General features: G+C 38.8%; 3 protein-coding genes across 3 annotated transcripts in view; 2 read left to right on the top strand and 1 right to left on the bottom strand.

Moving 5' to 3' along the window:
* LOC140234342 (uncharacterized) overlaps positions 1–9883 on the top strand; it is a 23242-nt gene extending 13359 nt beyond the window's left edge. Inside the window, exons 5-14 of the mRNA XM_072314401.1 lie at positions 320–450; positions 2075–2326; positions 2637–2774; positions 3247–3600; positions 3805–3980; positions 4589–4828; positions 5279–5415; positions 7719–7818; positions 8613–8775; positions 9580–9883. Of these exons, the coding sequence (XP_072170502.1) occupies positions 320–450; positions 2075–2326; positions 2637–2774; positions 3247–3600; positions 3805–3980; positions 4589–4828; positions 5279–5415; positions 7719–7818; positions 8613–8775; positions 9580–9692 (1804 nt within the window). The 3' untranslated portion in view covers positions 9693–9883. The remainder of the gene's footprint in view (positions 1–319; positions 451–2074; positions 2327–2636; positions 2775–3246; positions 3601–3804; positions 3981–4588; positions 4829–5278; positions 5416–7718; positions 7819–8612; positions 8776–9579) is intronic.
* Positions 9884–17278: 7395 nt separating this feature from the next.
* On the top strand, positions 17279–50750 carry LOC140234117 (uncharacterized). Its single transcript, XM_072314191.1, has 20 exons — positions 17279–17604; positions 23299–23519; positions 24278–24428; positions 25135–25296; positions 25908–26017; positions 26475–26597; positions 28048–28139; positions 28857–28983; positions 29687–29764; positions 33189–33328; positions 34808–34983; positions 36369–36452; positions 37859–37977; positions 39614–39729; positions 40219–40420; positions 41051–41276; positions 43099–43246; positions 44558–44620; positions 46262–46493; positions 50265–50750. Exons 1-20 carry the CDS (start codon positions 17307–17309, stop codon positions 50301–50303), a joined length of 2907 nt encoding a protein of 968 aa, XP_072170292.1. The 5' UTR covers positions 17279–17306; the 3' UTR covers positions 50304–50750.
* A 7849-nt stretch (positions 50751–58599) lies between these two features.
* Positions 58600–60997, bottom strand: LOC140234003 (carbohydrate sulfotransferase 11-like). The gene is made up of 2 exons (XM_072314089.1): positions 60869–60997; positions 58600–59547 (listed from the first exon to the last, which is right to left on the bottom strand). The coding sequence occupies exons 1-2, from the start codon at positions 60995–60997 to the stop codon at positions 58681–58683; spliced, it is 996 nt and encodes a 331-aa protein (XP_072170190.1). The 3' UTR covers positions 58600–58680.
* Between the last annotated feature and the right edge of the window lie 11092 nt (positions 60998–72089).

A 72089-nucleotide genomic window follows, 5' to 3' on the forward strand; every position in this document is an offset into this window, starting at 1 on the left:
GAAGTGCGTTGACATGTATACATATATTACCCGTGATCGCTAATCCCCTGTCATCTAATCTAAAATAAGTCTGATCCTAGTCGTCTGCCTTAATTCAAATTAAGCGTGATCTCACTAAAACTACGAAGGGGAAAATTGGTGTTGGTAGATTTTTTGGACTGATGCCGGTAGGGTGAAGGAACATAAACTCGGAATATCTTACGGAACATTGCGGAACGTAAATAAAGAAAAAATGTTGACGCTGATGGATCGAGAGTCATTCATGATTTGAATTACTGTGAAAGTGAGTAACACTAAGTTTGGGTTTGCTGTCTTCCAGAGAACTGTACTGGGGAGTCCAAGGCCCAGGAGCCATTCAAAGAATGAGCATAGACGCCCTCAACGCTGAACCCGAGAGCGTTGTCGACACTCAAATCACTTACGTTCGTGGCCTCGCTTTTAACAATGAAGGTGTGTACAGCATTGTTTTGCTACAGTATCAAACGACTCAATTTCATCCAACTATACCACAGATAATGATAAATGTCATAAATATTGCGGGTACACGAGCACACGCTATTTGTATTCACATTGACCTATTCCATAGAAACAGGTCAGGTTTACAGACGTGTTCCCAAATGTTAGTGACTTCCGTTTAATGTCTCTCTCTCCTCCCTCCAAAGGTAGCATCCGGGCATTTTGGTGTGACCATAAAAGTTACTTTCGATGAATTTCACACTGACTTCCTTTTCTTACGTGTTGCGCTATGGAGGATACATCGGAAATGTATCGAGATACTAGGTTCATTTTTTTTAGTGTCTGTCTGTCTTTCTGTGTATCTAAGGGTACTTATATTCAAGATTTCTCCTCGAATGACCTGCCATTATTACCTTAATCGGTTAATGCTGCAATATGTACCCATTTACACACCAGCTGGGTCAGTCAGGAGGGATCAAAGGGGGTAAAACATGTTTCCATATTAGAAGGGAAGTCATCACATAACAGTCTTGAAATAAATCTCAACATTGCCATAGTCGCTCATATGTAGCTATTATGATACGTTCAAATCCATTTCATAAAGTCTCAGCGTGTCTTGAGCGAAAAGTCTCATAAGACTTTTATGAAACGGACCCCAGATCTGTATCCTCTGCACCGCAGTGTTCCTAAATGGTGTTCAGTGCACCAACAAAGTTCTAGACAGTTCTTTATGTCTATATAGGAGAGTGGATCGTATCACCGGACACCTTTTTTTTTCGTGCCTCTGAATTCTCAGAGGATGAAATTTCCGCCAAAAATAACACCTGTTATTCACAGAGTCCTGAAAATTACGAATTCGGCAAAATTATGAAAATCATTCACTCCGATTTTTGGAAAATAGACTTCGAATATAGGCCTACCCCTCTCCCCAAAATTGTCTTTTTGAGGGGTGTAAAATCGTATAATTTCGGACACGATTTTCGTAATGGAATAATCGACGTCTTTCGCACCTTGTCCTTGCACCAAAATCACAATTCATCCCACGATTCTTACCGAGCGGACGACAAAAGAAAAAACCGGCAAATGAGGCTAAAATTTTGTATCTTACGGTAAAATGTCTAACTTGAACATTTCGAACAATTCACGCGATGAAACCTTGTGGTAAATTGACATCTTCTCCTAAATCTGAGGTAAAATGCGAATTTCCCAGCGCTTTTACATTTTTAAGTCACGGTTTATTTGTTGATTTCTTTCGCGATTTCGTCCAATACAACGCTCTGTGAGGCTAATACACAAGGTCCCGCCAGTTACTGTATTGAATGCCATTTGTGGGCAAAAATGTGTGCGTCATGCCGGAAACACCATGCTGTCAGGTAAAACCAGACCTGACACAAACACACGCACACACACACACACACACATATATATATATATATATATATATATATATATATATATATATACATATACATATATAATATCATATGAAATTGTTATTGACTTCAGCAGAAAGATAAGCAAAGAGTACCCCTACTGTTATTTATCGTATAGAGGATGTTGTCACTATAACTTACCTCGATTAATGCTCCTCCTATTCCACTTCTGGGCTCCTATTTAGGAACGAAAATGTACTGGCATGATGACGGTTCCAACAGGATCGAATCTCTGGATTTATTGAGTGGCGAAAGGACCCTCTTGCTGACTAGGAGTGGCTTTCGTGGACTCACCTGGCACAATGAAGAAATATACTTAACGGAAACATCCCGTGACGTCATAGCAATCATGAACGAGACTTCACGAGGAGTGCGGTTCGTCGGTCCTCGGACATTTTCCAATGCCTATGATATTTGTGTGGTCTCGTCTCTAAAAGGTCAGACTTTGTAAACGGTTTTATCAGTGTATTCGCGCATTAGTTTAGAAGGGATCATTTTTAACAATTGATTAGGGGCCTACTTCAGATTCTCTGACAAGATTTTACGCTTTCTTTGTTGTCATGGATTCCATAATAAGGAATAACGACTTCGTCAAGTTTTGGTTCACTTTATCTCAGCGGATTATTATCATTACCTCTTTGGTCCAACGGCCCCAAAATGTCTATAGCCAACTACACTTCACGTATACTATAGCGTTACAAAATCTACACCTTTCCTATGTTGAGTGACAGCATTCTGTTTCTACAGATCCATCACAATGGGCTTGTGATTTCGACAACTTTGGCTCTAATCTTTGTGGGTGGAGTCAAGATTTTCAGGACGATTTTGATTGGCTGAGACTGCCACGTAACATCAGCAGAAATTCAGAGAATGGTCCATCCATTGGTAAGTGGAAATGCCAAGTTTATTTCAGCCATCACTGTTTTTTGGTTACCCAATAAACCTCCGAAACAATAGCTGGACTTAAATAACATTTACCATATGATGGGACACACTGCACCTGAGCAACAGTTGGTATAACAGAAGAAAGTACTGCTTTTTTTTTTCTTTTCAGAGCGACAGGGGGAGTAATTTTCTGGTGTTCCCGGAATTCCAGATTCTGAGCATTCTTCCCATGAGCCATTGAAACTGATTGAATTGTCTTTCTTTGATATTACATTTGCAAAGAATGTTAACGAAGGAAAGTGCATGCTCTATATCATGTTTATCGTTCGCCATCAGAGACGTGGGAAGAGAGGTATAATCAGTTAGGTTGTGGTTATATGGGTGCATGGTTTGACTAGCTACCGGATCGAAGAAACTATCTGCGACTTATAGCCTTCATAAACTCCTTCATTGTACTATCTTTCTCTGTTAGGAGATTACAGTATGTTCATCAACGGCACGACACAGGATGCCGGTGCTCGAGCTAACTTCACAAGTCCATATACCAACACTGTAAGCACGACTGCCACCTGCTTACGGTTCGCCTTCCTCATGCCGGGGGTCTCCAGTCACTCCTTTCTCAATCTCTACTTCACCAATCAAAGTTTTTCCAAGCTCATCTGGCTGAAGCGGGGTGACCAGGGAGCGTTTTGGAAACTAGCTAGGGTGGTAACCTCTGGGCTGGGTGAGGGACATTTCATCTTCGAAGGCGTGGTGGGTACTCCAGAGCGTAGCGTCATAGGAGTGGATGACGTCCAGTTCGGACCCTGCGATGACCAATTCGATGGTAATCATATCAGCAGTTTGTTATCGTGGTATTCATACACGTTATTACAAATTATCGTAAATAGCGCATTAACTTCTGTGTGAAACGTTAATCAGTACTACGAGGTGATTTGGTTATGTTTTGTGAAATATCGTGACTGCTGGATTTCATGTCATTCTTGGTCTCTACCATTAAGTCTCCCTTTTCTCTCCCACTCTCTGGCAGCTCCGAAAGTCTCATGTGACAACGGCAGAATGGAAATACTCCTCAAAAGGGAAAGTTACCGGATCTCAGCTCCTAGCCAAATTCGGTTTTCCGATTCTCGTTGCTATGGTTACGCTTTCAACTCTGACTACGTCACCCTTTCAACATCTTTCGAAGAGTGTGGAACGCGCATAGCGGTAAATATGATAAAGTTTTGGCGGAAACATGTACCGACAATAAATTATTTGACCAGAATCGTGTAGATTATCTGGCATCTCTTTTATTGTAACAAGAAAAACAAATTCGAGTAATTACGACTTGCTACTCGTCATCTCTAACCGTCTGTCCAAAGAGCTGAGACGTCTGGTCTTGAATTAGCCCAGTTATAGTGATTCTTCCATGTTATTGTCATTCAGTCGCTGCCTGTAATGTGAGATGGAAACTACCAGACCCCAAATTACATAAACTGCAGTCGTGGAAATGTAACGTCTTTCCCTGAATTTGTTCTTGTCAATGCGCTGTGTGTTGAAATGTGAATATCCTTCATCATTCAGTGCTGTAAACAAAACAACACATATTCTCATACATTGCAGGAAGGACAACGTGTATACGAAAACTCAGATAACCTGTTTACGATTTCTATATACAATGTACATCTGACCTTGATCTGACCTGCAGCATGAATAAAAGAGGGTGACAAGTTGTAGACTATTGGTTCAGGCATGCTCTGTGTATCGATATCACATGCAGCCCTTATTTAAGGGGACCTTCATAACCCGGACAGAAATACATTTTTTGTATTCAGAGTGACGAGGAGAACTTTTTCTTCACGAATGAGATTGAGGATGTGAGCGGGGTTATGCAGAGCTTCGTCGTCAATTGCACGGTGAGGCGCAGACAACTCGTCCACACCTCATACATCGCCCAGTCATCTCTATCAGTCTTCACAGAGGCGTTTGGTCATGGCAATTTCACCATTGCCATTCGACAATTCACCAGTCAAAATTTCGACGTAGCTCTGCCGGAACCGGCTCCCCCACAACAGGTATCCTACATCACCCGTCCTTGTATTTCATTGCAATTATCATGAGTCAGTGCCATGATCACAGTGTGTGTGGTGATGAACATCCAAATTATAAACGGCTCATGCAGGCGATAATTTTATTTGTTCAGATCAAGAGAACCTGATTATTTAAAGGGAAATTCATTCGAGCAAAATATTCCAATATTTGTTAGTACGAGTATAGTGTGTGATGAAGATTGTACTTTATATCATTTAATTTGTAATCAAACGATCGATGCTTTCGAAAACACTTTTCGCCAACCACTAATGAGCGGGCAGTACGTTTTGTGACTTCTGTGACATGTTGCTCCAGGGTACTCAGTACTGATATATATTGTACAGATTTGCAGCGTTTCATATTGATACACTTGTGTCATGGAATTATCTCGAGTGCTTTTCATATCAATCGTTTGATGAATGAAAACTATCAAGGTGTTTGAAGGCGATACCATCTACCTCGGCACAACAATCGCATCCATGAGGAATCTTTACATCCTCAACGAGCGTTGCTGGGAGACGCCTTCTCCGGACCCAGCAGATCGGAGTTATCGAGATCTGATAGAAAGTGGGTAAGTTTAGGGGAGCAGCGATAGCCCTCTTACGCAATACGAGTTTTATCCCTTTATACACCGCCTTGTGATACTTTAGATTGGACATCAGTTCCTTCTTTTATAGCAAGATTGCATCCAAACACTTCAACAACCTTTATACGATTACTGCATCTTTGGATCTGCTCATCTATTATTTTTGTATGTTATGCAAGACTCTGGACACCCTCGGAAAATCTTTGAGGCTGTCTATAATATGAAAGTCCCTTTGGTTTGGGACAATACCATACGAAATGACTGTAATGTATACTGTGAAAATGATCAGTGTTTCCTAAACATCTCTTAATTACATGTAAACAAAATATTCAAACTCTACATTTTCAATCGTTCATCTATAAGCTTTTGAACATATCTTCTCAAATTAATATATGTCTTGCAAGTGAAAGCTCATGAGTAAGATTTGTGATTACCGTGAAGAAATTTGATGAGGAAAGCGGGTACACATTCCAGGAGTTCATTAAACCTAATAGTCCATGGGCCAAGACCCGAAATATGGGCCATTGGTACCACCTGAGGTGGCAAAATCTTTTTTGGTGTCAATTTGTTTGTCGGGCATAGATATGCTTATCAAGTTATGATAGCATTTCCAAATGAGTAGCTTAGTCATAATAAATGAACTTTTAACCAATTTGGTCTCGTTTTTATATCCCTATACTTCTGAATCGAAACTAACCGCTATACAAAGAAGAGCACTGTCTTCCGTATATTCACAGGTGTTCTGTTGTTAACGCGGTGCGCTTCGCTTAAAGTCTTTATTCAAGGCAGCGAAGGGAATATCCAGAGGGTTATGATGTCCGCAGCTGTCAAGCGGTGCGCTTAGTCTTTATCTAGACCAATATACCGTTATCATATCTAAAGTTCCTGATAAAAGGGATTATCTATACTGTTTTTATACTACCCTCTCAACAAATACATCAGTTTTAAACAAAAATCACTCTGTTCATTTACGATATAATTCATCATAATTGTATTGTAGGGTGCCGGTACATTGTTTTTGCATTATCTTTTATTGTTGGATGGAAATAAAGCGACATTGGCATGGTGTTAGCGTTTTCGCCATAGCGTTTTCACCGGAAAATGATAATTGAAATATACGGTAAAATTCACGAGGATTTGTTGTTGTTGTTTTGTTTTGTTTTTTTAGATAAAAGGATATACACTGTATCATTTAAGTTTTGGATATTCCCTTCGCCGTCTTGAATAAAGACTAAGCGCTGTGGACATCATAACCTTTGGATATTCCCTTCGCTGTCTTGAAGAAAGACTAAGCGCACCGCGTTTACAACAGAACACCTGTGAACAAACAGAAGACAGTGCTCTTCTTTGCTTAGCGGTTAGTTTCAATTCAGAAGCTAGGGATATAACAACGAGACCAAATTGGTTTAAAATTCATTTATTATGACTAAGCTACTCATTTGGAAATGCTATCATAGCTTGATAAGCATATCTATGCCCGACAAACAAAATGACACCAAAAAGGTTTTGTCACCTCAGGTGGTACCAATATCTGGCCTGGCCCATGGACTGTAAAGCTCCTAGAGTACCTCCATGATTAAACTGTTCTGTATAGTGATGAAAACAAAGCTCACCATTTAAAGGACAAGTTCACCTTCATAGACACTGATGTGGGTTGAGTGAATGCAGCAATATTAGTAGAGCACATCAGTGAAAGTTTGAGCAAAATCGGACAATCCGTTAAAAAGTTATGAATTTTTGAAGTTTCTGCTCAGTCACGGCTGGATGAAAAGACTACTATAGCTTGTGATGTCACATGAGTACAACGATATAAAGAAAGAATAAAGAAAATTCAACATATTTCCATTTTTCTCCCATAACAAAAGAACACTCGACTTCTCTCTTTCAGAAGGCAGGGGGAATAATATTACCCTTAATCATACGTCAGTAGCAAGTCGAAGAACTGTGCACTTTATTCAAAAAGTAAAGTTTTGTGAAATTCTCTTTTTATTTTCATTATATAGTTGTACGCATGTGATTTCATACACTGTAGTAGTCTTCTCTTCCAGCAGTGACTGCGCATATACTTAAAATATTCGTAACTTTTGAACGGATTGTCCAATTTTCCTCAAACTTTCACTGATGTGTTCTACTAATATTGCTGCATTCTCTCAATCCTTATGTATATATGAAGGTGGACTTATCCTTTAATGTATTCATCATGAAATTGATTACTGCAACACGTTTTACATCGTGAACTGTTTACGCATTTCACCAAGCCTTATCATCTTTAATCAAAATTTATGCAGATTGGCTGTATCGAGAAATGTGGAAATCTTTGATATCAACAACTCGACGGTGAAGGCGTTTTCCGTCAGGGCTTTCCAATTCAGTCGCGTTACAGAGTTGGTGAGAATCTTTCAGCACTTATTTTCATTATCAAATTGCTCTGCAACGATGAACTTTACAGGTGTGTATGGTGGATGTGTGATGGTCTGTGGACTGTGGTAATTGGGCATCATCTCCACAGTTTCGAATATGGTAGAATAAGATCAGGAAAATGGCGACTGTTGTCCAGAGGTTGATGTCTCAGAGAAAGATCCACACTTCACGATGTTCTTTTTTTTTGTATTATTTGGGTTGTTAATTGATGAACTCCGTTTATATCTGTGTAGTCAAAGATTGCATTGGTTTTGCAGACCCAGAGTAAGCAGAGTACTACAGGTACTTGTCTGACAATAAATTATAACGTCATGAATCTCAACCGGCCCCCAATATTTAGTCCCAATGTATCTTCACTTTTTTTTCGGGGGGGGGGGGGGGGGTTGGGCGGGGGAGATTAATCCAAGTTTAACGTTAAACTTGACTATTGCAAACAAACTCCTTCTTCAACCTATATATTCTACCACATAAAATTGCACAAGTTTAAGCCAAAGAAATCCTGGTATGAAAATAGATAAATGGAACCGTGAAGATATTTTGATTTTATGTCTATAAGACTGAATTTGAGGTGTAATTTTATTCAATTTTTCCCCCTCTTCGATGAGGGAGACATATTGAAGGAAAATTCACACCTCAACCATCACCGCTCTACTTAATCATTCTCTTGCTTTCAAGACTGAATTTGTTATTTTATCTTGAGTAATAAAGCGCCAGCCACGGAGCCATTGAGCACAGTATTTTGTCATGGGATTATTTAACAGACATACATCCACTGTAACGTCCTGGCATGCCAGCAAAACGATCGCTTGGAAAGTTGCCAGACTTCGGACCGTTCTGGCCCACGTGCCAAAAGGTCTTCGAACCGGAAACCTGCTAATGGTTACATACTGTCAAGCGGACCATTCGTCGTCCAGAGAAACAAAGGTATATTGCGATTAAAGATGCCAATTTAGGTGGTCCCAAAATACTCCTTGCTTGTGTAATATCTAGATATATAGATCTTTTGTCAAAGAAAAAAAAAAGTTATCTTCATATCAATGAAAAGTGCATTTACATAATCCAGAAAAGAGAGGAGAGGAAGAGAGAGAGAGAGAGAGAGAGAGAGAGAGAGATGGAGTGAAAGAAGAGAGTAACAAAAAAAAAAAAAAAGACCTTCTCTTGAATCCGGACTGGTGGACATCTGTAGTCCTACCTGCCTACAGCTGGGTATATAGTGTGATGCATTTTAATTGTAAACTTGAACTGTTGTGATAAATTTTCACACCAGTACCTCAATGTCTCTTGTATCTTTCTACCCCTCAGTGGCTGTTTTCCATGACTATGTGTGTATTCATTTCTGTGTGTGTGAGTGTGTGTGTGTGTGTGTGTGTGTGTGTGTGGAGATAGGGCGGCATATTTGTATACATGTATGTATAAGTATGAAATGTGAAAAACGATTCCACTGGATACTGCCGTATATCAAAAATTGACGCAATCATTAGCATTATTTTGACGTAAATCTTTGACATGAATGTTGTTACTTTCACATTGCGGTATATACGTTTTTCCTTTTTTTCTTTCTTGCTTAATTTTATGCTTTGTTTTGTTTCGGTTTTTTTTTTTTTTTTTGCCAGCAGCAATATTGTTCAGTTCAGTTCAATTCCGTAAGTTGTAGCGATGTTCGTCATGTCGATTATCGAGTTATTGAATGTTTGATCTTTATTTGATTGTATTGCTCTCGATGCTCAGGTATGTCAGTGAGTTTGGTGACTGTTTACCTCACTCTGTCCGCCGTGTTGGTCTGCATCGCTTCCCTCGTAGGTGTGATCCTCTATCAACGCCGTCAGATCAACAGGAAGTAACGGCTCCAGAGAGGAAGGCTTTTAACACATTCCATACTGAATTTTGAAATCACTATAGACATGCTACACAGGCCACCAGGTTCCCATAGGGACCGCGGGTTGATATGAATATTACTTCATTTGCAAAAGTTATGAAATTGCCTAGAGAAGTAGATTAAAAAGTGTGTAGTGTTGGTCTGCTTTTGGTAGTAAAAAAAGTCTTTTCTACCTAGAGAGGTTGATTAAAAGTGTGTAGTGTTGGTCTGCTTAAAAAAAGTATTTTATTCCTAGGTAGGTAGATTAAAAATGTGTAGTGTTGGCTGCTTTTAAAAAAATCCACGGTATAAGTTAACAGTATGCCCAGACACATACAATAAGGAGATATCACAGGCACAAGTCTTCTTTATAATTCTCGGAACGGGATCAGCCAAGGAAGATTACGCAGTATGTTGTCACTGTAACTGTGGCCATCAATTTTATGCTAAAGATAGGCGAAGAAAGAACTAAACTTGATAATACTGGCAGTGTGTAGTTTTGTGTACGGACCTATTATTATTTACTTATTAGTGTGAATGAAGCACGCAAAACTTCTAAAAGAGGCAGAAAGATTACATAATATGGTCATATTATATCGACTGACATTATTATGCTGTGCTTTGAAAATAAAACAAAACTGCAGAGGAAGAATATCGATTGTATAGCCGTAGATGTGATACATGTATGATGGGACACTTTGGTTTATCTTGGTTATAGTGCATGGAAGCAATGGATGAAATTTTCTTAGAATAGATTGTTGCAAATGTTTTTTTTTCCATTTAATTTTTTGGTATATGCTTTGATATGTTTGATAACTTGCATTTGTTGTTTGACTCTTACTTTCATTTTGTTGCATCCTCCTGGTACACCTTATTAGGGCTCGCTGCTTGTCCAGCTCCCCCCCCCCCTCCACCCCCAATTGCTGTTGCTATTCCACCCTTGTCCTTTTTTAATCCCTTTGTTGTTCCTGATCATCTTGTTTGATGTTGCCCCCTATTCCTCCTATCTTTCAAAGGTTGCCCCCCCCCCCCCACATTGTCCTCGGGATCATCAATAACCCTCCTCTGCCTTATGTCTGTCCATCCTTTGCTAATCCTCCCCCTTTGATACCTGTTGGGCTACTTGCCCATGACCTCCCACCCTCCCTGTTCTGTGTCCCTAGTCCGTCCCTGACTGTTCTTGTTGTGTGAAGTCCTTATGCTTTCCCTGCCTGTTTGTCATTTTGCCTCTGACGAAAATTCTGCTAGGATCGAAAGATCAGGCCCCTTTTGGCTTCACATTTTTTTCCCACAGTGAATGGAGATTCTCCCTAATTGATGACACATATAGTGCGAGCTGTTTTTAATGATAATTTACCTTAACACCTTTTATTTACCAATAATGTGTTCGTTTACGAAATGTACAGTTAGCTATAATGGAGACTAAAAAAAAATGGTGTAATAACTACAAGAAGACCAGTCCCAATGCAATCCTTATCCAGTCAGGGTTTAACCGAGGATGGGCATTTTTCATATCATGCACTAACTAGAACAAACACTATTCACTATAGGTACCACCTGTTCGGTCTCCATATTTATTAATCTTTTTTTTTAAGATGGTAGTTGAAAGACATGTCGTTACTATCTTCTTCTAATTGTTCTTTTCCTACAGTGTATACCATGGACTTCGTTGAAGTTCGAAATAAATTAGTGAAAGAGACTATCGTTTAGTGTGCTTTCATTCTGTATGTCTTGTGTTTATCAAACGTAAAGTCAAAATGTCTATTAACTTTTATATCACACAGTATCAGATTCATATTCTCTCAACGTCACCGTACACTTTCCAGTGAGCTCTTAAAAAAGAAACGAGTAATGATATTCACCTGTATTTCATGCACTGCACAGAGTTAGAAAATTTAAGTTACAACTTCAGCGTGTTCAGAGAAATTCACAGTCTGGTGTTTGTATTGAATGGCACCTTCCCTTGCAAAACCATAAACATGGATTAGAAGTGCAGGTGCATAAAACGTTATATAATATTTTTGACAACATATTCAGCATGCTGTAAACAATATATAAATCATTCATATTTTGATACAGTCTATTCGTAACTTATCTATCTATCTATCTATCTATCTATCTATCTATCTATCTATCTGTCTGTCTATCTACCTGTCTATCTATCTATCTATCTATCTATCTATCTATCTATCTATCTATCTATCTATCTATCTATCGGGCTCTCTAGCTAGTTTTATATTCACATAGCTGTGTATCTATCTGTATACCAAACATGAAAATCAGGAATATGAATAGATACAAAGTAAATGGAGATGTGGATATATGGACATCTTCATTAACGTTGTCTCTATTCATACTCCTGATTTTCCATGTATCATCTATCTATCTGTATGTCATCATACCACCAATCTACAATGTAAACGCGTGTTGTGTGTGTCTGATATGACAGCATGTACTACATATAATTGAGTATATGAATATAAGAACGACCCAAGTCCATGGAAGACCATTTCGAGTAAACTAAAAAAAAACTTCATATCTTTTTTGTTTGTCCAATAATATTCTATTTAACTGTGATGGGAAGGCAACACTGTATATACAAATTAGAACATATATTATTATGACAATTAACATTAACATTAATTGTGGAGAGGCCATTTTGTGTGATGGACTTGGGTCGTTCTTTGATTCATATGGACTTGGGTCGTTCTTTGATTCATCTACTTGTACATGATATTCTGCTATAGAGATGAGAGAAGGACGAGAGAGGGCGCTGTAATATGAATGTAAGAATGACCCAAGTCCTTCATTCTTACATTCATATAAGATTTAACTCATTTATTTCAGGCACTTCCGGGGGTAATTAGGATTTATCATTTATACACAAGATGAGTCCATGCATAAGCTACAATTTCCCATGTCAAACTGAATTTGGCCAAAAATTGGACTTGGGTCGTTCTTATATTCATATACTCAATTGTCATTTTACCTTATTTTCGAATCCTTGGACAGTCACATGTCTGCAGCATCAGTTTATTGCAGAGTTTGAGTGAAGTAGGAGGGCCTTTTCAAGATCCTTAAAGCTATCAAGCCCAAGTTGTTGTTTTCTTTTTCCAAGCCCAAGCCGGGGGGGGGGGGGGGGCACATTGTACCCCCACCATGTAACTTATAAAATATTTCATGTATTATCATAATATTTTGATAGCACATGAGTAGAGCAACCCATACTCTATGACCGTACATTTGCATTTTATCAAAGTTACCCATGGAAGGCGCTATTTACCAAAATATAAAGAAATGATTTTTCTGTATAGATTCTTTATCCCCATGCAGTATGTCTTATCATAGACCAATCATTTTCATATTTGCCACAAATATTAAGCAAGTAGAATGTTATGATTTGTAACCATAGTTGAAATTTCTCAAGGTCACCACATATTCATAGCAACATAAAGAAATACACTATGAGACCTGTGACGAAATGTATGGGATAGGTACATGTATAAAAGCACATTTCATATTTGCATAATATCGGAATTTGAGTTTGCAGATTGATGATATGATAAATTAATGATATTACAGGCATAACTTGAATGAAGGAATCAAAATGACACAAAATAGAGGGGCAATCTTTGGAAAACACTGTTGTTTTCAATTATGTCTATTAAATGCTTTATGCCTTTGTCACATAAAAACAAAGGAAACAATACCAAAAACATTTCAAGACCATAACTACTTCCCATTTTGTTTCTTCAGCAAATTTCAGCCAAGAAATGCCCATTTCATACATTGTAATGACGTTAATTGAAATTGGGTCAGAAAAAAAAAGCAAAATCTGACTGACACAGTTGTAAGTTTCAAAATGTTCGCAATAAGATTTTAGGAAAAGTCACCAATTCTGTTGAAATTGGATTAAGGGCTACGGAGTGGCCAATAAATATCTGCTATAGGGGGTGCCCCCTTGGGCTTTATAGGGTTGCTTCCAAGAGCTGAAAGTGGTGGTCCGTGGTAGCGATGATGATAATTACACTAGTAACATACTGATAAAAAGTAATACTACTATACTACTAATAATGATAATGATGATGATAATAATAATAATAATAATAATAATATAAAAATAATAATAATAATAATAATAATAATGATAATAATGATAATAATAATAATAACAATGATTATTATTATATTATTATTATCATTATTATCATGATTATTAATATCATAATAATGATAATAATAATTATATTTTTATTATTATCATGATTATTAATATCATGATTATCATTATTACTATTATTATTACAACAAATGAACTGTAACATATCATTTATAGTCAGTTTGTGGTATATGTTCCTTTATAATCAATACTAGGTATGTTTGAATTGCATTGTTTCAGAACTGACAACGAGACTGGGTACTATAGTATGAATGCTTATTCGCTTAGATTATCAAAAATAACAAACAATCGATGGTATAGAAATGTACAGTTCATTTAATTTTGTCAATTTCAGCTTGATTAATTTGGCTCAATTCATCAATTCTACGTGAAACAAACTCCCTCCGCAAACACAAGCATACACAAATACTAATTATACCAATTAAAGAGCAAAGTCATTGGAAGTTTAACGCCGCGATGTTGTGCATCCCCCTAATTATGAATTGTAAGAAGAGGACCATAGATATAAACATTTGTACGTACTGATATTTGATTTGATTTGATAATGGTTTATTGAAACAAAGATTATATACATATAGGCCTTGATCATTATTAACCTCGAGGAAGTTTTGTGTTATCGTAAATGTGAAGTAGTTCCATCAATGTACAAAAAGAATGATCGTAAATGCATTGAGAATTATAGACCCATTGCCTTGTTACCAATATTCTCAAAGATTCTGGAGAAAATAGTTTATGAAAGACTGAATGGCTTATTTTTTTGATCCCCCAGCAATTTGGCTTTCGTAAAAATTGCTCCACTAGTATGGGTGTTTTAAATTTAGTAAATACAATTATTAGTGCAATTGATGATGGAAAATGCTGCCTTGGTGTATTTTTATATTTGTCAAAAGCATTTGACATCACTATTGACCACAATATACTCATGTGTGAAGTGTACATGCATGTGTGTATGCGTGTGTGTGTTTGTGTTGTGTGTGGGGGAGGTGGTGTACGTGTATGTCTGCATCTATGATGTTGTATAATTTGTTCCTATGTTATACTCCATGTAAATATGTTACACCTTGCCATATTATACTGTAGTGTATGGTGTAAAGGGGCCCCGACCAAAAGCTGTGCTTCACTGGGGTCCCAAACCTATCATTCTGAATTTTTGCAGTTATGTCTTGTACTTTTGTTATGTTTGATTTGGTTTGAATAAACTGAAACTGAAACTGAAGCTGAAACTGAAGGTAATTCGGAAGGCGGCGCAAATACGCCTGATCCTGAAAGGACAAGTTTAAACATATGACTATAAACCATAGTGTAAGTGAATCAGGGGAGTGAATTTAGCTATGTTAGTAGAACACACATCAGTGAAAGTTTCATGGAAATCTGAAAATTCGTTCAAAAGTTATGAATTTATGAAGTTATACTGCCGCCATTGCTGGATGAGTTATAGACTATAGTAGGACTGCTACAGTTTGTGATGTCACATGCTTAGAACGATAAAGGAAATAAAGATAATTTTTAAAAAAACTGCAAAAAAAATTCCCGCGACTTAATTGTTATTCCCATGTCTTTTGAAAGAGGCAAATCAAGTGTTCTTTTATCATGGGAGAAAAGTTACAATAAGAAATCTGTCAAGCGGTTTACAAGAAAATGAAAATAGTAAAAATAAAGGTTCATGCACAGTTTTGCTTCTGAGTTTACATATCTACCATCTACCATAAATATACGTAATACCGTTGAGTAAATGATTTCCCTAACTGCCGGATACGTTTTGACAAACCGGTCAAAATTGAAAATAAATTGTACATTTCCCTGCGTCAACTTCGTCTCAAACCCGCCGTACAACCGTACAGTGTCCACGCGGCGCACGGAACAGCGAAACCATTCAGGCATCAGGGGTGCCGTTTCTATGGATACGACGCTCTATTCAGCTCATGCACCTGCTACAACTTTGCCGTACCGTCCTCGCTCGGGATTGCGGCATAGGCCTACTGAGTATGCAGTATACTAGTACATTGGGTAGTAGGCAAGGTCCTCCGATGTTAATAGGTGGTAGATAGAGTGCAGTGGTGGGGCTGGGAATGCGACACGAAGACCCAGGCTTCACTCGCGTGTGTGGTGGTATTACCCTGCAGTGACGATCGTCTTTCGAGAGAAAAGCAGAAGTTGCAACTTACGCTATACAGGTATGAAGAAATTACAGACGTTTAGAACTTGATGCATTGGTTTTACAAATTCAAATAAGTTTTGGTCTAGATCTAGTCCCTTAGTCCCTATAAAATGAACTACATTTAGCAGGTAACGCGAACGCTGATTTTTGGTGTGCGCTCAGCGATATGCACGAAGTACACTGTCTGTACAGCTACTGACACTGTATTACTAACTGTAGTCCCAGTACTTGACATTGGTGCATCGCTCAGCAATAAGACCTCGAAGTCAAATGTGTTTGCTCAGATTTGCTTTTCTCGTTGAGGACGAGTCCCGAGTATGCTCGTGCAGGTGTCTATGGGAAATGCGTGTTATAGCAAAATCAAACCGTCCTCAACGGGTTAAGTCGTATTAGATTCGTTTCTTACATTTTTAAATCTATTAGATTCATTTCTCTACTTAGTTTTAGACCCTAAAACCTAGTAGAATCTTTCCATCTAACGTTATAGATCTAACGCTAGCGTAGCGGTTCAGCCCTGCTGAGTGCTGTTATTTAGTCAGGACATTTGTTTATAAAATTTTGCTAGGTTGTAAAATATAGACTCTAGTTCTAATTTAATACAAATTGTTTCCTACCACCTGCTGTACCACTACCACTTTGTCTTGTCAGTGGCAGCAGGTCGAGACAAAGAGTGTCAAGTGAAGGCACCTCTTCACAACCACAGGCACAGTAATGGAATGGGCTTGTGCTGTACAATGTATTATAGTCAATACCAGCCACAGCACAAGTGTGATCTACTTGCAATGATACCCAATATCCAATGTAGATTATATCCATATAATGCGCACAAGCCTAAGGCCTAGCCCCCTAACCCGGCCCAGGATAACCAGTGTGCTTGTACATTTTGTGCAATGTGCAAGTACACTTTGTACCGGTACACCCTCACAGAAAAATTTCGCTATCCCTGTTGACGTATTCCTGTTGGTGTAAAGCAAAAGGTGAAATAAAAATAAAAATCTTTATAAGAATCTCTAAGACTCCACTTACATTGCGTCGTAATTACAGTGTACACAAACTATAAAATAGTTAACCCATTGAGAACAGACTGATTTTGCTTTAACATGCATTTCCCATATAGGGCCATCGTAGACATCTGCCCGAGTACGTGTATACTTGGGACTCGTCTTCAGTTGGTTAAAGATTTTTTCATATCAAACATGTATCATGTTATCATGTATCATAGGTGATGGAATGACTGAGAGAGGAGGCTACACACTTCAAGGATGAGTTCATCAGCAGATGACAGTCAGACCAGGACTAGGAAGAAGAAAAAGAGGAATGGTAAGGTGGGGAAAGTCTTCCCACTGACAAACGTTGCTGTGGACAAGGGCAGTGACCATGAGAAGCTGGTTGACCAGAAGCTGCTTGACCAAGAGACGAAGGGCGAAGAGGAAGAAGTGAAGATGAGTGTACACAATGTAGCCGCTGATGTCGTCAGTCTTTATAGGAATGTCAAGAAAGGAGTCGAGAGGTTCAAACATTTACGCTGTGGTCGTAGAACAATATTGACCGGCACATCAGGTGAGTAAGTCTGTTTATCTCAGGCTGTCTCCTATCCATTTTTACTGACCTCGTTTAATCAACAGTTGAATTCTTTCTCTCTGATAGATATAATCTGATCATCAAAAAAGAAGAAGAAGAAATGTTTGCAATGTGTGTATATATAATACAAGTAGAGATCCCACAACTTTGATACTGTACTGTAAAAGTGGAAATTTTCGCGGTGTTCAAATTTTCGCGCATTTCGCGCAACCAGAAATTAGCGCGAAAATAAAAGCACGCGAATATTTTTGCTTGCCATATGTGCCTGTGTGTGATGTCTTGATTCCACGGAATTAAAAACACGCGAAACTCTTCCGACCCGGCCAAGCGCGAAAAATTAGTCACGCGAAAATATCCACTTTTCCAGTAATTGTGAGATTGGCCAATTTGATGTCATGATTTCTTTGTCTGACTGGATGTTAATGAAACTCAATTCTTTAAGTATGGCACCAGCTGACAAGCTTTACATTTTATCATTTTGTAATTAAACAAGTCTGGTAGATGTTATTAAAAATGAATAAAGAGAAGGCAAATTCAAGTATGAAAACACAAGTCAGTATTCAGTGACAAAAATAAATATGCAATTCATACAAAAATGTATAGTTGTATAGGTGTGCTATGTGTGTTATACACTGAATGCTCTGTTCATGGGATTATCCTTTGTTTTGGCCCAAATTTTGCTGCAACAGGTCTTCAGGAGGGTATGTTTCTGAAAGGATGCTGTGATATCTCACACTAACATTATTAACAAGCTGCACGGTGCATACAGTAGGCCTACCTACATGTCATCGGGTGCCCGTGCATTGGCCGCTAACGCAATACAAATTGTATTCCGTTAGCGGCCAATGCACGGGCACCCGACAATGTACATTGTGCATAAATTCAGCTAAGGAATAAAACACATTTTGGTATACCAGTAAACTCAACAACATTCTGAGTAGCCATGATATACGGTACCTGTACTGTTCGCTTTTGGCCCATAATTTCTGCACAGTGTGAGTGTGAACATTGCACAACATACAATGTACATTGTACACATGTACATGTACATGCATACATGTATGACTTTATTATTCTGAGTGGCATTCCATTTAAATGCATGAAAGAAAGTGATAAATTTTAATCTAACAGTCACCCCATACACTAAAATCGTTCCATTACTGCATAAACAATTTAGCAAAGGGCAAAGTCCTACATACATTGTTTGTAACCCCAGTCAAAGCATCACAAACAGTGATGAACACAATTGCCACACCAGCTTTGTGTTCTCATGTTCCAATGCAGAATCAGATGACATGATTTCAATGTTCATTTCATATCTGAAAGCGATATTTACCTGGATACCAATGCATAAAATTATTATTTCTGGAGCTACTACATAATTGTACAAGGATGTAAGTACATGTACATCTGCAGGCAATATACAGTATATTTCACAGGGTAGAGATTACACTGTAAATACCAAGAACAATGAAAACAATGATCTTGCATAAACCAAGCATTTATTTGATATTTCTCAATTATTTTGTATTAAAAAACTCTTTTTGAATTGTTTTGTTGCTGAAAACATCATGTGTGAAAAAGGTTTTGAAGAGGCCCTAATAGGCCTCCTGATTTGTAGCATAATAAGATTTCATTTGCATAGAAGTTCAATGACCTTCTTCCAAAATACACTTGTACACTAGTTATCTTGCATTTGTACTTCTTAATGCTATGTGCAAAACACTAATTTTTGATGTGTCTTAATATCCGAGCTATCTATGTAGTTATCATATTGTATTTCCACACTTACAATACACAATGTACTGTATTTCTATTCCCTATTCTGAAGCTAATAGTATTGTTTCTTCCATACTTCTGTGACTATGTCACAACACTGTATGTCTCCAACTACTCTTTTCCAACAATTCCCAAATCTTGTCTGTGGTGAGTATTTTTATTCAGTCTTACGGTACAAAAAGAATAAGTTATCTTGATGAATAACTTTGAATGTCCTTATAAAGCCATTTGCAAAGCACTATAGGGAGCTTATGGACCTGTTTGTGGATTAGTTATATTGATTTGTTTGATAAAGTTTGTTTTTCACTGCATGGTTTGAAACGTCATGGGGAACAAGCTACTAATTTCACAATTGGGCATAAAGGTTATAAATGCATGTTTCACCTGGACTTAAAAAAAAGAAAATCCACTAGTGGAATAGGACTGATAGAACAGAGTGAGTAATGCAGTGTATCTGTGATGGTGACAAGAGCCATGTTCATTGTGATATACTGTATATTTGAACCAATTGATGGCATAACCATGGGTAATCTAACTACAGTGTATTCCATTATTTTCAGTACAGTTTTGCACTGTCCACACTTGCAACTGCCTGCCACAAACCCACCAAATGCACATTACTTCTAACTTGGCCAAAAAGTTGAAACACCTTGATTAGTCAAAATATGCCTTTAAGTGTAAAGTCTGTGCTGAGCACTGAATTGGTCTGTGTTCCACCTTGTGAGGAAGGTCAGTCTTAAAAGATGTGGATTTTCATGGTTTATGCAGGGTTCTTTTGGACCTTTGCTCATTCTTAAATTAGTAAATTATCATGAGAACCATGAACCCCCTCCTATTGACAATTTCTGTACTGAGTTTACACATGAGATGTTTTTTTTTTTTTTTTGTTTTTTTGCAGACTCATTCCCATGGTGGCATAATAGCTCAGAGGCTTTCAATGTTTATTGTCCCCGCCGAACGAGTTCGAGCAGGGGACTATGAAACGGGCTCCGTACGTGTGTGTGTCCGTGTGTCCGTCCGTCCGTGTGTCCGTCCGTGTGTCCGTCCGTGTGTCCGTGTGTGCGTCCGTGTGTGATCAAAATCTTCAATTTGCTACTTCTCTGTCATTTATGAGCCAATTTTGATTCTGTTTGCTTTATATGATAGCACTACATGGGAGCTTTGAAACTTGTACACAGAATTTCAGTCGTGACCTTTGACCTTGACCTTTGACCTATATTGTACATTTTGCTACAAAATGCTACTCCTTCGCCATTTCTAACCCGATTTCGATTCCGTTTGCTTTATGTGATGGCACTAGGTGAGGGCTTCAAAACTTCTACACAGAATTTTGACCTTTGACTTCTTTGACCTTTGACCTTGATTTTTTGACCTATATTGTACATTTTGCTACAAAATGCTACTCCTTCGCCATTTCTAACCCGATTTTGATTCCGTTTGCTTTATGTGATAGCACTAGGTGAGGGCTTCAAAACTTCTACACAGAATTTTGACCTTTGACTTCTTTGACCTTTGACCTTGATTTTTGACCTATATTGTACATGTTGCTACGAAATGCTACTCCTTCGCCATTTTTAACCCGATTTCGATTCCGTTTGCTTTATATGATGGCACTAGTTGAGGGCTTCAAAACTTCTACACAGAATTTTGACCTTTGACTTCTTTGACCTTTGACCTTGATTTTTGACCTATATTGTGCATTTTGCTACAGAATGCTACTCCTTCGCCATTTCTAACCCGATTTCGATTCCGTTTGCTTTATGTGATAGCACTAGGTGAGGGCTTCAAAACTTCTACACAGAATTTTGACCTTTGTCTTCTTTGACCTTTGACCTTGATTTTTGACCTATTTTGTACATTGGCTACAAAATGCTACTCCTTCGCCATTTCTAACCCAATTTCGATTCCGTTTGCTTTATGTGATAGCACTAGGTGAGGGCTTCAAAACTTCTACACAGAATTTTGACCTTTGACTTCTTTGACCTTTGACCTTGATTTTTTACCTATATTGCACATTTTGTTACAAAATGCTACTTCCGGCGGGGACATATGTTACGCACCGCGTAATTTCTACTTTTCCTTGTTAGATTTTGTAACTTTATGTTTTATGCTAAGAATTGGTCCATTCCAATGTCAGGACAAAGTACAATGTACATGTAAGACAATAAATCTGAATGGCATTTGGTGGGTCAGTGTGGGATGGTCACAATGCTCATTTGTCCAGAGGGTTGTAATCGGTGTATCATGGGCTTCTTGCTACTTGTGTCCTTATTTTTTTTTTTTTTTCACTCTGTGTTTGATCTGCACTCATACATTGTACATTGTAAATGTTGTACACTCATGCTTGTATCTGGGACACAGTACAAAACTAACATTCAACTTCAATCTGGAAATGCTAACTCTAATGCCTGTAATGGTGCAAAGTTTTCTACAGCATGTCACTTCTTGCCAATGTGTTGCTCTTCAAGCAGAATTTCATCATAGAGCATACATTGGTATTGACACAGCTGATGGTCAACAGTGAACACAAGTACCAATAAAGTTTTTTTTTTTTTTTTATTGTTGGCAAGTTGGATTGAAGAATAAAATGAAAGTGAAGCAAATCAATTAGAATTACAGTCCAAGATACAGTATGGTGTCTCTGTTGATCAACATACAAAACTGTATAAATGAAATCTACAACATTATATTTCTTTTTTGTTGAATGAAAAGTTGGAGATTTTTAAAAATCATATATTTCAGACAGAAACACACTGTAAAGGTTACTTGTACGTTGTACTTTATTGTGTGCTGATCCTACAAAATTTTATGCAGTCATTCTGACCATGATGTCAAAAAACAAATCCTTTTGTCATATGAAAAAAAGTGTACACACTTGCAGGTAAATACTTTTTGTATTCATACTTTTCACACTTTCTACCATGTACGTACAATGTACTGTACGTATGTTTTAGCGCATCCACAGTTTGTTTTTGTCTAGTCTCTAATGATATTGATAAAACCTGTTCAGAAAGAAGAAAGAAGGAACACAAAAACTGCTTGTAATGAAACACTTTCCTATATATTGGTAGACTGATGTACTCAACATGTCAACTATTTGGCATTGCAGGGTTCGAAATTGGCGATGGTCCGCTGGCCATTGGCCACCCAAAATCACGTCGGACTAGCTAAAAATTGAAAAATTCTGAAGTTACTAGTCTGTCTGGCTAGCCAAAATATTGCTTTAGTGTAAAAATTGATTCTAAGTAGTTCGCCTGGCTAGTTAAAAAAAAGTTAAGTGCGACCCCTGCATTGCACAGTATGTCAAAATTTTCACTTCATCTCTTTAACCATTCTATGGGAAAACACACTAAAATTTGTACATTTAATTGTTCAAAATGCCTGGTTCCAGCTTCTCTTCTACATGCAATGTGGCACATCATGGTTTGTGTGGGACATTTCTCACCATTTTCTCAGGGAGATCTATAGAGTTGACCAACAAATTATTCCTATGCTTTGTTATATATATGTGTATATTTATAATTTATTGTATCATGTTTTATTTTAAATTGCTAACCAGGTGAGAATGTCAGTGTGCAGCTGTATGAGACACAGTGACATCTGGACACTGTGCAATTTATGCACAGAGATGACTTCAGCAATCACTTTTAGCCATAAAACAAGAAGGTCATTAAACCATTGAATACATGTAATGTTATCCTGTAAATATGCAGTACATACACTTGTACATACATTGTATGTACTTAATACACAATGTGTATATGTTAGTGATCCAACTTCTTTTAATGTATGGCTACATATATTGTATTTCATAATCTTGCAAAAATTTCACTTTGATCATGCTCAGTAATATTTCATTCTCCTTTTTTTTTCCACTTTCTTATTAAAATACAGGCATTAAAAAAAATACCTTAGTGAAAGGCATTGACGCCAGTATCTCTCCAGAGCCTTTGAGTCCTAACGTTGCCAATGCAGAGCTGATTGGTTATTTTGGTCACCTGGCAACCTCGGAAGACCCCAGTGTCAAAATTGACCTGGAGTACCTGGAATTGATCTTGAATCGTGGAGCCAATATCAACTGTACAGACAAGTATGGTCAGACTGCTCTACATGAGGTGAGAGCCAGCCCAAAATAATTCAGCTTCCTGTGGTATTGTCCATTGATCATTGTAGTGGGCTGCTAATGGTAACTGTATACACTCTTAGTTTTGCATACAGATACTGTACATTTTCGCGAATGAGGAGGTCATAGACATTTTCGTGAGATGTTGTTTACGCGAATTGACTCTGACACTAACATATTATATGCACTATTACCCAAGCACAAAGAGACATACGGTATTCGCGTGTTGTTAAATTCATGATCCAACTGTGATTCGTGAAATTCACAAAAATTATTAGTACTTGTACTTCATCCTTTCTTCAACTTCACATTTTTTCTGTGTTATGTTTTCCAGATTTTGTAAGATTTCAGTTCAGGACTATTTTCCATACCGACGGTAACTGATCTTTCAGTCTATATTCAAACATAGTGATATGCATCACTAGACATGAGGTAGGCAATTGTTTGCAAAATTTAAATTTGCATTGATGACATACCTTGTACTGTAGCAGAATAAGTTAATACCACTGATACAGTGTGTACATTGCTTCTATGCATATTATAATGTGTACATTGATGTTGTCAACAGAGTCATAATTGCCTTAATTTGCATAATAGAAGAATTTTTCCAACAAACAAGTACACACCAAGCTTAAAGCATGGGAGTTTGTTTGGTCATATAAAAGGAAAGTAATCATCTTTAGTTGATTTTCCTCTGAGAAATAATTGCCCTGATATAATGTAGAGACTGCCTGATGATAATCTTGACAGGTTGCTAGGACATGGGATCCAGACATCGCAGTGTTCATCATTCTGAAGGGTGCTGATGTTAATCAGGCAGACATGTTTGGCAGGACACCTCTCCACATTGCAGCAGCAGTTGACTTCCCAGAAATGATTGCTGTTCTACTTGATAATGGAGGTGAGACTGATTTCACGCTGCCATACAAATCCCCTTATTTAGCTTTAATATGGGAAATAAGTGATGTAATAATTGATGGACTTGTTCAAAGTGAAGATTAATGATTTAAGAAAAGAATTGATATGATGCTATTTTCTTTACATTCCCATCTGATAATACTGAAACACAAACAAAAGAAAACAGACCATGTGCACAGTTTCATGACTATTTGTTAAAATTCCAATTATTATGATTATTTTTTTTTTTTGAGCATCTGCCTGTCTGACTAAAGAATTTAGAACATTTGTCCAAACCTTGCCGACCAAAGTCCAACCTCAAGTGGACAAACCAACATATGATGATAGCAGAGTTATTGAGTGTCTCATAACAGTGATACTGATTAGAGGTAAGGTGTACAAAGTTATGTGCACAGGTATTTGTACCTATTACATTTTACTACTAGTATCAGCAGCAGTATCATTGATTCCTCACCATCATAGTCATTGTCTTTATAATGCTAATCACTCTCATCACCACGGCCATCATGTAATATCATAAAGTACCTTCAGTACTACCATACTTTGTATTATCATAGCCCATATGCTTATATAAACATCATTATCAATGTCACTTTGACTGTTGCCATCAATGACATCATTACTGTGATCGTTGCATCATTATTTTCTGTGGATGTCATCATCATCACTGTCATTGTTTATCCTCCCAGCTAACATTGAGTCTCTGACTGAGGGTGAGAAGCAGACCCCCCTTCACTATGCAGCCAGGAATGACGCCTGCAATGCTCTCCGCCTGCTCCTCAAGAAGGGGGCAAAGATGCATGAGAGAGACTACAAGGGGCGCACCCCGCTCCTGGTAGCTGCAGAGTTGGGTCAGTCTTACTTTTGCAATCGTAATGATATTGTGTAAAATACACAAAGATGATCTAAAAGACTCAAAAGAAGAAAGAATGGTCATCTGTGTGTATTGAAATGACACATTCTAGCTGTGTATGAAACTGAATAATAAATGCAAAATGACTGTAGTGCAGACGTTTTGATGACATGGCAAACTTGTTTGTAATGTTGTGTCCCAGGCCGCATATTATGTAAAATATCTAAAGTGATTGTCAGTTGCCTAGATTCACAGCTATCTGTTGACTCTACAACTGATATCAGTCTATTCACAATCAACTGAATCTTGATATAATATGAAGCTGAGGTAACATTTGATGAGGAACAGAAGATTGTCATGCAGCGTTACGTACCACTCTTTCACCCAATTACAGTGGACTCCCATTATAACAAAGTCCTCGGGACCTGCAATTTTCTTTCATTATATCAAAATTTGCTATAACTGAACAAAGAAATGATAAAATTACATAGTGTGGGTAACGTTTCGGTCTAAATTTTTATTTCGTTGTAACTAGAATTTTGTGTTTGTTATTATGGAAGTGCACTGTATGTGATATGTAATACAATATATTGTCTCCTCCATACACAGATCGAAGTGAGACGGCTCACTTGTTATTGGAGCTAGGGGCCAGGGCATGTGACATGGATCGGACTGGACACACAGCCCTTCAGATTATGGTCAACAAAATGCCTGCAGTGGTAAATCAATGGTCGTGGCAGCTTTGACAAGACCTCAACATTGCAAATGTAGTCATTTTAAGAGTAGTAAAATTGCACTACTTACTGTGTATGAGTTAGCAAACAAACTGTTATTTGAATGGGTCCACTTTGATGTATAGAATAAATCTTGTAACTATGGTCTTTTTCTGACTCACTGTGGTATATTCCTTACAGTGAAAAACCATGCTTGGATATTGTGTACAACTGCATTGATTTCTGTTCCTTCTGAAATCTACACCGAAGTGATGTCCTAGATGAGCATCTTATGAAAAGAAAAAAAAAAAAAATTCTCGAGTATTCTTCCTTGAATGTAATCTACACCACACATCCTGCCCAGTTTCAATCACAACACATGCAAGTGAAATAATACTTGTTCTAAACTTTCTCTTTTTTCTCTTCCTGTTTCCTGTGTGTCTTCTCTGTGTTTGCATGATAGGCCAAAGAAGGACTGAACCAGCTGTATCGCTATGACCGAGCCAACCGCAAGCAGTACTATGACCTGCATCTCTTGGAACCACTTCCTGTCGATGAGAGTGTGGAGGTTCCTGCCAGGACAGTGGTGAGCCCTGGATACCTTTATTTCATTTCACTTTGTTTCATTTCGTTTTGCTTTGTTTCATTTTGTTTTGTTTTGTTTCATTTTGTTTTGTTCACTTCGTTTCATTTCATTTCACTTCACTTCACTTCATTTCATTTCGTTTCATTTCAATTTCATTTTTTATTTCATGTCACTTTGTGTGACTTTATCTTACTCTATTTCACTTCCACTTATTTTCACTACTTTCCTCGACTTCTTTCCCCCCTCATTTTCCTGTCCATTTCCATTTTCAAAAGCTGAATTATTATGCTCAGTGTCTTGTGCCTTGTGCAAATTGGCATAGTTACTGTGAAGCAAAGATAAAGAAATGAAAAAGAAAAAAGGGGAACCAATCATCATTGGCATTAAGTCATAAGGTCATAAAGTCATGAAGAAAAAGAAAATGGATTTACTGTGTTGTCTTGCATGAAGTATTATAAAGTGATAAATAAACAACTATTCATGAGCGTCCTCAGAAAGTTTTCTAATGCATATCTTTCACCGAAATCGCAACGTTAAGCGCGATGTATCGCAGTCGCAAAAAGCTATCACCGCGACGTTTCGTGACTTTTTTCTTTCGAGTCTCGCGCATCTTTTGACACCAAATTTGCGATGCCCGGGCGTGCGGTTCCGAAGTTACGCATAAATATGTACATGCATGTCAGACCAAAAATTGCTCAAAAACGTGAATTCGTGTGCAATTTCAATGCAAACTGTGCTTGCAGGCAAATTTCATAAAAGCATAATTATTTTGGTGTTTTATTGATTAAAATCAATGAATAACATATTTTCTTGTTTGGAGCGATGTCGCGAACAAATTTCATCGAAAAAACAATGAAAAACATAAAGTCGAAAAACAAAGAAATACATAAGAAATTCAAAAAAACAATAAAATACTTAAGAATTTTTTCTGATATCACAATTTTTTTTCATTGCATTTGCTAAGGACACTAAAAAGAATATTTACACAAAAAATGTGCCTGTTTTGAGCTTTATTTTGTGATTTATACCGAATAGTCTGATTTCATGCATCATTATGCATAAATTAGCATAATCTAGCATAAATGATAATTTTTTGAAAAATTAACTTCATGGTATTTTAGATTACATAATAGGCAATGTGTGTGCCAATTTTTCGTCGCGATCGCGCGGTCGACGGCCGAGATCTGGAGGGGGGGCCTGGGAGGCCCCCCCCCCCCCCCCCCCCCCCCCCCCGGCTCTATCAACTACCTAAATAGCCCGGCCTAGTTAGGGTTAACTCTTGTATCAAATTCTTGACTTCCCTAAGCTTCAGAACCTATTTTCAGTGTGATTCATTAGCACCCAGTCATGCACAGGTGCTAGCAAAACTTATCACCATGCTGAGTGAAACATGTGTAGCAGTACCTATGGTATTTGAACTAAGTGGTGTTCATTCTTTGTACTTCTGCAGCTCCAGAATATTGTGATGTACAACCAGTTGGATCTGATTATGCACCCAGTCTGTAGACAGCTTGTTGAAGTCAAATGGGACAAATTTGGAAAGTAAGTATAATAAACATTATACTGGTTGTAAATGGGAAAGTGGTGTATAATAAACATTAGACTGGTTGTAAATGCGGAAGCATGTACTTCTCTGTCAGAGAGATTTTCTCAAAGGGGTAGTTTCTTGGGGTGGGGGTGGGGGCACCAACAGCCCCTCCCACCCAAAAAACAACAACCACAACAACAACAAACAACAACAACAAAACAAAGTAAAAACGTTTAACAGTCCCTGCTAAGAGATTGAGTATTTTTCTGACTTTATAGGCAATTTGAGCTAATGTACATACTTATGTAATGTACTAGTGTAGCTTTGTTGAGTGTACATCAAATCTGTATACTTTACTATAATCAACTTATTTTGGTCAGTGGTATAAGTTGATGTGTTGAAAACATATTTGATGTTTGTTGTTTTTATCACTACATACATGATATAGATTTGTGTTTTATTGTCTGTACTCTGGTCATTTTTACAACATCATCAATCCTAACAGGCCTGTCAGAACTCTTGTGTTCAAGGTGTTCATTGTTGTAGCTGAGTTATTTATATCAAACTGACTATTCATAACAAAGTCATTACATTAATATTTTCCATGGCAACTGTATTGTCCATTGCTACAATTGTGCTAATGGGGTCTCAGAGTGAATATCACACAATAATGTATGTGAGAATATATCTTGTTTAACAGTTGCTGATCTATTTTCATTACATGGCTACAGACGTGGGGCTATCAAACAAATGATCTTCAATCTCATCTTCATCTTAATGTGGAGTATCCTTGGAGTGAGTCTAGAGAATCCCTTTGAGTACAGCTTCCCAGAGGACATTTGGAGGCTCGTCCTTGAGGTAGAACTTTGTATTACTTGTTTTCATTCCATAAAGTTATGCATACATTCAAGTAATATTAGATGTCTTGTCTGCCAAAACAGCTGTAGAGTTTCTAAGAACTCTTCAGATGATAGAAAAAATCTCTCTTGTAATATGTTTTTGAATCATAATCACAATCTGCCGATTACATTACGTTTGGTACGCTCTGTGGGCATGAGTAAATATAGGGTCAAGCTAGCTCCACCTCTTTCATGTTTTGGACATGGAGTCTTTCAGATGGTAAATGCTCACTATAAATCGAGCAACTCAAGATTGATAACACTTTATGGACCTTGATCTCCTAATCAAGATTCTAGTATTATTGTTTCAATAATTTGCTCTCAGATGTGAGAAATATCTTGATTGCAATCAGAATTTTTTTAATAGAGATTATAATTCAGAATAGAGATTATAATCATGATTTCAAAAAACAAACAAATTTCTGTCATCTGAAGGGGGAGGGTTTAAGGGATGTGGAGACCTTTCCTCAAACTTTTTTTTACCATTTCCTAGCACTTTTAGTAGCAGTCTGTACATTCATGATTCTCTTTCTTTCTCTAGGAATAGACAAATTTGGTAAATGATCTTTTCAGTGTAATGAAGACCATTTGGATTTTCGATTGAGATATATCATTGTTCATATACATGTATATTTTGCTGCTGTTGTTGGCTTTCTTCCTAGATCTGTGGTGTTGCTCTTACAGTTTACCAGATAGCATTGGAGCTGAAAGAATTCAATGACTCAAAGAACTTATTCATGGTAAGTCCAATACTAATGACTTATTTGTATACTACAATGTGTGTTCATTCTTGCATCATGATTATGAGATACATGTGTGCTACTTTTCTTGTATTCTCTTTTAAGATATCCTTAGAGAGCATTTCTTTGTATTCATTCTTACTTTATTTGTGCTGGTAAGCTGATTCTACATTCAAACAAGTCCTTTGTCTTCAGTCTGGTTTGTGATAAAGAAAATAATATTTCTTGGTTATTTCTAATATTATAATGATTTTGCTTATTCAAAGCTCCTCAATTCATGATGATAATGATATTAACAAATCAATGTTGAGTGGAGGACTGTAATAAGAACCATATGTGACCCGCGACAACGGTTTCAGGCAAAAGTCGCAAGAGCAAATTTCCTCCTAGTCGGGGTACAAAGATCTGTACCATTATTTTTGTCGATTTGACTTTTTTGCAGAAATCGTATATTTGATATGTTTTCTACATCTACACTAAATTTCATAGCATAAGACTACGTTTTTCCTATCGAAAATGGAATTTTAAGCACCCTATGTTGGATCGCACTCGTCAGTTTCGAGCTTCTTTCGAACGCCGCGCCAATATCCCCAGCGTTGCTACGGCGCAAGGTCTCACATGCAATTGGCTTGTGCGTCGCACACATTTACATAATTCGGCTTTCGGAGACACCAGTTGCAGCGTTTGGGGAATGCTTTGTCCACGCGTGCATGTGATTACATGCTCCATTGTTCTTGCTGTAGTGGTTTATACGCTGTAGTGCGTGCTCTTCGTTTGGCTTTCTATCCAAACTATTCTACCGCAATGTTCGACAACGGAAGTGAAACAAATATCATTTTTAATAGCATGACATAATCGTGTGAAAACAAAAAACAATAGTCTACTTGTACATGTAGTAAAAATTATGACAGCAGACTGACTCAAGGGAAGGATGTTGAGAGGAAAGGAGATGTCACATGAAACCAGTTATATTCTAATACTACACATCAAGATCGCACGAAACTAACGAGTCGTGTTTGTTTGTTTGTATTAAAATAATTAACACCACCGAACAAGGCAACATATGCATGGCCTGTAAAAGCAAAACAAACAGGAAGCGTGACCTTTGCCAGCACTGGCATTTTCTGCCTACAAAAGGGTCGCCAATGATAAAGTAAAATCAACAACAGTGAAAACGCGATTTGTACATGTGTGGATTCGCCACCCGCTCCTGTTACATGCACATGGTCATGGCGTGTGGATGCCATTGCGTAATGCGTGCACCCATACACATGTACACCAAACGTGCAATTATCGTATCCGCCATCTTGAAAGACGTAATGGTAAAACAAACCCGAGCGAACCGCATTGTTTTTCGGCTCCATACGCTGAGCTCCTAGGAAGGGTGCCCGGGAAATTTGACTCTCTCAGTGAGCCAATCAGAAGGCGATGTGGTTGCTAGAGGCGGAGCTTAACATCAATTGACACCATCGTACGGATGGGTGATTCTCACCTCGCATCGCCGCTCGGACATTGTCTTTGAGAAAGAGGTGAATCTTCAAACCCCGTTTTCTCGCAATTTTGTCAGGCTAACAACTTAAAAAGTGCATTTCATTTTGCTTTCCATGCCCACTTATGGTGCCAAAGAATGCAAGTGTTTTATGTCAATGCAAAGCTTAGGAAATGGGCAATGTGATTCAGTGAAAAAATGAATTTTCAAAATGCCCGACTTTTGCCTGAAACCGTTGTCGCCGGTCACATATGGCTATGCCTACCATTATACTGAAAACGGTATTGAAGGTATTGAAACCTTGTGTCTCTTCATGCTATATGAATTTATATGGTCACAAATGAGTAAAATAATGACAGCAAAATAAATGAGTGTTTTCCATAGACCCATGTTCAGCAGCCATTCTTGCGGTGGTAAATTCAATGTTGGGTTGGTTTGTATTGGAAACTATGAAGACACTTTGAATTGGCATACATCACATCAAACTTTGACATCACATGATTCTATGTGATAGATGTAATAAATTGTAGATGATAAGTAAAAAATCATATCAGCACCAATTCTTGCCAGCTAGTGAGAGATTTCACCACCTTTTTTTTCTGCTAGTTGAAGCTTTGTGTTTGTAGCACACCTGGTTAAAGTTGCAAAATGTCTGCTGCTGTTGTGCACTCAGTCTCTCATATATATATGGAATAAGAAAGATTGGTAGGTTCACACATCTCAAATTGACACTTACAAAGAAACAGTTGTTTTGTTTTTGTTTTTTATGTATGCCTGTTAATGAAATTTGTATTTTTATACCCCCGCCAAACGAAGTTTGAAGGGGGTATATAGGAATCAGCGGACGGTCGGGCGGCCGGGCGGTCGGGCGGTCGGTCCGTTGCAAATCTTGCGTCGCGAACTACTTCCTCAGTTTTCAACCGATTCCCATAAAACTTGGCACAGATGTGTGCCTTGGGTTGTAGATGTGCAAGACGTATTTTTTGACAGTACCCAAAAGTATGTTGCCATGGTAACGGCATATTATGGGCAAAAATGGGTACAAATCTTGCGTCGCGAACTCCTCCCACAGTTTTTGATCAATTTTTATGAAATTAGGTACAGATGTTCATCTTAATATGTTAATGTGCAAGACACATATTTCCGCAGTGGCAAAAAGTGCGTTGCCATGGTAACGGCATGTTATTGGTAAAATATAGGGCAAAATGCTTCATGGCAAAACTGCTTCATCAGTGTTCTTCCAATTCTCATGGAATTCATATTGAATGTTTGTCTTAGGATATAGGTCAGCATGACACATTTCTTGACAGTGACAAAAAGTATGTTGCCATGGTAACAGCTCACATATTATGAGCCAAAATAATGGAAAATTTTGTGTTGCAAACTACTTCCTCAGTTTTTGCCCAATTTCCATGAAACTTGGTACAGATGTGTGCCTTTGGTTGTAGATGTGCAAGACGCATTTTTCGACAGTACCCGAAAGTATGTTGCCATGGTAACGGCATATTTGTGGCAGAAGATCAAGGAAAGATCTTGCGGATTTAACTACTTCCTCAGTTTTTTGACCAAAGCTTATGAAATGTCGTTTTGACCAAAGCTTATGAAATGTTGTTTGGCGGGGGTATGCTGTAGCGACATTTCTGATTTTATATTGTAAACTGACTGTTTTGAGTGCACCAGGTGGGTTGGGGAGGATGGCCTGAGGGCCTAAGTCATTTAGTTGGCTCTTTCCAGACCCGGGCTGCCCAACCTGGTGCCCTCTTACCACTCCAATGTACAATTTTCTGATTTCGAAAAATGTATTTGTGATTGAAAGCCGAATAAATAATAATACTACTACTACTAATAATAATAATAATATCTGTCAGTACCTGCTATGTAATGATGGAAGACCTTATTCATGAAATTGCTTTTGTTATTTACACCCAATCTTAGTCGTGGAAGAACTGGCGAATTAATGACATTGAGCGGGACTTTAAGTACTGCCATCCCCGCTGGCCTCAAGAGAGGCAGTACCTCAACCAAGAAATCACTGAAATCAAAGAACAAGGACCTGTCTACTTTTCAGATTCATGGTGAGGATTTCATGAATGGATCATGTATGTGTGTGGGAGGGGATGTTTGATCACTGTCCTTCTCAATTCTTTGATTGTATTTCATAATGCAGGTTATTGTGTACAAACCCAAAATTTATCTGTATGTTGTCATAGGCACAGAACAGTAGTATGCATTTCACTATTAAGCAATTACTGCTTCAAGAAACAAATCAGATTGATGAAAAGTGGTGATTTCTCTTCTTTTCTTGTGATATATTGTCAATATCTGCATTGTCTGCTGTTGGCTTAAACTAATTTGTGCTGTCTGTCACAGTCTTTTTCATTGCCAAAATCTCCACAAATAATCAATAAGACTTAAAGGGCAAGAACTCAGTACACCCTCTCTCTTAATATCTATGAATAGTAATATTTATTCTTACCCCAAGAATCCATTTAACATGTTGAGCTTGATCTTAAGCAATGACACTGTTTAGCTGACTTAATAACTGTTTTACAATTTTCATCTTAGGGTGCGTTTATCTAAAAATTTTCTGATGCAGACTCACGATCTTAAACGTGTTGAGGTATTTTCAGGTGATAGATAAATGCAACCGAGTTATCAAATGTGTTTAGAAATGCCAATTTGAAACACCAGTCAAAGGACGTTTTGAAACCATTCGAGATGACAATGGCCTTTCTGCGAGTAGGTAAATGCAATGCTGTTTTAAAATAGTGTTCTCCAAGCTGCAAGGTCAACTTCCAGTATACTGTACATGCTGTCGGTTACAGAAAAGTAATAAGTGTGTGCCTCACTTGACTTCTACTTCCCGGGTTGAACTGTGCCAAGTAGCCAGATTGCCATTATATGTTAGATAAATGCAGCACCCCGACAAACGTGTTTCAAGCCATGTTTGTTTAATAAAGGGATGGTACTGTTTCAGTTGAAATTGGGCTTCAGGTTTCCATCTTGTTTTGATTATCGTTTTTTGAGATAATGAGAAACCTCTTATGAAATATGAAAGAGCATATGATTTTAGGAGGAGTTCAAAGTTGATTTGATGAAAATTGGTTTTGAACTAACTGAGATATCCAAATGAAAGTGATCGTAATAAGAGGTGGGACCCACATTTTGTTATACCTTATTTTTGGATATCTCAGCCATTTCAAAACCGATTTTCATCAGGTAAACCTTGAATTCCTCCTAGAATTGAATGCTCTTTAACATTTTCATGGAGTAGTTTCTGAGCATATTGCAAAAAGTTAAAAATTGAATCCTCACCTCAACCAATACTTTAGCATCCCTTTAATGTTGATTGAAAAGCGTGTTGAAATTGGATTCTCTTGAGTTAAAGATAAATGCAGCCATAGATACTCAGTAACACCAAAGAAAAAAGGCAGTGATCCCATCTACCCCTCCCCATTTTGTCTCTGAGTAGAAACACTATTAGACACCATTTTGTAATAGAATGATGATGAGAGAATAATGTCAATTTTCTTTCCTTCTTCTCTTTTGACCAGGAACCTGTTTGATTGGTTTGTTTACATCTCTCTCTTGCTGGTCAGCATTCTCCATGTAGTGGACATCTTTGTTGATGCTAGTGGTCTGAGTGATGCCACTCAGAACATCTTTGCGTGTATCCTCATCTTTGTCTGGTTGAGACTCATGAAGACTATGAGAGCCTTCAGGACATTTGGTCAGTCTTTACATCACTTCTTGTCTCATAATTAGGAAAAAAGTTTGGAATATATGATATTGCTTAGAGTATATCAGCTCATGCTATTACTGTGTACGCCATATATTTCGCGAGTCTAAATTTTTTGCGAATTGGGAATTCCCGACGATTTTGCAAGTGTTAAGGATTGTCGAGTCGTAGAGCGAATGGAGAAATATATATTCATAATCATACGTAACACTCATAGCGTGATCAGAGTCAGTATTTTCGTATGTCTTTAATTTCGCGAATAGCACCTGACTCATGAAATTCACGAAAATAAAAACCTCGCGAAATATTTGGCGTATACAGTAATCAGAAAGAAAGTTTGGAGTGTATCAACATAAGGCTATTATTTGTTTGGACATATTTTCACTTGGTCATATTGAAAAAATGAATACCAAGGTACAAGGAGAGTCACTCATAAATTTTGAACAAGATTACAAACCTTGACAGGTGATAAGGCTGTACATGTAGAAATTAGCTCACCCAAGCCAAAGGTTCAAAGCAGTGAACTGTAGCTGTGACTTACCATCTACAATTACATTGCATGATATGATGATTGGTGTGAACCCCTGAGCTTTTTCACATTTTCTTATTAGAACATGACAAATTATCCTTCATGAAAAATTCTGTAATCTTATCTTGATGAGGACGAGCTGATTTTGCTATAAAACATAGACACATGCCCAAGTATACTTGGGACTCGTTGTCCTCATCGGGTTTAAAAACAGACCCGGTAGCATAGGGATTCATGGATGGGTCCAGTTCATTCTTTGCCCACTGGGGTACATGCAAAAACCACAAATAGCATCAATACAGGTCACTGGTAACGGTTGACTCCAGTCAAGAATCTGAGGCTGTGTGTACTTACATAGACATTAGTGATAGAGCTGCACACAGTTTGTTACAGGGATTCTTGAATACAGTATAACCAAACCAGGCAAGCCTTCCCTCTCCATCGATTGAGGATGGACTGATTTTGCCACAACATGACATTTTCCATAGACACCTGCCCGAGTATACTAATGACTCGTCCTCAACGGGTCAAGTGTATCTCCTGCAGTTCTCTTTAGGTGAATCATTCATACTTTGCAGAAAGGTAGCTCTACTTGCTTGCTTTTTCCATTCTAAATCTTCAACAGATTTATCTTTTCTCAAGTAGAGATATGAGCTCTTTAGTTGTGGTAGTATTATTTTCATTAGAGCACCATTACGTGATGGTGACAAGGAAGGTAGGGAACATACATGTATAGATGGTTTTATGTGAAGGAATTTACTGAATGTTATATCTTAAGATAGCAACATTAAGTATCTTTTCACCAACATTCAAATTTCAGCATGCTTTTTAATGTCTCCTTCCACAGGTCCTTTCATTGTGATGTTGGCACTCATTGCAAAGGATTTTGGGATTTTCATCTACTTGTATTCAAACTTCTATGTGCCATACGGTAAGAATCACTAAATGGGAAATTTCGATCTCTTGTACTCTCAGATTCTTTATGTAGATAAATGCTGAAAGCAAGTAAAAATCCTAGTATCAAATCTTGGGAGAGCTTAAGTGATTGAGCAAAGGATGACTTTTTTAAAAAGGGAAAGTTGTAGCTACAAATGTACTTGGTTATTAAAAATGAAGGATTTTCATGATATTTTTCATTTTATGATCTTAATGAGAAATCATTGAAGAGATGTTAAGCATAGACATTGTCACCTTTGATAGCACATGAGACAGTGATTTATAAAGCTCTATTGAGGGGACCTCTAGGCCAGAGAGACTTTGTTTATCTAGTTTTACTTTAAAAGCACTTGCAAATGAAACGACTATAACATGGCTATGATGCCTGTTGCCATACTCATATGACCTACTGTCTCAGTTCTTAGTCCTTTAGCACTGACAACAGAAACAAAAAAGTGAAGAAAAAGGGGAAAAAAAAGAAACAGAAAAAAGAAATGTCTAAACTTCTTCCTCATGTCTATCTTCTGTCAGACTTTCATCCATGTAGAATATGTGCATCAAGAGACAGGTGTACCATTTTGGTAGACCTTGTAAGTTGTTGATTTTCTTGATGAAAAAGCAATTACATTCAGTTCTTATGAGCAGACATCAAATACACTGTGTGAGACTTTGTACCTTACATTACCTTGGAACTTGACATGGTGATGAACAAAGTCCAAGACCAGTATATCAAATTAGGGTTTGAAATCTGTAAATTTCTGTTATGTACTTATCCTAGTCCTCATTGCTTTGGTTACAGATATTAGAAATGTAACAAACATTACTCATAGGAGGTTTATTTGATCCGTTATATTCACTCACAAGTCACATAATCTCAGTGACACATTACTAAAGTCTGAGCAGCATGACGTTTACAGATACACATTGTAGTGCCGTAAACCATTGGCCATTAGATAGCTCATGCACAAACGTACAGTTATCAGGCATTTCACATGCTGGGGTTGACACTAGGTACATGCAGTGGTTAGCATCATATCACTCTACATTGGATGATTGCATTGAGGAATCATTACAAAATGTCAAGCCAGCACAAGATTGCACAAACGTTGTCCTTTTATGGGGGCAGAAAAGGTTTTTGACATAAAAACAGTTGTTATATTACACTTGTATATTCGAGTGGTATATCAGTCACATGGCAGAAACAAACTCCTTCCTTGCTAGTATCATTTAATGAAAGCTTAAGAAACTTTGAAATTCTATTCATCTTTTACCCTTGTGTTATTGTGATAACATTCAGACACTTTCACTGTTCTGTGTCTTTGTTTAAGCCTTTCCACCTACATGTAAGTCATTATGATGTGTGTTGAGGTTTCCTTTGAATTGACCCATTACTTTGTACAGCGTGTGCATTCTGGATGACCTATGGAGGCAGAAATAGCACAGTGCCCAGTATGCAGACTGTTGATCAGATGATGTACAGTCTCTTCAGGATCACCCTGGTCGATGAATATGACTACGACGTGAGTCTGATGTTTAGACCACAATAGCTAAGACTTAAGCCTGCCGCACACTATACGACTCACGACTATACAACCCTAGGACCATAAAACCAGGTCGTACGACCTGGCAATGCACACTATACGTGCAGACCACACAACTAGGCTTACGACTGTACTGAGTTTAGTGCATCCAAAAGAGGAGCGTTCACATTGCGCACTATGTGCGCTCGCATTTTACTATATTGTGAATGGCTGAAAGCTCACGACTGGTCGTGGAAATTCAACACATGTCAAATCTCTGCGACTGGCACTAAGACCCAGTCATACGACTGGAAAATGGCAAGACTGTGACGTCACACTTCCGGTCTTAAGGTCATATGACTGGTCGGATTGTATAGTGTGCGGTGGGCTTTAGTCCAAGTCTAATGAGTGTCATGCCATGTGCCGGTATTAGGGACCCTTTAGGATGGGCAGAGAAAGTTGACCCGATCGGATCAGGCTTAATTTGCTGCCTACCTGTTGAGATGCATTTGAAAACCACTGAAAGCACGGGCCTGCTAGAGTAATATTGCCCATCAGCGAATATGTACATTGAAATGTAAGCTCCATGGTGATGTTCAGCCCCAGCCGAGAGTTTTCAGCTGTGCGTATACTTACACAAAGAGATCAGTGATGAAGGTAGACGCTGTTACGGGTATTCCTCCTCAAATTTTTCTGAGTTAGACCAACCTTAATACTCATTAAATGGTATCCCCACATTACTACAAATTGTAGGTCCTTAACTCTTTATGTGCCATGTTGCAAACCCCCTTTGTGCCACCTTATTCTGAGACAGGAGCATAGTCATGTTTTGGGAAAACATTCAGTTTTTTCATTATCTGTGTAACTTTTATATATTTTTGTTACCCTAGACATGTGATGAGCAAATATGTAAAGCATATGCCAAGCTTGCTTTGATGTAAATTGTATGACAAATCTATGATTGTTTTTCATTCAAATGACCAGACTTTACATTATTGTAGAGGCATGACGTTTGCACACAAAACAGTTACTACTCACAGAAACTTAAAATTGACTCACAAATCCATTAGGGAACACCCCTAGATAGTCAGTCACCACACGAAATGCAAGCTACACGTGACAAGAATGGAATCTCGAGGAATGCCTTCATTGTACCGCCACATTTGGCGATTTATCTGTCGGTTTGGGCGGGTTTGTGCATTAAGGCAGAGTATGTGAATGTGGCACATAAAGAGTTAGAAGATAAGTAGACTCATTTTCAGACTCATTTCTCAACTGCATTTGAAAGAAGGATGCCGTGACTAGTACAAGCATACCTAGGTATATTCCAGTTCAGGTTATCATTTGATAGATACCTGACAAAGGAAGGATAAAAGAGTGTGTATGCTTCACTTAAGTTGGGCAGAAAACAAACCTGTAATCCCTAATATTTTACAAACAAATTAACAAGCCAAAACAGTTAGTTTAAAAAAAATGCCACATCATGGTTTTGTGTAGAATTAATTGTGAAAAAATCATAGGCATTTGTATGCTGGGATGAATGAAACACACTCATTTTTATGTCCAGTGATGTGACATGGTTTCCAAACATCTGCTCACTCCAATGGGTGTGTTTGTTTTATCTATTGGTCTACAGGGTATGAGGCAAGAGAATGTGGTGATGACTTACATCCTTCTAGTGACATTCCTCATGATCTCAGCCATCCTGTGCATCAATGTACTCATTGCCTTGCTATCCAACACATTTCAGAGGTAAGCATCAATGAACTCATTGCCTTGGGTAAGAGCACTTCTTGTACAAGCCCTAGAGTCCAATGCGCAAGTATGTTTAGATTAGTGTAAGTATATATTTCATGATATGTAATTCATATCAAATTAGAGTACTGAGAAAAATATCCTGGAGGTTTCCTGCTATTGGCTGGTAGTCCAAGGTACAATGTAGCTTGAAATTCCTACACAATTTAGGCAATTTTGAGAGTTACAGTTGTATGCTTTTACCCTTAATTCAAGACTTTGCAACATTAAATTCAAGATGTTTAATTTTTTTGTTGTTGAGAATTTTACTCTTGACTTTTTACCCATGAATCGGTACTTTCACCAGTGCTTCAGTACATTTACTCTTTATTCAAGATGTTTCACTGCTAGTTTAAGATGTTATGTCTTTCAAGTCAAGATGTCTTATTCTTGATTAAAGAAACTAGAACAAAGCCAAACTCTATTTTACCCTCCCGTGTCCCCCAGAGTCTATGACAATGCCACAGCCATTGCCTTGATGCAACAAACTAGCATCATTCTCAACATTGAAGAAGGCTTGAACAAGAGTCGTCGACGCAAGTATCACCAGTACATCAGGGAGGTCTGTAGCCCCCAGACACTTTACTATGACGATGACATGACCTCAGAAGGTGCAGAAGACCTTCGCAAGATGACCTTCAAAATCAAGGTACAGATTTATTACTGAGTATCGTTTCTTCTTTAGTCCATTAATCCATGTTATGCAGTATTCTTAATCCCCAGCTATCCCTCTATAAATGCAATGGTTTTATTAAAATGTTTGGCATCATACACATGTAGCTTATACAACTTGTAAAGTATTTTATGCTCAGTGTGCCACCAATGTATGGAATCAATGCCTGGATCACCTCTTCTGTCTCAGAAAATTGTTATCTAAGTGTCTGTCACTTGCTTGAAGGCCATTATCCAAGTCAAGCTGTTTGCTTATTATTATTGACAAACGGTCTCCTCCACCTGTATACTTAAAGATTTGTCGTCATGTATTATTTACATGATTATATACTGAGAACTCCCGTTTATATGTCCATGATTTGCAAATATCATTGATACTGTCATACTTTTTTTGGTTCTTTACAAGTGGAAAAATAAATCTTACTGAAATTGAAAACTTTCAAACAAAAACAAAAAAAGAGAAAAATATATTTTGATTTTGCCATGCAAATTTGTAGTTTTGACCAAGGTTAACTTCTGAAGTAACTAAAAAATCAGAGCGCACGAGTTGGAGTAGATAAATCCCTGCAAAAATTTCAATCTTTTTAATATCCCATGTCTAAACTAGGACTCCCTTCAAGAGCTTGATGATTATATCCGAGAAGACCAGCACAAGAACCACACAGGGAGTATCAAGGAGGTGAAGGCAGAAATAGAGGAACTTCGTCACCTACACCAGAGAGCCATGAAGAAGGTGCACAATGACCTCAAGGTCACTCAAGAGCTGCTCAAGGCAGTGTTGGAGCAGATGGCAGGAGGCAAAGGAGGAGGCACAGGAGGTGGTGGTAGAGGAGGTAAGGAGGTGGTGTTAGGGGAGGTAATGAGATGGTGGTAGGGGAGGTATAGAGGTGGTGGTAGGGGAGGTAAGGAGGTGGTGGTAGGGGAGGTAAGGAGGTGGTGTTAGGGGAGGTAATGAGATGGTGGTAGGGGAGGTATAGAGGTGGTGGTAGGGGAGGTAAGGAGGTGGTGGTAGGGGAGGTAAGGAGATATTGGCACGAAAGGTATGGAGGTGGTGGTAGGGGAGGTAAGGATGTTTGAAAGGGAGGTATGGAGGTGGCGGAAGGGGAGGTAAGGAGGTGTTGGTGGGGGAGGTAAGGAGTTGGTGGTAGGAATGGATATGGAGGTGGTGGTAGGGGAGGTAAAGACTCTGAGGTGTTTTGACCCTAACCAGGCCAGGCTTTTTTGGGTGTTCTGTGGCCGAGGGGGGGTTGATTCAACCCCCCGAGATCTCGGCCATCAATCGTGCAACCGCCATGAAAATTGGCACACACATTACCTGTGGCGTAATCAACCACATTATACAAAAAGAAATGGAAATGTTCATTTTATTAATTTATTATGCTAACAATGCATAAAATATCATACATTTTGCTCTAAAATCAGAAAGTAAAGCTCCTAGAATCCTAATTTTTGGTGATAACATTCTTTGTAGCATTCCTAACAACGTACTTAAAAAAAAATCTGTTATCAAACTTACTTTCTTACGTATTTTATTGTTTTAATAATTTCTTATGTATTTCTGTGTTTTTCGACCTTTTGTTTTAATTGACCTTTTGTTTTTATCATTTTTGTTCACAAAATTTATGACAGAACCTTTTCCAAGCATAATTATGCTAAAATAAATTGATTTCAGCTTATGGAAGTGAAAATAATCATATTTTTATGAATGAGGTGAGAAAACTCCATTTGCATATTAGACTTTACACACAAAATCATGTTTTTGAGCCATTTTCGGTCTGACAGGCGTGTATGAAAGGTCATGCAGCGTCGTAACGGTACGAAATGGCGTCAAAAGATGCGCGAGACTTGAAAGTAAAAAGTCAGCGAACAGCGCGGTCAAAAAATTTCGTGCAACGGAATAGTGGTGATGAAAAATGTCGAGGGGGGTTGATTCAACCCCCCCCCCCCCCCCCCCGGCCTTTTTAGGGTTAAGGGACATAAGGACATGAAGTAGTAGATCTATAGTATGGTAAAGAGGAGGAGGAAGTGGAGTTGTAAGAGATGGTGATAGTGGAGGTAAGGTGTGGTAGTAGATCCAGAGGGAAGTAAGGAGCAGGCGTGGGAGGAGATGGAGGAGATGGTGGTAGGGGAGGTAAGAAGGTGGTGGTAGGGGAGGTAAGGAGATGTACTAGATCCCTAGGGTGGATACATGCTGGCAGTGTAGAGTCTCTTGCTTTGTAGCTAAGATTGAACATGGAAAGAAACCTTTTCTATCTGCCAATCTGAAATCTATCTCTTACTGAATACCAAGTAACATTTTTAAACAGGCAGAATTGTCTGGTTGACTACTTGACACTGAGATTTATTTTTTCTGTCTTGATACCCAAAGTATTGTCTATTTTGATGTGCAGAATTATTAGCCAGGTGAGACACATAATTTATAATGATGGGCAACCCACTAGGGTAAAGAGTCAGCATGAGACATGCATACAGGACACACAGTTTGCCTCAGGAAAAGTCACTGATCAGCCTGTGTGTTTTGGAGAACTTCACATCAGAGACACGTTCTTGAATTTTGGCAGATCAATTTGTACAATCCCAATGAAACAATATTTGCTAGGATTTGCTAGTAGTGCGATACCTCATCCTTTGCATCTTTTTATTGTCTATTTCCAGTTGTTCTACCTCCAATCACCCAGCAGCCAGATGATGATGAGGAAGAACGTCAGGGTGCAGCGACACCACGGTTTGTTGGTCGGAGAGAAAAACGTTCCTCCTTGCCATCACTCTTTGGTGATGACAATGTGGATGACACTATGAGAAGGTGAGTAAAAAGTGGGGATAGAGCCAAGAACAGAAGGTTGTAAGGTGGTGTGATATAAAAATATCCAGCTGCACCTTGTTGTTGGAAGGTTTATTGTTTACATTATACTGACCTAGAAAATAATGATACTGAGATGGAATGGATACCCACAGTGCTGGAGGATGGAATGGTCTAGCAGAGAGCAGAAAATTGTTTCTGTGTTTATTGGCTAGTTATATTAAAAATAAAACAGTGTACAAATGCACATGATAAAATTTATGTCAACAAGATGGAGCATTTAGTGCTATTTCAGTGTATTATGAAACAAAACTAACATCACATTTGTACATATTCAGAGGATTGGCCATTTAGTGCTGTGAAATCGATATCATCTCAGTTCATTCAGAGCATACTACTATAAATCATGAAATGGGGGGTGTTTCATAAAGCAGTTCTTAAAGGGATCGTACAGTTTTGGTTGAGACCTAATTTCAAGTTTCTAACTTTTTTGGTGAGATAATGAGAAACCTCTTATGAAATATGAAAGAGCATGTCTTTCTACGAGGAATTCAACGTTTATTTGATAAAAATTGGTTTTAAAATGGCTGAGATATCCAAAAAAGAGTGATTCTTATAAAGTGTGGGACCCACACTTTATTACGATCGCTTTGTTTTACTTTGTTTTTGGATGTTTCAGTCATTCCAAACCCGATTTTCATCAAATAAACTTTGAATTCCTTTTGAAATGGTATGCTCTGTACTTTATCATAAGTGTTTTCTTGGTATCTCGTAAAAAGTTAAAAGCCCAATTTTCATCTCCACCAATACTGTACTGTCCCTTTAAAGTTACGAACAACTTAAGAACGACTGGTGATCAGTTCTTGTGCTGAATTATTGAAATTCTGATAAGTATAGCACATCAGAACTGATCACCAGTCGTTCTTAAGTTGTTCATAACTCTAAAAATAGCTTTATGAAACACCCCGTAGATCTCATGGGGTTTACAATGTGTATTTGAAGCATGTCATTAAGTGATAAATAAATGTGTGAACTGCTTAGCAAATGAAGTCTTCAAGCTCTTCTAAAGGGAGACCAGTGTTCATTGCAAGAGACAGCATAGATATTAGTAGGGTTATCAGTGTATATCCCATGTAGTCTTTAATCCAGACTGAGGCAACTGAAATACACAGACAGTGAGAACAAGCTGTGATTTCACTGTGAAGGAGGAGCATGAAATCAGGATATATGTCTGACTGACCAAAAGGGAGGATGACTTTGTCTGGGAACATTACAACTCATTCATTCTTCCTTTTCACTGTCTCTTATTTACAGCACGAGGGAGCCACCCTACTTAACCTCTCCAAGACCAGACACAACTGGAGATGACAAACAAAGGTATGACTCATTTTATACTTAAGCCTTCTTTTGGCTAGAAAAAGGTGGCAGCTCCAATTTTACCCTCTGGATTCAGAAGTATTCAAACCATATTCCCAGTGCTTTGTCTTTTCATAGGGTTGGAAAAATAGCAAAGAAGCACATTTTGATTTTTAGTTATGAGAATGATATCTTGCATTGGAAAAATGGCTCACAGTTTATTTCATTTGCTGAGGCTTCACCTCCCACTGCTATTATCATTTGCTGAGGCTTCACCTCCCACTGCTATTATCATTTCAGGGAAGAGATACTAATGTATATCATGCATGAGAATCTGACAACAGAGTCCTCATGATGGTCATCAGAGCAGAGGGTGCTGAATCAACTCCCCCCCCTTTGATATTTTCTGCGACCATTCTGCCGCACGAATTTTTTTGACCGCGCCGCTCGCTGACATTTCACTTTCAAGTCTCGCACGTCTTATGACACCATTTTCGCAAAATTTGGACGTACCATTACGGCGCTGTACAACCTTTTATACATGCTTTGCAGCGTATCCGGGCAATTCCCCCCAGAGGGCAATTACCCCCCGGCTAAATACTGGTTAGTGGTAAGGTTAGAGTTAAGATTAGGGTTAGGGTTGGGTTTGGTGTTAGGAGTTTGGGTTATGGTTAGGATTAGTTTCAGGATTAGGATTAGGATTAGGGACAGGGGAAGGGTCTGGGGTAATTGCCCAGGGGGTAATTGCCCTAGACCCGCTTTGCAGATGAAAATGGCTCAAAAACGTGATTTTGTGTACAAAATCTAAGTATGCAAATAGAGTTTCCTCTCCTCATTCAAAAAGATATGATTATTTTCACTTTCAAAGGCTGAAATCAATTAATTCTAGCATGATTATGCTTGAAATAGGTTCTGTAATGAATTTTGTGGAAAAACAAAAAAAAAAAGGTCAAAAAACAGAGAAATACATAAGAAATTAATTACACAATAGAATACATAAGAAATTAATTTTGATACCAGATTTTTTTTACATTGCTATATTGTTAGAGATGTTACAAGGAATAATGTCACCGAAAATTAGGATGCCATTAGCTTTAATTTCTGAATTAAAGCAAAATTTATGATTTCACGCATATTAAATAATATAAAATATAAAAAAATGAAAAATTCAATTTTTTATTTCATAGTTTGGCAGATTACACAACAGGTAATGTATGTGCCAAATTTTCAGGGCGATTGCGCGATTGCCGGCCGAGATTTTTTTTGGGGTGGGGGGGGGGGGGGGTGAATCAACCCTCCCCCGGCCACAGAATAGGCCAAAAAGCCCGGCCTGGTTAGGGGTAAGAGGATTTACAATATTGTACAACAATATAAAAATCTGAGAGGGCACCCGTGTGAAATCAATATGGAGTATGTTGTCCATCAAGCCTCAGGCCTCTATCCTACCTTTTTTTTTATTTAAAGTCCTAAGTAGCACATAGCAAATTATCACTTCTTGTTCACTTGCAAGGAAACTTTCATCACTTTATGCTGTGACGGGATGAAAACCTCATGAAATGCGCAGCAAAACATGCTCACTCTTGGATCCCTCTTATTCACATTTTAACTGTCTAGATATAAACAAGAGACGACTTACTTACTCCCTTTTTTACTCCTTTCCAGGATCAAAGTTTACCGAAATGAGAGCAAGAGGCAGCGGAAGTTACGTCAGCAGCGAGAAGAGTACCTCCAGCAGAGACTGAGAGGAGAAGAGAGCATGGCTGACCCAGGCCCCTCAGGTCAAAGGTCAAAGGGCGAGACTCAGGATGGCCTGGAGAGTAGAGGTCAAGACGTGGATGAGGAAGCTCCCCCTGAGAGTTTGGCAGACCTAGTACGACTGCAGTCTTCTGTCCTGGTGAGTTTGAGTGATGGGATAGACCTGGGGGGTGTTTCATCAACGTTTGTCAGCACTGACAATTTCAGCAAAATTCTTGGTTTTGATTGGCTGAGATGCTCTGGTCACTGACTGTTACTATAGTGATTCAAGTTGTCAGCGCTGACAAACGTTGATGAAACACCCCCCTGGTCTGACTGCAGTCTCCTGTCATGGTGAGTTTGAGTGATGGGATAGACCTGGTACGACTGCAGTCTTCTGTCATGGTGAGTTTGAGTGATTGGATAGACCGGCCGTAATCTGGCAGAACTGCGTATCTCCTTTAACCCATTACGCCAGAAATCGGGTTTTAAGATTCAATGTTACACCTTTCTAAACTGGGATACAATGAGTTCCATTTTTCTTATTATGTTGGTCATAATTGGTCTAAAGAATTTATTTCCAGCAAAAAAATGACAATGTGACCTTTTTAAGTAGTAATAATTACCGATTTAAAAAACTTAACACAGTTCTGCCAGATTAATCGTCGCCAAATTTTTGCGATCGTAATCTGGCAGAACTGCGTATCTCTGGTCACGTGCCCGGGTTGATCGGCCAGAACTGCGTAAGTCTTTGGCCATGCGGGGGGGTTTTCAGGCAGAACTGCGTATCTCCTAGAGATACGCAGTTCTGCCTGATAAGCACGTGTTTCATCAGGCAGAACTACGTATCTCTTTTCGTCGTTAACCACGTGCTTATCAACCAGAACTACGTATCTAGGTCTATTTTCTGCGGGTTGTCTATCGGATTTTACCATCCACCCCCCTTACTATTCAGCGGATGCAGTGTCAAAACAATGAATATTTTAGATCGAGTACAATTTTTTGAAATATTTGTTCACATTGTATAAAGTCATCATTACTGATTCACATTCAGTTTCATTTTATCCATTCATTCGTATGTGGAAAATAACTTGCTTTCCCCAAATGTTGTCAGTCTGTGTTCATGTTTCAGTAGGCCTATTATTTAGCGGCACGAGAAGTACCGCTACATCAAAAGCCTGGCTGCTGCTTGGGTTATTTTAGATATCATGAAGCATTGCATTTGGATTACGAATAATATTAGACTAGATGTTAAGCTATATGGTCATCAAGATTACAGGTACTACATTGTACACCGTCTAGACCGTATAGTCTATTCAGGCCTAACGATACACTAGACATCTAGGCCCGAATTCACGAAGGTGGTACAAATGAAACCATGGTTTAAACCATGGACAAAAACCATGGAGCGCCAAGTGTCGCATGGAATATTTTGTTACGAAATCAGTCATTTCGTCGATGCAATGATTATTTTATAACAAAATGACAACATTTTGTATCTTAATGAACATTTCGTCCACGAAATGATAATTTCGTTTAGGAGAAACGGTCATTTTGTCGACGGAATCACCAATTTTGTAACGAAATGTTCCATGCAACACTTGGCGCTCCATGGTTTTTGTCCATGGTTTAAACCATGGTTTCATTTGTACCACCTTCGTGAATTCGGGCCCTAGAGACTAGTAGAGCGGTATGGGGATCTGCATACGAAAGGCCTACTGATCTCATCATTCCTACTCTATGCCCAAAGTAAGAGTATGCCTAGACCCTTTTGGCTGAAGGCCTAAACTCTATTTAAACTAAATAGGCCTGACTAAAAGTTTATTTACAGCTTTATTAGAAATAGACCCTAGGTCTCGTTTGTGTCGACTCCTACAGTACTACCTACAGTACTAGGGTAGTGTTCTAACCGTTACTCTCTACGCAGGCCTAAAACGTACTAATGTTAGAACTCTCGAACTCTTTCTACTCGATCGTCTAGGTCTATGTAACATCCAGACGTCTATTTTGGGGCACCATTAACAGACTAGTAATATCAATGAAAATTAGTTTCTAGTCTAGACTCTAGATCTAGACTCTATATCCAGGTAGGAGATATTGGACTGTCTATTGCGATTGGGGATCTAGTACTAATGTGACTAATGTTATATTAGATCTAAGAACGTAAAGCCTAACCTGCCTATCTAATGACTAACGGTAAGTCTATAAAATCTATAGCCTATAGAGGATCTAATGTCTAGTAATAGTAGATCACAGATCTAGATCTTAAGTTTCAGATTTATTTCTAGGGCTAAATGGTTATAATTTAGCTTTCAACCTGTAGATTCTAGATTCTTCATATTACAGACTTATAGAATGTCTATGCCAAATCAAATCTAGAAAAATAGAAAACTGAGTAAAGACAGAATAACCGGCGATTCAGCCTAAGTTAAGTAACGGTAGTAGGCCCTACTGTACAACTCTACCGGGAGTACCGGTACGGTACCTACCGCGGCTACCACTACTTGTAAAAGTGTTAGTATTGGCTAATTTCTGACGTCTGTAGGATTGGATCCAAAATGCCATCGTTATGGACGGCATCCTAGATATTCATTTAACTTCTCGAGATCAATCCCATAGATCCAAGCCAACTTACCGCGTATTACAATGAAAAACAAAATAAGAAGCTATGGATTACAGATATTGTTGTTCGCGTGACCTACCGCACAGTACATTGATTTCACGTACACTAACAATGGACAAGTGCTGCAGTACTAAGTAGGCCTAAAGTTGACTGGAGCGTGATGTCAGACAAGATGCAAACTATAACGTTTGTTAGATCTAGAAATGCTCTAGGCTTAAAAAACCCTAGATTGTAGCAAAACTTAATAGTAAGGCATACTGCATATTGACCTGTTTTGAAGCCTGCCAGTCTATGAAGGGAAAGAAAGTGGCAATTTCCCCCAAGAGTTGAGGGTCATTGCTTTAGCGTGACTGTCGTCGTACCGTGTATGATCCGTAGCCGCGTACAACGTGTCTAGCAGCTAGCTAGGCACTGCTAGCTTGAACGCGCAGCGCGTTCGTCACTACCAAGGCCGCACACGCGCGTGTTAAGATATGTCATGTCCGTGCGGGATGCAGGAACACCTTGGCCCAAGCTTTGTCGTAAGTCGACTTACGCAGTTCTGCCTGATTAACATCGGAAAAATTCATTTCGTATCTCGCCTTACGCAGTTCTGCCAGATTAATCGCCCTCTCTCCTCAGGAATTTTGCCAAAATTACTTTCTAAAAATAACTTTCTGTACCGAATCACAACTTATTTTTTTTGGCCCACGTGAAAGAGCATGAGAAAAAACACACAAAACACTCAAAACCTGAAAATCGACCAAAATTGACTTAGGGAGTTCTGCCAGATTACGGCCGAGACCTGGTCTGACTGCAGTCTTCTGTCATGGTGAGGTTGAGTGATGGAATAGACCTGGTCTGACTGCAGTCTTCTGTCGTGGTGAGGTTGAGGAATCAAGTATTCCTTGCAAAGCTCTTTGGTTGTAGCTTCTAGAATTCTAATAAAACACACCATTCAACAGTGTTTTGTGCTCTGCTGTGCATTTGATATTTTTGTGATATATTTTGCACTTCTAGATTGATGAATGTGATGTATTCTTAGCCACCTGTACAATATGACAAGTAGACTGCATGTACACGGGAAGTCTGATCAGAACATGACTCACTTGGATGAGAATGGTATTCTATTCAGGATACTCAAACTCCAAACTAGGCTTCATAGGAAGTATACACTTTGCAACTTTCAAAATTCATGAGTTTCTTTTTGAAATCCAGCTTGTGTCAATTAGTTAGTTTGATTAATTGACAAAGCTGATCACTAAGTACAGCCTGTTGAGAAATGTTTAGAATTTTCTGTCATTACTTTCCCTTTTCTCTGTGTTTCAGTTTGATACAGAGATGAGTGAAGACACCACAAAGTGCTGAAGATCTAGCCAGTGAGCTGACAGTATGGAAGTGTGCTGTACATTATACCTGTAGGTCTCTGCACTGCGGGAAGGATCACCTTGAGATACAGCAGCATAGGGGAGTGTGCTGACTGACATCAGACCTGTAGGTCTCTTCACTGCAGGCAGGATCCATATTAAGAACACCTTGAGATATAGCAGCATAGGGGAGTGTGCTGACTGACATCACACCTGCAGGTCTCTTCACTGCAGGCAGGAGTCATATTAAGAACACCTTGAGATATAACGGCATTGGAGAGAAGTGCTCAAGTTTGACAATGAATGTAATGATTGATGGTATGTAGAGATAGCTGTATTGTAACCTCTATGCCTACAGACCCTCAGCATTCTCAAAATGGAGACTACTCTCACTTGAAGGCAATGTACATAATATATTTATATCTTTTCTTACTCTGTGTGCAATGTGTGTGTGTTTGTCTTTTTTCTCACATGGGGGGGGGGGGGGGAGGGGGGGGAGGGGGGGGGGAGGGTTGTGAAGAACAATTTTATTTTGCTGTATCACAAAATGATGAGTGGTTTGATATATATTACAGCAGCCAAAGCAGAATTTACCCCAATTGGAAAGATGTTAATTTGAGCAAAAGTTTTGATGGTTAAGCAGCAATTTGCATAGATTTTAGTGAAATCATTTCTTTCTTTTAATTGATTTCAATTTTGTATTAAATGATGCATTATGTTATTGGCTTTTCAAAAAGCCAACATGGTTTGTAATGTTTTCTCTTATAAAATAAGTATTTTCTTTGTGCAGAAATTATCCAAGAAGAATAAATTTAGAAGTTGTTAAAAAGTCTTTTCTGGGCACATTTAGGGGAATATACACAGGGTAGGACCACTGACTGCCATGTGTTGTGTGGTGTCAGGGAGTCATGCACTGCAGAGTTCGGCCGTCAGATGGTAAAATGGTCTAACTCGAAAATTTGACTTTTTGAGGTAAATTCACTTTCCGGGACATGTGAGGGTGCTCTTTCCAATGGTGCTATCAAGAAAATCCCATCATGTCTTGTTTTAGAGATAATTTCCGCTATCTTGGTACTTTTTTGTATTTTTCCTTCAGATTTGATGGTAAAACAGTCTATCTTTGAGTTAGCCCATTGTCGGTAATACCATTTGGAGGTAAAACGAGCTATCTTTTACATAAACCATATAACCTTCTTTACTGAGATTTTTTAAATCATCGCTGTCAGATGGTAAACTGGTCTATCTTCGAGTTAGACCAGTTTACATAGTGTTTGTGGTCTATCTAGAAGATAGACAATTTTACCATCTTATGATGTGTAGCGGGAGTGTATACATGTGCTGTGGTTAAACAGTCTATCTGCACAAAAATCTCATATATTTTATAATTAAAACCCCAAATAAGCACAAAATTCGTCAGTTATCAGTGTTTAATATGCTTCTTCTTGTCCCATTGCTAAAAATGCATTATACCCATCTAAAAAAGCTCAAACCTCTAAACTTTCAAGTCATTTTTCTCAGAACAGCAGTTTTCGAGATAGACCGTTTTACCATCTGACGGCCGAGTTGATCTGTTCATCTCTTTGTTTTTAGGCTGTACTATCCAAATGCATATAAGTGATTTGCTACTTTATAAGCTCATCTGAAAATGGCTTTTGAACTCAGCTTGAAGAACAAAGCAAATTTCCCCATTTTTAACCCTCTGACCAACTTTTCACACCAAAGAGCTCACCTCTAATCCTCTTGTGTACTTCAACCCTTTAATGGCCTAATTGTGATTCATAGTACTTATACTTTGTATGTTAACCCACTGAAGACGAGTTCTGAGTATACTTGGGCAGGTGTCTATGGGAAATGCATGTTATAGCCAAATTAGCCTGTCCTCAACAGGTTAATGTCATTTAACCAGCTGGAAGAAAGACAATGATGTTATGGCGGGAGGGGGGGGGGGGAGGGAGGGAGGGGAGGGGAGAGGTAGGGTGGAGCTGTCCCCAAGGTGCTATCATTGGTATCCAAAACAAGACAGAGACGGGTATGAAATAATGTCATGTCTTTTATTATGTCTGATGGGCACATATGATGTCAGTAAGATCAAGAACACTAGTATTTCCTCCTTTTCCTGATACCTTATGTGAGTAAATTGTAGACCTAACTCTGTCCTGCCTGTGCACTTACACAAATTTGGCTGAATTTTAAGGGAATATGCAAAATTAAAGCATGGGCACGAATTCCTTCATAATTTTCACAAAAAGGAAGTTTACCAGATATGTGTAGAGGTACATCTATTGTATCCAAAGACATTGAGAAAATATAAGATACAATATGTTTTGTTGCTGGTTTCATTGATGTATTGCCTATGTTTGTTCATCAGTGTTTGTTGAATGAATTGTGCACCTTTTATCGATCACACTTGAAGAGGCTAGTGTTGGTATGTAGTGTAAAATTGTTTGTAGGAAGATAAGCGACTAGTTCTCCCCTCTTCCCATATAACCTTTTCTTGTTTCTTGAAATGATTCCAAATTGTGCCTGCTCATATGTCAGACCTTGTTTACCACTTCAAGGGGATTGTTCAACTTTCAGAAGGCTAGCAATGCTCAGCTTTCTGCCTCACTAGAGATCAGATCTGATAGTTGCAATGTGTACCACTCTGTGGAAAAGATGTTTTGAATGATATTCCAAAGAATATCACAACATGATATTCAGAAGTCATGCTGAGTAAAACTGTGTTTACATGGGCAAATCCAGGAATTCTGGAAGTTTGGTTAAAAACTACAACAAAACCAAAAATATACATTTAAATAGCAATGTGATCGTAGAATATAACCACGCATTTCCAGTTATGTAACTCCTTTTGTTAATTAATGTATTCATTATGTAGCCAACTTTGTGCTTTCATGTTTTTTTACTTCTATGTACATTGGGATATGTTTCTGTGTATGTGTGTGTTGTGGCCTTCTGCTTGCATCACACACATCTATGAGTCCCTAGAATTCACTTATTGATTATGCTGTGCAGAGAACTATACTAACATGAATGAATGGACCAGACCTCCAGAATGACAATAATCTATGTGAGTTATAAAGAGTCTTGAAAATAATTTTCATTACAGTCTAGCTTGACAAATACGATATGGTTAATGTGCTCAGATGCTTTCAAAAGAACGGAAGTAAACATCATCCTTGTGCCGACTACTGAATGTGTCTATAATTAGAAGTGAGATCACGAGCCTGCTTCAGATGAGAGAAAAAGAAAATAATCTAATTAACACATGGATCAGATTTGCTTACCTTGGAGTGTATTATGAGAGGCAGGATCAGAATGAGGTCCCGTTTGTCTGAGGCAGGATCAGAATGAGGTCTCGTTTGTCTGAGGCAGGATCAGAATGAGGTCTCGTTTGTCTGAGGCAGGATCAGTATGAGGTCTTGTTTGTCTCATCTTTTTTTCACTAGTTGTCTACCAGTCTCTGGCAATATTTGCTGCAGTTTGAAATCTCTTGTATAAATGTGTGTTTTGTGTAACAAATAGTATTGAATAGACAGGAATTCTTAAGTCAAATGTAGGGTAGTTATGAACAAAAATTGTGCACTGCAGGAACATTAACATCTGTTCAGCCATCTTTAAGTGTGATGAAACCATCACATACTGTAACTGTAGATTCATTTTATTGTATTCACATACTTGGCAGTTGTATTTTTTAACACAAATCTTAATGAATATAAATTCCAAGTTTTTGTATAGTGAATGTGATTTATTGCAAGACAAAAGATTGTAGATACATGCATTTAACTAAATGTTGATATTGTCAACAGTACTAAAATTTTATCAGGTTTTGAAACAAGTATGAGCTTTGTATTTTTTAACAGCTAATTAAATTTCACCAAAGTAAGTTAAGCACCTTTCACTTTCCTAAAGCCTGACACTTTAGGAATCATTTTTTTTTTTCTCTCTAGAGTATAATACATTGTTCAAAATCTGATTAAGGGCAACATGATTAGTAAGAAACTATTAATATTTGTGGTTTCTACCAACAAGAATTTAATAAGTGTAAACTTCAGCATTACTAGAATCACAAGTCACAACATCTCATTCCATGATTTTGATGAGACAAAAGCCAGTTTGATGGGAGTATCTTATACATGTCAATCTCTGCCTAGGTTAGTGATCCACAATCATTGGGTTTGTCTTTTGTGTGTGTGTGATTATGCTGTTCTAGTAGAATTCAATGTCAACCAATAAAGAATCCAAATTTTGTGGGCAGCTTTTAAGTGTCTGTATATCTGATGCTTTTCCATTGTGACAATCTGTACAATAATCATGATGCGTGTATTCTGTATGCATTCATGCAGCAAGTTTACGATTCTGCTATCATAAATGGTATGCTGCCAACACATTGTCTGTAAAACTGTGCATAAAGTCAGACATACAGACTTGTAACAAGTTACCCTCATTCTACAACATTCCTCATTCCCGCTACATCCTGTACAAACTACCTGTTTCTTGAAGATTATCCAGGGCAGCTAGTGATAATGATTTGTGAACCAAATAAAAAAGTACATCAAAATATTTGACGTAGAATGTGAAATTGCCTCTTTTTGTGTTTCATAAACTCTGAAAATGCAGGCATGATGCAATGTAAATCCATTGAGGAATAGTGTTTTCCTCCAAGCACACAGGTGCAAGGAATAACTAAGTGGAGTTAAATCTGTACTGCTATCTGCTGAGCCGCTTTATTACTGTCCCCGTCTCTCACTCTTTCTATCAATATTAGACTATGGGATTCTTTGGAATCTTTTCAAGCTCCCATGACGTTTGTTGAACCACTAATTCTTGGGACTTTGCTTCAGAAATATGATATGTAGAATACAAACAACCAGAAAGGCAAACACACGCACTAGGAGTCATTGGATGAAAGAAAGATGGAGAGATTGCTTGTACATAGCTCAAGAGATTGCTTGTACATAGCTCAAGAGATAAGAACATTCATGTAAACAATCACTGGTAAGGGCCAGAAAACTACACTGACTGGACAAAAAGACTAGATTGACATGTTAAAAACTAATGGGGGACGGAAGTAGAGAAACCTATCTTGCAGATCTATGTGAATTTACATCAATGTTGTGATCGAGTGGTTGAATTGGCACCACGAGATCATTAGTCCATTGTCATGCATTGTGACGACAAATTCTATCATGGGAACCAGAATGTTGTAGGCTCTACTTAATACTTCATTTACTAATTGAACAACAAAATGGTGCATACACTGTTATACACTGATCAAGATAACACCGAGCTTGGGATCTGCGACGCGAACGCTAAGACGACGCTAACTAGGAGGGGAAAAAAGTCACACAAATAGATTTTAAAAATAAATAAATAAATAAAGGGGGAAAGGAAAAAATGGCGTTTTGTACATGCGCGAGACAGTTATTTCCGTTGTTCAACCCGGGAGGAGGCGCCGCAGGATCGTCTTAGCGTTTGCGTCGCAGATCTAAAGCTCGAACTCGCCGCGCCGGTCGACACGTTTCTGTCACATCGGCTTACGGTCTTAATACAGCAATGTATGGCTGCACTTCAGCTAATTTGTCGTGTTTGTTTCTGGGCATTTGAAAGCACGTACTGTCATGATAAATCGCAATCATGATTAGAACGAGACAAAGAATCAACCAGCTCTCGTGGGCCAGATTTGTGTTGCATTAGCAGGCAAGAAGACGCCTCTGTGTAGTTATTAAAACTCCTTTATACTCTTTAAACTTTGTCACAGAAGGCTACTGGTCTGAAACTTGACTTTTAGAAGGGTTATCTCAGAGTAAGAGAGATATATTGAGTGAAAATTTGATCACAAAGTTCCAAATAGTCTTGTGAAAAAGGTCACATTCATCGAACTTGTTAGGACAAAAGAAAAGAAACGTAGTCAACTAAAACATGTTGTAAACCAACATGCTTTTATAGAGCAGTGGTGATACAACACTCGGTTGTCTGTCCTTTAAAGACCCAGTAGCGTGGAGAAACATGAGTGGTGTGATTGAATGATCTTTATTCGCTGCCCATCGGGGTACATTCGAAAACCACATGTAGCACCCGTCAGCCACGTGTCAGAGAATTGTGTGCATTGAAGCGCATGCTAATTTTTTCGGTAATGGTCGATTCTAGACGAGATTCTTCGGCTTTACAAACAGAGATTAGTGATCAAGTAATAAACATACACGATTCGATACGGGGAATCTCATATCCGAGTAGGGCCGGCCTTCCCACTCCATGGTGTCCCCAAGCTACCGGATCTATAAAGAGGAATCCACCCCAAAAATAGATAAACACACACACACACACACACACACAAATAAAAAATAAAAAAACAAGAGAAAATTCCCTACAGAACGATCAAAAAATGACAAAGATCGGATAAGAGATAAGGAAGTTCTGCCGTTTTGAAACTTTATTTTTTTTTCTCGGAAAACATTTCTTGACCAGTCGTTATTAATATTCAGATAAGCCAATTGATGTCATGCCCTCACAATTTTGTATGTCATGATATATGAAATTCGAAAAATTGTTATTTTTAGCTGATATAGGTAAAAGCATATTCCAATACCAAATTATATCAGAGGTGATATTTGTCCTGTTTTATTTTAGGTGGAATTTAGGCAAGTTTTATATTCGTACAGCTAAAATATGAAACCTTGTCATTTCGGTATAATTAATTATGTATAGTGAATACGAAATTGTGAGAGTATGACATCATCAACCTGCTGATTTGAATGATTATTCATAACGAGTGGTGAAGAAGTGTTTTCCGAAAAAAAAAAAAAAATCAGATTTATGTCGATAATCTCCTTATTTCGTATCCGATTTTGATCAATTTTGCACTATTTTGCAGGGATATTTTTCTTTCTTAGGAAATTGATAAATTGTTTGGAGTGGGTTTGCTGTGGAATTGTCTTTTATAAAAGATTATGCGTTTCAGGAATTACATAACAAACACTGTAAATGTACACATATATCACACCCTTTACAGGTGTATATCACACGACTGTGTTGGGAAATTTGCATTTATTACATATCAACATTTCAAAGAAAAATTCAACTCCTTTGCTTGGCAGAAGCAAAACGTCATTATCCCGTACGTATTCTAAAGACTTAAACTTCACATCTGCTTGAGTCAGCATAGGAACCAATACTCCTCGTTATTTCGGAATAGCTAAACATCCAAAGTTACACTCTAAACTCTAAATTAACAAAATAAAATAACGGATGTCACACTGACGCTATAGCTTTAACAGACAAGCAATCACTACCAGTATCGATTACAGCTTATTCAAAGGTACAATGTAAACTGGTATGAAAGCTGACTATCCTACTCGGCTAAAAGGAAAGTTACATTTTGGTTTTCACTTGAACCTAATGAGCCAGAGCGTCCTCGCATTGTATTTCCAAACGAAAATAAGGTTATGCATTGAATAACATTGCATGGATACACTAAGTGAATTCATACGTCATTCACTGTCATACTAATAACATGAGGTATAAGGATCGTTACTATACTTGAAATCTTGTCATCTTGATACGTGCAACACGGCATATCTAAGACATTTTTCTGAGAATACAAGACTTTTTAGCTACAGAAAGATTCATAATACTAAAAGAATTAATCAATGTCGTGCAGACTGCCATTTTCTAGTCATTGTATTACTACATACAAAATTATTGCTCTGACATTGAAATTGTTATAAATATTTAACGAATCTGTCAACTGCACAGTTTTTCCACATGTTTTTTGACATTAACCATGATACGATGTTAGCCACGAGTTCAAGCACAGTGTCAAGAGAACACTTGCAAGGATAAAAGAAAAAATTCTCTTTTTGCTGAGATAATTACGTTATCTCTATGTGAAAATTCCCATTATTGGGGAAAAAACAAACAAGCAAACAAACAAATAAACAAACAAACAAACAAACAATCCTATGAACAAAGGGATACAACCAGGAAGGTAGGCGGGAGACATACATCTGTTAATTTTATTAATGTAACATGACAGATGAGAAACAAGCAGTGGCGATCTTCTGTGTGAACATACCAGTTTCTACTTTCTTGGATTGCAGCTGTATTAAGATCAAAATTATGTCGTGTGAGCACTCGTATTTATTAGTTTGATGTGTATAACTTCTTTTGTGCCCCTCTAAAAATACAGTGTAGAGAGCTGAACATTGTTTCAGTCGTCACTCGATGTCTGTCGCAAGTTTACACAGTTTTATTCTCGGGAAGACGAACTGACATCTTGAGTAATGCCACAAAACCATTTTTTGTCTGGGATGTTTCCTGCTTGCTGTGTATGATGATTAAACGGAGTGTCAGCTGATTTCATGGAGACGTTTAACTTTAGTCTAGTCTCGCCTTATACAATCTGGCATTTGGTACCCAAACATTGTGGCATCTGTTGCAAAACCACGGCTAACTGTCAAACGATCTAGATCTTGGTCGGTGAGCTGCGAGTAAAATTTCGCGAGAGTTTCTTCATCTGAACTGTAGGTCGGTTTCTTTTGTGGTGTGGGGAATCGGACATTTGCTGGCGCATTGGCGAGATCGAGAATAAAATCCGAATCCGGTTTCAGCGTTTCGTAGTGACCAATGAAATCATAATTGACGTGGCATGGAAAACACAACTTGTTCATGTCCTCCCAATGTTGGTTCTTTTCACCTGCCTTCATGTAATGTGTGATGAACTCTCTGTAGGTAAACGGCTGGCTTTGGTTTTCATGCGTCTGATCAGGATGATGTTCCTTGAACCACTCTGTGAGCTCGTTCTGAATCTTCGATTCGGGGTGATAGAGAACCTTTTCAAGATATGCCGACAGCACGCGGGAATACGGGTTTCGCACGAAAAAGAAGCTCGTGTAAGATGTGAAAATCTCCTGAGCAGCTGCTACCGTCATTCTCGACATCCGCACAAAACGTTTCCTCGCCAACATGTGAGCATCGGCACCACATGTGTCGTTGAGGAAACATGTGTAGCCATTGAGTGATAGAAGAAGACGTTTCCAGCTTGTACAGCTCACCTTTGGTACGTAGCAATAGATCAATTTCATGTCCGGAATGGCAAGCAGAAAGTCGAACTTCTTCAGAGTAGCTGAGTCCAGGTCAGTGGAAATGTTGTAGGTCATGTCGAAGCCCATTGCCGAGCAAGTCTGCCGAACTAGAGTGCGTCGTTCTCCCTGAATACGACGGTAGTCGTACGGCGTTTTCGTATCAACCTGCAAATGGTCAACGATGTCAATTCCCGTGGCTTAGAATGTCATAAAATATAGGACGACACGGTTTACTTCCCATTTATATTCATTAGTGTTCATTCTACTTTCCATATTTGTAATACTTTGTTTTAGTAGATATTCTTGTGCCACAACATTATGGCGACAAAGAGAATTGGATGGGTATAGCAGAGGTAATCATAATTTATGAATAACTTTCAATTACTCTTTACGACCAGCATACTCAATGAGATGATGTCTCAATGTGATTACTGCCTCTCAATATGTTGTTGCTGTGTTTGAGGCGCGTCATTTATATTTGAATATTTGCGCCTTCATCTGCGTAATATCAATACTTTGCATAAAATTTCTCATAAAATATACTAATCAAATACTTTGCAGTTATATTTATACGTGGGGGTCCATCTGCTGTCATACGGTTAGGACAGATAAGCCCTGGTACACACTAAAAAGATATTTTGCCTTTTTTTTCAGCTAATAAACAGAGAAAGCCTTTAGAACTTCTAAGAAAATCCAGCCCCAAATATATATTCAGGGAGTGCAGAAATATCTAGAACGTAAAAGTGAAGTTTCGGACAAATCGCCTACTGTATCCACTCAGAATCTTTTAATATTTAAAACTCGGGTTAAACCATACTAATGGCGTCATTTGATAAACAGAAATGATGGTGTCATAGCAAATTGATATCGGAAAGATGTATAGGCCTTTAACAAATTCCATATATCTTTATTTTATCTAGAACAATTATAGAGCTCGTGCAGGAAAAATACCTTCTTCAAAAGGCCGGGGGATATTACTCTCAGCACAACAGTAAACTTTTAAGTCGAGAGAGTGTTTACTTTGGAAAAAAAAGTAATAATTATTATGAATTTCTAGTTATATTTCCCCGAGCATTGATATAACCAGAGTTATAAATGATTTATCTGTATATTGTATTCACAGATTGTCCGATTTTCTTTACTTATGAGTTCTTATAATTTCCCTGCATTCACTGAATCAAATTAATTGGATTAAATCCACTTTGATCGCCTGAGGGAGAAACATGCATGTGTTCTTGTTTTAGGAGCCCGGATTGCAAATCCAGAAATCCACTGCGTGAAATATTGCTAACGACCAAAAACCGTGAAAATAACTGCTCATTGTCGGCTTCAATTCACATCTGCCTATACTCAACAATGATTGTATTAATTTGCAAGCCCTTTCCGCAGTTATTAACGTTCCAGACTCATTAGTGGATGGTCAATACGAGTAAAATGCTCATCGATCGAGTGAAGGAATTAAGTGTCTGAACGTGATGGTTTTTACCTTTGGTTTCTTGTTTGCCGTTGAGGGCCGTGCTGCTTCCTCCTGCAGCTCGGCGGTGCGTCGTGAGAGTTTCCTGCCGGTGAGTGCGCTGTCACCCCGGTGCAAGGATGCGTCTGCATTCATTGACATTGTTATTTTGAAAGAAGTACCTTACTTGTCATGACATATATTCGCTGTATGACATCCCTTATTTTATCATTTCCGCCTCTGCACATTAAATGATGCATTGTTAAATGGCTGAATTTAATAGAAATCAACTATTCTTCATTTAATTCTAATTTATCGATTTGGAAAAGCGCTTATAATGTAGAAAATTATGAAAATCATTTGTTATCCGACATTCAAAGATTTGACAGAAAAGTTGAATTAACGCAAGGTATGAGATAAACTAGTAACTTTTAACAGATTTTCTGGTTTACACTCAAAACGCAGAATTGAAATAAGATCATTTCACCCTTCACCAAATTATCATTTGATTTTTTTCTTTATAATGCCATTCATAGACGTAAATTTCAGATTAAAACTCCGCTAGGCGAACTATTACCATTCTCATTCAGCATGAACAATTTTATTTTCATTCGTTTCCATTAACAGCAACAAAATTATTTAAGGAGGTCTTACAAATTAAAACCATTAAGCTCTTATAATATTGATACCTTCATCTCTCGAGTATCAGGCCTACCTGAACATGGTGTCGAGAGAGAAACTGCCCTGCTTCTATTACTGTTTTTTTTTCTTCTCCTTTTTTTTTTTCGTTGGAGGGTAAAGTTGGGGAAAAGGAACTTAATTTATGCTGGCCTGTCAGATCTGCCAAGCTCATGTAATACACACACATACACAATCTGCCCTCCACCCCCCCCCCCTCTTTCTATTGCTCTCTCTCTCTCTCTCTCTCTCTCTCTCTTCTTTCCTACCATTATTTTTGTAAGCTTGCATTGTCACTGCTTTGTTCACACTTTCTGTTTTGGTAAAGACGGCAATATTACTCTATTTCTATGATGCACAGGAAATTTACAGTCCTGGGCAAGACCTATAATCCACCCTAACTCATACCCCACCACTAGTCAAAATGTGCGTGAGTGCGGCATCCGTGCGTAATAGTAAACAACATTAATCCACCCTAACTCATACCCCACCACTAGTCAAAATGTGCGTGAGTGCGGCATCCGTGCGTAAGTAAACAACATGACCCCTAAGCCCAAGCTATTTTGACCCCTTCCAGGCCATGGGGGGGGGGGGGGGGGGGCACATTGTGCCCCTATAAAACGTCTTTATTATTTGATGTGTATTACCGTTATATTTGGCACATGAGTAGAGTTACCCATACTCGAATACATGACCTAAATTTGAATTTTCTCAAGGTCATTAATTGAAGGCGCTATTTATTACAATGTAAAGAAATATATATGAGATCTATCTATAATGTATTGTTTTTGGATAGCTATTATGTATAGGTATCGCATTGGAATATTGAGTTTGGAGACTTATAATATGATAAACAAATGATACTACAGGCAAAACTTGTGTGAAAAGTTCAAAACAGCACAAAATAAAAGGTCAGTCTTTGGTAAATACTGCACTTTTTTTTCAATCATCTCTATATTATATCTATGGTTTGATACCTTATGTCACATGAAAAAAAAGAGAGAAAAAAAAAGAAGGATGGAGTCAAAAGGCAGCCAGAGAAAGCAATCGCATTCTATAAGGACTACACACAACAAGCATAGTCAAGGGAGGGCTAGGGACAGAGAACGAAGAAAGCAAAAGGGGAGGGTTGGGGGTCATGGGCAAGGAGCCCAACAGGTAAAGGGAGGGGATTAGAGCAGGAGGGTGGACAGAAAAAAAAAAGGCAGAGGAGGATCAGTAATGATCCTGAGGATCAAGGGGGGGGGGGGAACCTGTGAAGGATAAGGATGAATGGGGAGGCAACATCAAACATAAAGGAACAATTAACAGAGAGATAAAGAAAGGAAGGAGAAGAGTGAAATATAGCAACAGCATGAGTGTGTGTGTTGGGGGGGGGGGGGGGTGAACATGCAGCGAGCCCTAACTAAACCTGGTGTACCAAGAGGCAACAAAATGAAAGTGACCCCAACCAGGGAGGTGTAAGAAAAGGAGAGACAACTCGTTCGTAATTCATGCAAACACATGTTTGGTTTCAAAGCGTTACAATGGGATGTCTAGCATTCCACTATACGCTTTGAAGTCATGCTCTGCACCGCTCTTGTTGCAAGGCGAAGTTCGGAGACGAAGAACGCATTTCACCTTTCGTTGAATTACAAGCTTTATTCCCCCGTAAAATTTTAAATGAAATACTCGAATTGATTAAGAGTAGTTTAGGAAAGAATTCAATATTATAAACATGTATTTCTAGTTTCTTTGTAATGCGCAAATCGAAATGAAATGAAAATTAGGCCCTCTTAAAAACCTAATATTTTTCTATAATGCGCACATTTCCGCATGTTAGTTTTCTATCCTTTAATCTGGGATATTTTGATCTTTCAAATAAAGTACTTCGCTAAAGCATGCACCAGCGTGCTTTTAAACTATTTGCTATTAAAATTGTCAGTTTTACACTGCATTTTGATTCGCTGCTCCAATTCAAGGTACACAAATTCATTGTTGCCATCACATTGAAAGAGAGACAGAGAGCGAAATGCAGTGGGGGCAAGTATTTCTAGATGTGAGAGCGCTAGTCCCGATTATTGATGCTCTCTTTCGTCAAAGCATCTGATTTCCACCTGTAGTTAAGCGCATAACTTCTCGGCGGTGCTGCGCATCCTTCAAAGGAGAGCAGGCATAGGCGCCGGAAGTGGGGGGGGGGGGGGGGGGGGGCAGGGGGGGGGGCGGACGCCCCCCCCCCCCCCCCATCCAAAAAGTGGGGGGCAAAACGCATTTTTGCCCCCCAAAAAATAAACAAATAAATAAACAAATAAATAAAAATAGATAGAATAAGATAGATATGTATTAAATGATCAAACGCGAAAAAACATAGCTACAAACGGCAGTTTTTGGACTGAAAAATGTCAAAATTTCCAAGCTCGCTCGCTCCGCTCGCTCGCATTCAATTGCTATGCCATTCTCCTAATGTTGCTGCCAGTAATTGCCAGCAGTTGCGCCTGGGCCGCCCCCCTTAATTTCCAAAGCTAATTTCCAAAACGGCATTAATTTCCAAAACGGCAGTTTGGGGACTGTAAAATGTCAAAATTAATCGTCAAATTTATTCGTTATGCCATTTTCCTAACGTTGCAGCAAGTAATTGCCAGCAGTTGAGCCCGGTGCGCCTCCCCCTTAATTTTCAAAGCGAAAAACATAGCTACAACGGCAGTTTTTGGACTGTAGAATGTCAAAATTTTCAAGCTCGCTCGCTTCGCTTGCTCGCATTGAATCATTATGCCATCTCCTAATGTTGCAGCCAGTAATTGCTAGCAGTTGCGCCCGATGCGCCCCCATTAATTTCCAAAGCGAAAGATATAGCTACAAACGCCAGTTTCGGGACTGTAGAATGTCAAAATTTTCAAGCTCGCTCGCTTCGCTCGCTCGCATTGAATGGTGCTCGCTTCGCTCGCTCGCATTGAATGGTTATGCCATTCTCCTAATGTTGCTGCCAGTAATTGCCAGCAGCTGCGCCCGATGGGCCCCCATTAATTTCCAAAGCGAAAGATATAGCTACAAACGCCAGTTTTGGGACTGTAGAATGTCAAAATTTTCAAGCTCGCTCGCTTCGCTCGCTCGCATTGAAAGATTATGCCATTCTCCTAATGTTGCCGCCAGTAATTTCCAGCAGTTGCGCCTGATGCCCCCCTTAATTTCCAAAGCGAAAGATATAGCTACAAACGGCAGTTTGGGGACTGTAAAATGTCAAAATTTTCAAGCTCTCTCGCTCCGCTCGCTCGCATTTTATTGTTATGCAATTCTCCTGAGTTGCTGACAGTATAATAATTTGTCGTTTCACACTGTCATTCCATAATCCATGTAAGGAAAACTTACAATGTTGCTCAATGACTGCGTTGTTGAATGTATCACATTCCGTAATGTATTGTAGTCCCATTATTGCGCACGCACACACGCACATGCATACCAGAGTAACACACCGTCAAAATTACTTTTCCACAAGGTGCCCACCCCCAATGTTTCGACCCACCGTACGCCACTTTACATATATATATATATATATATATATATATATATATGTGTGTGTGTGTGTGTGTGTGTGTGTGTGTGCGTATGTGTATATTGTGTAACATATGTATGGTCTATCGTGAGCCCCCTCCAATATTTGCCCCCCCCCCCCCAATCCAAAACTGCTTCCGGCGCGCCTGAGAGCAGGAGTTGTCTCTCTTTTTCTTACACCTCCCTGCCCCAACCATGCCAACAGCCTAGACCCCGTTTACAGTGCGAGGCTCGGCCGCGGCTCGGCCGCGGCCGTGCCCAGCCCAGCTTCAGTGTAAACGCGCAAAAGGCCAAATGCGAGGCCAAAATTGGCCTCGCATTTGGCCTCGCTCTGGAGGTGGTCTCGGCCGCGGCTCGGTCTCGAGCCGCGGCCTTTTCTTATACCCCGTTTACAGTGCGGGGCCGGGCTCGCGGCCGAGCCTCGCAATTTTGTCCGTTTACACTGCTGGGCTCGGCCGCGCTTTCGATTCAAACCTTTCATTATTTGGTCGTAGTGGCGCTCTGCTTGCAAACTAACGCAATTTGGTATTGTCTGGTTTTCAGACCCTTTGCCAACTGAATTCCGTGGCGACGAAGTAGCCGTTCGGGCAAAGGCCTTTGCCGAAGGAAAAAAATCCTTTGCAGGACAAAACCACCTTAAACTATACTAGTTTTCGACGTTGAGGGGTTTAATATCCTGAACAGCGAAAGATACAGGCAGAGGGTTTGGAAGCCAGACTAAAACTGGCCGCGCAATTGGCCGCGCATTTGGCCCAGTTTGCGTTTACACCAAGAAAAGGCCGGGCTCGGCCGCGGCTCGGCCGCGGCCGAGACCACCTCCAGAGCGAGGCCAAATGCGAGGCCAATTTTGGCCTCGCATTTGGCCTTTTGCGCGTTTACACTGAAGCGGGGCTGGACTCGGCCGCGGCCGAGCCGCGGCCGAGCCTCGCACTGTAAACGGGGTCTTGGTGTAAACGCAAACTGGGCCAATGCGCGGCCAATTGCGCGGCCAATTTTAGTCTGGCTTCCAAACCCTCTGCATGTATCTTTCGCTATTCAGGATATTAATCCCCTCAACGTCGAAAACTAGTATAGTTTAAGGTGGTTTTGTCCTGCAAAGGATTCTTTCCTTCGGCAAAGGCCTTTGCCCGAAAGGCGACTTCGTCGCCACGGAATTCATTTGGCGAAGGGTCTGAAAACCAGACAATACTAAATTGCATTTGCTTATAAGCAGAGCGCCACCACGACAAAATATTGAAAGGTTTGAATCAAAAGCGCGGCCGAGCCTAGCCTTTAAACAAGGCGACTCGCTCTGCGTGCCCCCGTATAGCGCGTTTACCCCACAAACCTGTTGGCCGGCCAACAGGTTTGTGGGGTAAACGCGCTACACGGGGGCACGCAGAGCGAGTCGCCTTGTTTAAAGGCTAGGCCGAGCCCGGCAGTGTAAAGGGACAAAATTGCGGGGCCCGGCCTCGCAATTGAGGCTGGGCTCGGCCGCGGCTCGGCCCAGCCCCGCACTGTAAACGGGGTCCTAGTAACGATCAAGAGTTTCATTCACATGTTCCCTCCCATTAGGCATACGTTCCAAAGACAGGAATTCACTTAGTTGTTGCTATGTCGGGCAAGCCTCCGACAAGCTTTGTGATTGTTAAGGGTATCTTTTGTGAACAAAGCATGCATAAACTCTGATACATTATACAGAACCGGCCTAAAATCAATCGATTGGGAGAACACTGGCTTTTTCTCTGGACCAGTCTGAATGTTGAGCTGATGTTTTGTAATGCTTTCTACATTTTGCACCAAAACACCAAATACCGTATTCAGGTATTACTTTCTAAATTTTTACACCAAAATACCAAATACTGTATTAAGTGACAAACACAGTAAACAAATTTGTTGACTGTATATGCTTTTTGATGGACTCGCTTTTATCACGAATGATGTGAAATGTGGTAGGCAGTTCTCATATACTGCATACTGCACGAACTCCGTTGGATCATTCGAGTTTCCATGCAAAAATGTCGAACCATACAAGTTATAGTTTTAACCTTTTGTTGACGAAGCAGACAGTTAACTGGTTGAGGCACATTTTATATATATATATATATATATATATATATTGTGTGCGAGATTCGTATTCTTATATGCCATATATGGATTCCAGAGTTATGTTACGAAACCACTAAGAAACAAACAAAGAACTTAACAAGCACAGAAACGCGTAACCTCCTGCTTTAAAAGGGAATTCCACACCAGCTGAAAGTTTGTCAGAAAAGGAAGAATAGAATATATATGGTAAGCCCAGCAGTGAAAATTTGATCACAATCGAATCAAAGGTAAGGCAATTGCGAAACATTCGCTAATTTTTTGTACAATAGTTCTTGAACAGTTGATAAATGAGTGAGCTGATGAAGACATCACCTCACAAATTTTCATTAATCGTGAAAAAAAAATGTTGAAAATTCAATTTTCCGCTTTAAAATTATAAAACGCCGTGTTATTCCCGGTTGAATAACTTTAAAATGATAAGTCATATAATCATGTATTTTGTTTTAAGCAGGATTTGAGTCGTGTGCGTGATTACGTTTGATTACAACAAAAAAAAAAATGGAAATTTTATGATTGTATGTCCATTTTATTTACTGTTAGGGGCTGACATCAATTCACGATTCTTATGAATGTTCAAGAGCCGTTTCCTGAAAATTAGCGAAACATCACAATTTCATAACTTCCTTAGATTTCATGCCGCTTTGATCAAACTTTTACTGTTACACGGGTAAGATTTCATTGTTTCACTCTAGGCTTTATCCAGTGGCGTATCTGGGGGGGGGGGTGCCATTCCTTAGGGGGCGCCGAAAACGAAAAAACGAAAAAAAAAAAACCAACGAAGAAGAAAAAGAAGAAAAGAAAAAAAAAGGGGGAAAAAAAAAAAACTCGCCCGGACCGGGAAATGGGAGGGGGGGGGGGGAGAACCAAATCAAACAAGATAAAAACAAAAAATGACAATGTTTATTGTGTTCACACAAGAATTCCATGTTTTGTACGCTGAAATTTCGGCTCGCTCGCTGCGCTCGCTCGCCAAATTATATATACATATATATAAAAGAAGATAAGAACAAAACGTGATGATAACGCGGACAAAATGACAATGCATATTGTGTTCACACATGCCATCGTTAGAAGGCAAAATGTTACACGGAGCAGCGGCTGCAGTTTAATTTCTTTCGTTCTGAAGCGATCGCCATTGGATCAAACGAGGGCGCCAAAGGTGTCGAACATACGGGGGGGGGGGGGGCGCAAAAACCCAAATCAAACAAGATAAGAACGAAACGTAATGATGACGCGGAAACATACAAATTTCGGCTCACTCGCGCGTACTAATTTAGAGTATTTTTTTTCAAGTCCTCAGTTTGTTGGTATAAATCGTTATCTATAAGGCCGTCACTATATCTTGATCAGAGTTGTAAGATTTAATAAGCAAAAAATGACAAGAATTCCATGTTTTGTAAACTGAAATACAGAAATTTTCGGCTCGCTCGCTGCGCTCGCTCGCCAAAATGTATCCAAAAAAAAAAGAAAAAAGGATAAGAACAAAACGTGATGATAGCGCGGAAATATACAAATTTTGGCTCACTCGTGCGTACTTATTTGGAGTATTTTTTCAAGTCCTCAGTTTGTTGTTATAAATCGTTATCTATAAGGTCGTCACTATATCTTGATTAGAATTGTAAGATTTAATAAGCAAAAAATGACAAGAATTTCATGTTTTGTAAGCTGAAATACAGAAATTTTCGGCTCGCTCGCTATGCTCGCTCGCCAAAATAAAAAAAAAAAAGAAGATAAGAACAAAACGTGATGATGACGTGGAAATATACAAAAATTGTCGGCTCGCTCACTGCGCTCGCTCGCCAAAATTTATCTAAATTTATTACATTTAAATCACCCTCAAAAGACCCCTTTTAAGTGCTTGAAAAAACATATCATGTGGACTTTTTTTTTTTAAGTCCCTACCGGGATGGGGTTTGGGTTGAACACTTTTTCAGAAATTAGGGGCGCAATTTTCGCGCTTGTTCCGGGCGCCGTTTTCCCTAGATGCGCCACTGGCGCTATCTATCATGGATTGGTTCTTTTTTTGTGTCGTTGAGCAGTGCCCTTCATGCCGCTGCTGCCGAACCGAATTCGGGGCCTCCAGGGAGTTCATGGTTCTTGTCGGTGAACCACATCCACTCCTCTGACCAAGAACATCCATGCTACAATTCGAGTAATGGTCACCTGGTCATCTAAAACTGATGGTCCAACAATTGGAATGAAATCTTGAATGTTGCCTACTTTAGCAATAACGCACACATTTACATAGGTAAATTAATTTAAATTTACATGCTAACAGACAGCTGCGTCACTACGTCTAAATCTCAATATTTGTTAACCATTGAATCAAATCCTATCATTAGATAAACATTGACAAACTGGGAACACCTCACGATAAGAATGAATAAAATGTGGAGAAAATTATCATTTCAGTACGTGACATTTCGATAATAAGCTCACCTCTTTTCACCATATACACGATGACAGCCAGAGCTAAGAGGAGCATTGAGTAGGTGACCACTCCACAGAAGGCATGGGAAAGCTTTCGCGCCATTACGCAGGCTCACTGCCGCTAGAATTTGGCCCAATCAAAAATCTGGCCACAACTCGTGGAGTTGCTGTACGACTGCTGTCTCAGCCTTACTGACGCGAATATTACCAGTCACAGCTACACGAGGTTAGACACCCGAGCTCCGGTCTCTCGTTGCCAGGGACACGCTTCGATTTGACTGGGTGTGAACTCCCAAATTCTCCTCGATTGAGGTGCAAACTGATTAAACGGGGGCAAACTTGCATACTTACTGTCAGCTATCAAGGTCGTTCAAAGCAAGCACATAGCTCACTTGCGAAATTTGTAGCGCTAGTTCGAAAGTGCAAAACATTGTCTTGTGACGTATGACAAGGTCCTGGAAGGATGAATAGTTTCTGTCCCCCGTTCCAAAGGATATTCACTCGTATCGTAACAGATGCCCCTTTATAGCAAGACAAAGAAGCTAATGAAAGCTTCGAGTTTCAAGTATATAAACCAGGGAAGGACAGGTGGCATCTCCCTGGTGCACAAGGTGCATGACTTACCATTGTTAACTGATAGTTGACATGAATTGGTGTCTACGGCATGGAATTACTCCTCTGGATTTGTTTCAAACTGTCCAATCACGACCAATTCACTATTTGCCGCCATAGAGGAGCATTAGCTCTGTACAATCCACAATGTTGGCAAGAACACAGCTAGCCTATACACATTATTCAGTTGCACAAGACTCGGTACAATGGAAGCAAAGAAAATGACTTCACTGGTTGACTATATAGTGACAGCTGATTGATGGTTTACGTTGTGTTCTCTTTACAGTGCAATACCCTAGTCATAATGTATTCGAGTATGGGTTTGCTTCATTTGGACGATGTAGCCAATGACTGTTCTCTCATCTGTTCAATACAGAAGCTCCTCTTGTCTAAATGTACTGGAATGTCTGCTGTGTATACATGGGAAAAATACTAAGTCGGGTATATGCCCTCTGGAAACTTCAGAGATGCATTGGTGGGAAGGGGGGGGGGGTATCATGCAAGAGACTTTAGTGCATCACGAAAGCGATTGATTTTATCTCAAATTTTGGTTGGATATAGGCCTATTTATCAGACACAACTATAATCTTCTTGGTAATACTAGTATACATTCTCACAAAATGATACTGAATCGTCTTAAGTGAGCAGGGAATATTCTTACTTGTTTCTGTATTTCTCTGGCTGGTTTGATAAGTAATTACAATCATAAAGACATATCTTCCTTAGAGAGTGGTTGGTCATTATCATAAGAGATGTGAATCAACTGTCTTCCTATGTTGTGTGGCAGATACTTTTGAGTGGCAGTATCAGACATGGGTTCAAAGCCCGGGACTCGTTGGTATGACATACATGTACTATTGGGAGCATGGATTTTCTTGTTTTATTTGGTTGATTTTTCCGAAATATGCATCAACCTTATTACTCGAAGTATTCGAAATGCTTTTTTCTTTTACACGTCCATAGTTTATCAATGAAATGTCTGTCGTTCTTTATCATGACTACTCGTTATCATAGAAGCGGGTATTGCCGATCCGTTTCATATCTAACTAAGGAGAACGTCACTACTCTAGGCTACTAATGCTCTTGAAAAAATCAATAAATACACCCACATGTCTTGACTAGACTGGGCTTTGGGATAAAGTTTACTTGCATAACGTCTTTCACCTTGACCTTACTTAACAACAATCGCCGAGAATGCTGCAGCTGCACAGATGTTAGGAAGAAACTCCAAAGATTCCACACAATGCTCCCTTTCTAATGTCACTGCTTCCTAGAAGCTAGAAAATTACGTTATTCTGTTCTATTGTCGAATTTTTGTTACAATGTACACATATGTATTTCAATACTTGGAAAGAACATTATATGCATCAGCTATTGCTATACTGGGCGAGTCTCGGGGAAGCATGGCAAACTCATAGGTTGTCAGGAAAGCTCGTTATTGAGAAATGTATACAATTCGAATCATGTTAGTAAACTGGTCGAAAGTTTTTGAGCTGATGACCAGGCAATTAAGGTGCTTTCGTGTGCCGTAATACGTCATTTTGGATCTAATTTTGAGGGGGTTCGGAGGTGGGTTGCTGATAGCGACCACCCCGCCCATTTGGGTCATTGACAGACGGAACCCCTACAAGAACTACCACTACGGTACTTTTGAAGTCTAATTGTAATGAGGCATTTTGGACTGATGAGAACTCTGTCATCATTACAATTCATTTTCTGAGTGATAATGACACTATGATATGGCTTCTCATAATACGTACTATTTTATGGATGGTTCTTTCGCTAGATTTAATGTTTACGGTAAGGTACTCTTGTGTAGGCCCTACCTATTATCAGAGCCGGATCCAGGAATTCAGTAAAGGGGAGGGGGGGGGAGGGGTAAACAATATTTCTGGGCCCCGTTTTATCGAAAGATAAA

Source organism: Diadema setosum, chromosome 10 (genome assembly GCF_964275005.1).
Source record: "Diadema setosum chromosome 10, eeDiaSeto1, whole genome shotgun sequence".
NCBI classification, from domain to species: domain Eukaryota; kingdom Metazoa; phylum Echinodermata; class Echinoidea; order Diadematoida; family Diadematidae; genus Diadema; species Diadema setosum.

Coding starts and splice junctions, on each gene's coding strand:
- LOC140234117 (XM_072314191.1), top strand. CDS start 17,307: ATGAGTTCATCAGCAGATGACAGTCAGACCAGGACTAGGAAGAAGAAA. Junction 29,765..33,188: donor ACTCAAAGAACTTATTCATG/GTAAGTCCAATA, acceptor ACCCAATCTTAG/TCGTGGAAGAACTGGCGAAT. Junction 41,277..43,098: donor AGGAGGTGGTGGTAGAGGAG/GTAAGGAGGTGG, acceptor GTCTATTTCCAG/TTGTTCTACCTCCAATCACC.
- LOC140234003 (XM_072314089.1), bottom strand. CDS start 60,997: ATGTCAATGAATGCAGACGCATCCTTGCACCGGGGTGACAGCGCACTC. Junction 59,548..60,868: donor CGGCAAACAAGAAACCAAAG/GTAAAAACCATC, acceptor GACCATTTGCAG/GTTGATACGAAAACGCCGTA.